Below are 72,089 nucleotides of genomic sequence, written 5' to 3'. Positions count from 1 at the left end.
TAGCCGTCCAAGAAGCAGAACTTTATTCCAGGACCTCAGTTGACATTGTAGATGATGCTGAGCAATGAAGTAAATAAAACAGAACCGTATTGACTGGAGCACCATAATAAAATCCCTGAACGGACCGGATGCAGAATCTCATATTAGAATACAGATATGAAATTTGGGGATATGGGGGTGACGAATCAGTATTCCGTAGTGTGTTAGGTTTCCACATTAGTGACATGAAAGGACAAACATTTTGAAGTAGAAATTGCTCAAAATGAATTTTTAGAATAATTAGGAAGGTTAAAAATTCCTCAAAATTAATGGAAATTTCCTCTTAATATTTAAATCCAAGGGTTCAGTTGTGGCGCCTATATCAGCTGTAAAACTCTCATACACATGTGGTGTCAGGGAAATCAAAGAAATAAGTAGTAGAGTATTTGTTCAATATCCCCAGCTGAATATAACTGGTTCTAGAACAAATGAAGGTTAAGTGTGGCTGGGCATCTGATGGACTTATTTAAAAAGCACAGCAAGAAAGAAGATATTTTCAAAAATGTGCTAATAAAAACTTAAGAATCCTTTTATCCCATAAAAGGTTATGTTTTTATACACGCTGTTTATTCTTTCAAAAGGGACAGTATGCAAGTCCTGTTACTTCGTCATATAGGAAGCACTTAAAATATCCAAGACTACCTCTGAAACAAGCTTTCAAGAGCAAGAAGTTTTGCCAATCCCATTTGAATTTTTCTTGAGGAAAGTGCTCTTTTATTAACAGCCTCCCCCTTCCGAGAGTGGGTAAAAATGGCCTCAGTATTCTCATGGGAAAAATGAATGTTCCTCCAAAGCCTTGGAAGATATAGCAAAAAACAGTGCTTCTTGCCAAGAATAAAATTGAGCAAGTCTGAAATGTTTAAAGCTTCTGATTAAACCTTCAGTGGTATGTTTCTCTTAGACAAAGCATTTGTCATAAGTAGCATGTCTGCTAGAGTATGATTTATGCCACTGGACTGAAATTGGCTGAATAATTTATGCTGTTTATTGTTCAGTAAAGATTTTTCCAAAAAAAAAAAAAAAGTAGAACAAGCAGTGTGCAAAAATGGGAGATAGGCAAAAGTATAAATTGAGGAATGTTGGTAGTCTTAAGGAAAAAAGTTATTTTCTATATTTAAAGTTATTAAAGTGAATCTAAGGGGAAAACTCACCTTCTGGTATGGACAATTCTAATAGGTGAACATTGTCAGCATTTTCAATGAAACCAGTTGACTAAGAAAAGCTGCCAAATAGGTGTGAAATGAGGTGAAATTACTAGGGAAACACTTTCTTTTAAGGTACTTTGCTTTGTTCCTTGCAGTGCCTTGCAGCAAAAAATTTAATTTAAATACTGAAAATGGAAAGCAGCTATATTGATTTAAATTTGCTAAGAAAGTCTCAGAATCTGTTTCCTCTTTCTCAGAATAAGTACATAATGTATATATAAAGATGTACATGTGAAAAATAGATATTACATATATAATACCTTCAACTTTTCTGCTCTTTATGTGTGAATCACAGTTTGTTAGAACCTACCACTATGTGTATTAGCATAAAACACATAACTTGAATTGTCAGTTTATAAAATTTTCAGAATGTATGATTATGGTTCTGCTCTTACTGTAAATTTTTACACAGCTTGCATGATTTATTTTATCTGTTGAAACACTGGTTTTATGTTAACACATTTTTTTTTCTTTTTTAACACATAAATTTAATACCCTGAGCCTATTGCAGAGGCAGAATTGCAGACAAAAGGATGGATGGATGGATAGGTGGCTGGATGGATGAGTGCACAGGAGAGAAAAAAAGCAGGTGGCTCAATTCAGCTGAAACTATTTCACAGATAACTCACTGTATACTGTGGCTAAAAATATTTGAAATGTTTACAGGCTGCATAATATATATGTTTGACATATTAAAGCAGACTCCTATCAGCTGCTCAGTAACCATTCCAGTGAAACTCCTTAAAAGAAATCAAGCAAAATCACAGCCACTAGTCTGCTGTGCTGTTTCTAATTTGAAGGCAAATTCATCTCTGACGCACAGCAGATTCCATGCAGGTGGAAGCAAGCCCCTCACTGCTCCTCTCTCTGCCAGTCAAATTATGTCATCAGTGAAGGATCACTGGTTTTTAATGATACGGTGGCCTCCATACTGAGAAGCAGGTCCTAGCAGAGCAATATGCATAGCCAATAAAATGGCTGTCACCAAATTACAATTGACACTTAACATCACTAAATCTGCAGTGTAATTCCTTGTGACAGTTGTGTAGGTATATTAGAAGAAAATAATTTACTTCAAACCCAGCATGTAAGACACATTTTCCTGAGTGTAATTCATGTCACATTTACAGTAGCCAAAGCAAGCAGTCTCGAGGCAACCTTAATCTGGGAAGAGATCAGAGATACTAACATGTTCAGTGAAGTATGATTATTTATGCGTGCAATAAACAAAGCTAGAGCAGTTGTTCATTGTAGGTTTTAATTGTTATTGGGGATTTTAATTGTTATTGGGTTTTAAATGAATATTAGCCTCTTTTGCTTTAGGGATTAAGAAAACTATAAATACAAAGCCACATTTCAAATGAAAAATTGGCAGCAGCTGAAAACATCTTGACATTTTTCTGGACCAGAAGCCAAATATGAGTATACAACTCCTTATTTCCCCTCCTCGCTCTCCCCACGTAACCCACCACTGAATGTGAATTTGAATATTTGCATGCTTTAACATGTATTGCAGCATTAGCATACAGTATGCACATTTAACTTTGGAAATGCTAATAGACGTAAGGAGCATCAACACCAGAGCTGACTGTCATAACTCTTCTTTCTTTCAGTAATAGTGCTGTTGAACGAAAGGTATGAGAGGCAAAACACTTTCTTCTGGCATACCTGTTTTGATACATTCAAGTGGAACGGATTTGCAGAGAGAACCTTCGCTGTCCTTATAAGCATATATAAACGTGACAGAGTTAAAGGTCTTCCCTCCTCAGAATGAAGTGGTTTGAATGTCTGGCGAAATGGGACTGCAAAAAATTCATTCCAACTTTGTCTCTAGGCAATTCACCTTTGGCCCAGTGATGATATGAGTCTTTCTGCTGATGGCGAAGGTATAATAAGTCAGGTCAGGCAGTCTTGAGCAGGCAGAGGCCTATTTGTTAGCAGAACAAAGCAGGTGTAGTATTCTGTGCTAGATTAGCTCATCCCAGCCTGAGAATTACCTTACAGGAAGCCCTCAAGGTTACACATGAAATACATGAGGCAGATGCTGGTTCTGCAAATGGCCCATGTGTTACGGGTAAGCAAGTTTACTTAAAAACCCCCAAACATAAGAATATGAGTCCAGGGATGTGAAATGTCCTATTTTTAACACCCTCGCTAAAAATTTCCTGCATATGCAAACACTTTAGAGATCTCAGTTCTTGTCACTGTGCCCCTACGCTGAAATACATTAAATGGCATACTGGGCTCGTGACCCAACATGATGGTTTCCCTGTTGTGCTATCTTTTCCTTTACAAACTGTCAAACAAAAACACAATACAATTAGAGGCCAGTGCTTGGACCCTCTGCTACTTTGTGCCATCTCCTACAGCAGTGTTTATCAAGTGTGAACAATTGACCACAAAAATAAAAAAAAAAAAAATTATGTAAAACTCCCCCAGTCTTTCCAAACAAGCCTAAGCAAACACCCTGTCTTGCAGTAGCTTCTGAGAGCAGGTCACCACATCTCCCCTGAAAGAGCATGACTATGGAAAGGGTCACTGTCAGGGTAGTGCTGTGCTCAGACCTCGTGCCATTGAACACCAGAGGCATCCCAAGCCAGCTCACCTGTGGTTGGGAACCTTTTGGTGTGCTAGGTCGGCAAAGAAGACCTAGAAATATTCTTTGCAGCCACTGTCCTATTTTAGTGTCAGTAGGGGATCCGTTAGGTTTTGGCCAGGGCTGTTTCAGGACTGCAGCCTCCAGAGGTGATTGTTACTGAGGGCTGCAATGTATAGGGATCTGCATGAGAGCAGTTCCTCTTAGAGTGGTTGCTCCTTTTGAGCATCCTAGTGACAGCATGGGATCAGTAGGTGTTAGTTAGGCTGCTTGGTGCTGCAGCTTGACATGGCTGTCAGTGTAGGCAGTGCAGTAGAGGACTCTGTGTGTTATGAAATTAGAAACAATGTGGGATACGGTGGTGGATTTCTTTTTGTCTAGACAGGCAGACCCTGGTTCAGGAAACCCTGCCATTTCCTAGCAATCGCTGGAAAGACCTTGCTCCGCAGTACTCAGAGGTTAGAGTGGTGGAATCAGCTTGGGAAGAATTTTATTCTTCCCTCCAGCAAATCACTAGAACAATTTTACAACACAGATTCTGAAACCGATTTAAGCAGCACAGAATTACAAGTAATGGCACTCTGCGGAAGTAGTGCTCAGCTCTCAAAGTCAATGTCCACCAGGGTCCAGATGTAGTAACTTTTAAGGAACACTGCAAGTGTTTCAGAGGAGGCTCTTTTTTTTGATCTGCTGCCTTTGTTGCATTGAACACAATGGCCTATTGTATTTAAGATTTTATTATAACAGTTATTTTACAGCTGGGTCCACAAACTATCTATGAACATCTCTTTGGAGCTTTTATAATTCAAATAAGTCAATGCTCTGTAATTTACCTGCTTTTTCAGAGCTGCTGAGCAACTGCAGCTCATATTGAATCCAATATAGAAAAGTGTCCAAGTGATATAAAGAAGGCGAATTTCATTATTTGTTTGAATATAGTTTGAAGGTTTCCTCTCACAGAGGTTGACCTGGATAGATACTTTCAAAGTCTCTCTGTGGATAGCAACGCTGAAACTGTGCATCTGGAATAGTGGCACAGATGTAATGCTCTCTCTTGTGAGTGCAAGAAGACTTCCTAGCAAAGCGCTGTAGAAGCACATCGCTACTTAGAAGACTGTTTATTCATATGCCCACCACTAAATGCAGGTGTGAAGTGGAAGCTGGGAATGAAGTGAAAGGAGACAAAAAGAGAGATCGATATGAGCATGTACCTGCAGCATCCACTTGGAACTTGTCACTGCAAAGGCAGAAGAAAAATACTGTGCACCAGCGAAAGATTCAGGAAGCATGCTTGAACATGAATAATTTAGCAGTCAGTAATGAAAAGCACTTTAATCTTTAGCAGTAACTGAAGAACTTGGACTAAATCCTTAATAAACTTGTTATAAAATGCTATAATCCGGTTTAGAAAACATATATTCATCTTTTTATTTGTGTAGGCTTGTGGATATCCTGGCAAATACAAGCCAACTGATGCAAAAGCTTAACTGACAGCAGGTGGAATCTAATCTCTCAGCCTTCCTGTGCTGCCAAATAGGGTCATATCATTGCTGCTTTCGAACCTGGGCTGATTTGTCACACAACACATGGCCTATTACCTCATTATCTTGCAAGTTTCCTTGGCAGAATTTCTACTCTAAAGATATCTTTTTTCATTGCTGAGATTTATAATATTATTATAAGTGAAACTTTGGAGATCTCTGGGGGGAATAGTCTCTTTTTGAAGAATGTTTATCATCTGCTGTCAGAGAGAGAGTCTACTGTGTATATACGTATATATACATGGCTGTCATTGCTTCTCCATTTCCAGTTTGCCTATTTAAAAATCATTAAAACCCCACAAAAGGTATACTGAAATCACCGATTATATAGAACTGCTTCTGACTCACTCCCCCATGTCTTGGTAAAATAACTTGTCCCACGCTTATCCCTTCAGCCAGTATAACATTTGTTCTCTCTCTCCTTCCTCCCCATTTTAAAAGCAAATTATATTCCCATTGCAGTCTGCTGTCCTTTCCTAGATCTGCAGGAAGTCAAAACTGCTTTCAGATGAGCTTCGAAGGACCTTGCATGTCAACTTCTTATGTGAGTTCAAATGGGGATTGTGGATAGTTAAGAGCTTTAGCCCGCTGCCAATCTACTCTGCATAGTTCTCTGACTGTATTTTACCTCACCTTGAGGTTCATGACGGTGTGTGGTTTTGCTTGGAGGTTCCAAAACCTCAGTTTTTGTAGCCAGGGTCTGGAAATTACAAGGCTAATCTGACTCTCCGAACTGTTTTGTGGCTGTTTCTCCTAAAAATAGGATAGTAATGCATCCTATTGGACAGTACTTTTGTATCACTGAGGGAAATGACACCATTTCCCAGAAGATGTTGAAAACTTGCCAGAGACGTGATATACTCTAGAGTAACAATATTGGGAAAATAGGGGAGCATAGCTGAATATAGTAATAGAAAAGTACATGTTTCTGCTCACATGGAACAAATTAGGTCTCTCCCTGTATATTCCCAATCATGAGTTTGAATTCTGCTCCGAAATTTCCTTGGAGGTTTAAACTAGTTTTTCTACCTCTGGAATCCAATGTAGCTAGAAGTGGGACTAGCTTCCTCACTGTTGTGTGCTTGTGGTTATAGAGATGGACAGAGCAAAACCCACTAGTCCAATCAGTGAAATAAGTTTGCAGAAACATTTGCCAATAGTAGTCTAGACTACCTCCTGCTCAGTTCTTCCGTCCTACTTCATTAAGCAATCTCATAATAACCTAGAAATATTTTATTCTACTATTAATACCAGAACAAATTTTAGAGGCCAGACCTCTGTTTCATCAGTTATTAAATGAAGAATGGGATTAAATGCAACGTGAGTAACCGAGGAAGATCACACCAAACTGACAGATCTTTTGGGAAAAAAAATAACCAGGTGGCTTAGGCAGAAGTGAGGTAAATCTCAGCTAGCTAGGCTTTCTTTAGCTATCTGATAGTGTGCCATGTAAGAAATTATTAATGGTCAGGCTGAAGAGGCTGGGGCTAGTGCAAGAAACACTGTTTTCTGATTAAATCAAAGACTTAAATGGTTTAAACTGAATTATTCAGTTTGGAGGGAAGTTATTTCTTAGGTTTCTCAAGATACTTTCTTAGGACCAATCTTACTTAAAACGCTCATTAAAGGCTGGGACAGAAAAGTAAGAATGTGGAAACTATAGTAACAATAACAGATGCTTTGGTGGTGTTTTCAGTACAGAAGAAGAATGAAATATAATGTTGGGAGACCTGCATGACCTTATAGACTGCCTTGAGAAGAACCGGGATGAAACACACGGTAGGAGAACATGAGGGGTCACAGACTTAGGTTCTTTTGCCATATCCTGAATCCTTACCGAGGATTGGAGAAAAATCACAGCTGCTTTTTGAGATCTATGTATACTAGACAAAAATGCTTTATATGGTATATCGGCCAAATTTTGGCATAAGATTCTGAGTTCCAGTGATCAGGGAGTAATTACGCTACATTAGTAAGCAGCACCAATTTTGCCCTTGAGTATGGTGTAGTAGAGGCAAACCCAAGATTTGGCCTCAGCCAGTCCCATTCTTTTTGGCACACATTGCAATCTGGAGGGCTTTCTCAAAATTCAGGCACTGCCATTCCAACAGCAATGGATAAAGCATCTTTATACTCTTCCTCTCATCCTGCTGCATTTCCATGTTAGCACAAAATGGAATTTGGCACAGAGGGGCTGCTTTATGCAGAGATGCTTACATCTATTTTAGGAACATCTGCTGTAAAAAAAAAAAAAAAAGAAGAAGAAGTGTGGCGAATAGTCTATAACTTGCTATATACTCCTCATGTGACAAGTAATGGAATATAAGATAAATCTGACCCAACAAATGAACTACAGCAATGCCAGGGATAATAATAATATAATTCTGCTTTTAAAGGATGAAACATGGAAGTCACTTTGTGGCTAATTGCAAAAGTTGCAACCCAAAACATCACAGCCTATTGTGAGACTATAATTTTAACTTCATGCTCAGTCAGAGCACATCAGTAGTATGAGGCTCAGTGACCTTCTGTTAGTTAGCCAAGATCTCAAACAATAGGCCAATGTGGCCATTATTATACCTTCTAGGGCAATAGCCATTAAGGCCTCTTTTTCCTAAGGAGTCATCAGGCAATTATTGCTGATTGAAACTACATCATGAAGAAATGAATTCTGATATCTGACAATGAATGGAAATATTTGACTTAAACACATTAGAGGTAATTTAATGATTTGGGATATATCTTAATAGGGGGAATTTGTGATGACATACATTAGAGAATGCTTTAAGATTTGTATGTGAAGAAAATTCAGATAGTAAGTTTCCAAGAACTAATATGGCAGAATAAATGAAAGCATTTCCATGTCTCTGTTCCTCTTGGCATATCTTAAAATCTTGGGGAGGCGGTACACAAACAGAAAATGTTCATAGAATCCATGTGCACTAAATATAATAAGTATTAGATGAACAATGCACCTATGCTTCTGCCTTCCACCCCTGTGACCTCTCTGACCCTTTAGAAAAAATAAAGTCAAGTCATATTTTCCTTCAGTTTTTACAGAATGTACTCTGTACAGGATGGGCGTAAGGGTTAGCATATATCTAATAGATGGCTGAATGTGTCAGATAGATGAATCAGCCTTCTGTGACCTGATGCTATGCTGAATTATTAGATTATATGATATGAAATGTTCAGACATCCAAGGAGTTTTTGGCTATTCCATAGTAGCAGCCAAGAGTGAGAGAAGTCTTTTGTCATTACTACCGTCTGCAAAAAAACGAGAACGATATGGTACGCTTATTACTTTGTTGTATTCTGCCTAGAAAATAGGAAGCATTAGTTATATGACACGTCTTTTAAAGTTTCTCATAAAATGGCCCTGTAGATGGTCAGTGATGCCAGGAACAACAATCAATTTTTATTCAGAACATTCCTATTCTACTAACAGTTCAGAAGTCATGAAGACAGCTTAGTCAGCTGTCAGCTAATAAAAGGCTGATCAATTTTTGTTACATGTTGTTTATATACCGTTATGGGTGTTAAAGATGATATTTACCATAGTTGTTTTAGCAAGAATACCAGGCTTCAAACTGCTGGTCAGTTCTGTGTACACGAGTATAGTATTGGGGAATTCTTTACACCATCAGGTTTATATCTTAGAGCAAAATTTCTTGGGTATTTTTTCCACTAGCTTGCTTGTAGAGCGTACAGGTATCTCTGTATTCTGCACTGAGCGTTACTTGCCAGAGGGACTGCATAGATACCTAGACAACTCAAACTCGAGGAACACCAAAGGCAAAAAAACAGAACGAGGTAACCAGCCTCTTTGTGAGTCTGCGTTGCAGTTTCCTCCACTCTGCTAGAACTAGGCCCCGCTGGGTGAGGAGCAGGTTGGTCCTATTCCAGCCAAGGGTTAAACATGTGCCCAGGCTTAAGAAAGGTAGAAAGCCGGGTGAAGTCCACGGAACAGAATTTACCTGTGAAGGTGTAGCATGTAAGACTGAAAGCTTGCACGTATCAGTGCTCTAAAGTACTCGTCACGTAGCTGGATGTATGACGTAACCTTCTCAAGTGAAAAAAATAAGGAATATCTTTATCAGGTTGTATGAAATCCTTGACAAAATGCCCCCCAGGGAATACAGCAAGTCCAAAGTGTTCTTACGTGTCGGGGGGGGGGGGGGGGGGGGGGGGGGAAGCATTTGAACTCCCAAATGGGCTCTCTGATGGGGGGAGGGAAGAGAAGTGCATTTTGCTTGATGATACTTAATGTGAAATCTGTTCCTATAACTCACACAAGCTCAGAATGGGGATCTGACTTGCTATGGTACAAAAAACTGAATCAGCCAAAGATTTAATAACAATAAAAAAAAACAGAGAATAGACCTGAGAGGTGCACATATTTCATTCTTTGTAAAAGTATCCAAACCAGTTCAAAAAAGAATTTAAAGGCGCCTTCAGATCATGCAAAAGATTGTAGCTAGTAAGTGGGGATGAAGATGAAACGGAAAAATTTAACGTTCATTTCTGATAGAAGCTTTCTGTGAAGCGCAGGGAAGTCCTCACACTTATTTTTTTCCAAAAAATCAAGGAGAGAATGGATGCAATTTTTTTAATCTAATACAGACTTTTGAAATCCACGTTTTTTTGTTGCTTTCCTTTCCTAATAATTTTAGAATTAGTCTTAATTTTTAGAATTAGCCTTATTGCTCTTTCCTGCCAGTCTTGCTCTTCGTTTCTATTGTGGAGCAGATCTTTGTGTGACGCAGGTAGTGCCCCGAGTGTTTGATCTTTGACCTCCACTCAGAGACTGCTTTATGTAGAAAAGCCCCGTGATTATTGCCATTACTTTCTTTAACCTACTTTTTCACCTTGAAGTGTAAAGGGTCACAGCTAGGGCCTGGCTCTTATTACAGTCTTTAGATGAAGCGTAGACTATGAAAAGAACTCTGTTTTTATTTCTTAGGAATTATGGCTTTCAAGTCTTTGAATTCCACAAAGATAATTACTGTTTTGGCCACCTTTTTGTCTGATATTTGATGCTGCTGAGTGGAATAAATTACCTATCTAACAAGGACAGTTAATTGGTACTTGCAAGCCAATGTGCATGCTCTCTGCTAACTCCCTTACTATTTTTTTTAAACTTTCATGTGAACTATCACCACATAGAGTGCCTTGTTGTTTTAACCCTTCCCCTTGTAACACCAACTGTGGATGACTATTTAATTTTGATTATTGTAAACTAGACTGAGATTTAAAACATTCATGTGCCTATAACTATGGGATTCATATAAGCTGAGTCTATCTAGACTTACATAAAGGGAAGAGACTGAGACTTTAGGTAACTAAATATTTCTTAAAACAGGCTCACCACGTTACACAAGTTCTTCCCTGCCAAAGCAGTGCCGAAAGGGGCAAAATCATCTGAGTTACCCCCACTGTACATGATGTTACAATAAGGTCCACAGTTGTCATCTCATCAAAGTAACCCCAGATGCCGTGACAGGCTGGAGTCAGACCTGTGTGCAAGCTTGAAAAACCGGTGTCCGTATCAGGTTAATTGGATCCAATCCCAGGAAGCTTGCCAGAATTCAAACTGGGCACTGAAGTTTCCGTAAAGTATCTATACCATCATGACTGCTTCCTACAGCCCTGTTCCACAGAATTCCTTTGAAATGAATGTGCTGCCTTTTTTTTTTTTTTTTAAATTAAATAAGTGGGCCTGAAAGTACTTTGCAGTGGTAAAACATCAGTGGCAGCATATACAGATAATTGTTTTGTATGAGCGAAGCTTTTTAAGAGTGTAACTCCGGGTAAAACTACCTGAAGTAGCTTAGTAAATACCATGAAACATAAGACATGTGTATCAAAAGTGCGTTTGGGATGTAGCCTGCAGATCGTATCACTGGCGTCCTTATTATATGTTGCCATATTTTAGCAAGCATCTGGCATGGGAAGGTTGGATAATGTGTAATGGCTTTCAAGTTGCACAAAATGAAAGATGTCTCGCACTTGGGTGTTCTAATAACCATGATATTATTATAACAATTGCACCGTTTAATATATAGGATTAGTCCTTCTGATAGTGCTATTAGCCATCACTATACCCTATAATAGGTGGCTTCATCTTTGTTATGACATGATCTTTCCTACTGTTTATTGACTTTTCAATACAAGGGGGAGGGAACATTCCCAGCCCCCCAAACCTTTAAGAAGCTACTGTAAAGCTGCCGTTTTATTCTCAGCTGGAATGTTTAGAAACCCTTAGAGCTAAATACCTTGGTGTACTGCTTAAACACCAACAACAGCCTTATGGGGCCTTACCCAACTTTAAACACATCTTTTTTTGTTGAGAATATTGCATTCTGCCACAATTCTGTAGGCTAACCCTGGGCTCACATTAAATATACCAGCTTCATTGAAGCTTACTGAATTGAACTGAGTTGCTTTTTGTTTTATTCTCTCTTTACTTCACCCCCGACTGAGACTGGACAGCCTTTCTTCTAGTGGAGCGTGCTTTAAAGTATCCCAAAGAAGAGAAGGGGGTGGAGAGGTTGGGGGGGGGGGGGTAGGCTGGTTGGTAAGAAAACCAAAAGGTGCAGCTTAGGCCCATAATTAGTCTTGATCCTTAGAGTCTAAAATATTTTAACGCCAGGTTTCTGATTGCAGTGCTGCAAAGTGGATTTGGGAATGCAGAAAAGTAATTAGGTCTGTGCATTGAAGTGTGGAGAGCATTTAAAAGTGAATGGGTGGTTACTACATTCTTGGCAGGCTGTTTTTTATCTTTTCATGCTCTGCTGTTGTTAGAGATGATGGGTTTATTGCAGTTTTAGCACTTTGGAGGTGGCTGTGTTTTTCTTAACCAAGGCTTTCACTTTCTGTCTCTTGGAGGAACACTGGTGGCAGAAGGAGGAGTGAAGAAAATGTGAAATCATAAAAATAACGTAAGCCTGAAATCCCCCAAAATATTGTTTGCAGAAGCAGAACAGGCAGGAATAAACCACAGCCCTGCAACAGGCCACTTGCAAAGAATCCTGGTTTAATTAATGACTCATTCTGTATAGAACCAGCTGGAGACAATGGTCACCCCAAGGAGAAGAAAAACAAAACATTTGATTCCCTGACTGCGTACGTTCACATAGTCATCTGTACAAACCACCAGACAGAAAGGGCTGGAACCGCGAAGCTGCTTATAACTTTTGATGGATTTCTTAACGTAGATGAAACAAGCACACAAATGGTGTGTGATAGCTTGTGGGAATTTGTAGTTACTGCAGCTACATGCCCGTTGCAATTAAAAGGAAAAAAAAAAAAACGCTACACAATTTTTTAGGGCTGACTATTGTGTTTGTCATTCAGAGGCTCCCTGGTGCTGACCTGAAATCATAGAAACTTTGCGTTAAAAATAAGTTCTAAAAATGAGAGAGGAAACTGTGTTTCAGAGTGCTTCCTAAGGGGGAAATAGGTTCTCTGGCTCTGTCTGATTGCTGCTGTAATTGTAGACTGCTGCATTAAAAAGCTATGACAGAAATATGAGGAAATACCGGGCCATAGAAAAATACAGGAAGGGCACTTATTAGCTCGGAGAAATTGCTTAAAATATTGGGAGAAATCTGCTGAGGTATAAGGAGAAGAACACATGGAAAGGGTACAATAGAAATCTGATAAACAAATAACCTTGGGATACCATAATATTCTGGTTTTTTATCAGATGTTTTCTTTTAACCGATTCAATACTCTTTGCCAGGGACTCGGCAGTTCTGTGAAAAATATTTTAGGGTTATTTTCATTTTTTAAATCAATTTTTAAGTGATCTGCTCTTTTATTCAGATACCTTAAAATTTTCATTTCATCCTTAGGTTCACTAGATGTTTATTCTCATGAAAGCTTTGTTTCATTTCCAGATAAGCTTTTAAAGGAGATCTAGTATATTTTCCCTCTGTTTAGTCTGATGCTTGAGAAATGTGTTGTTTTCATTGGCTCTTTTTGGTAGCGAACATTCATTTCAGTGATCTCTTGTGTTTAAGAATGTATGGTGAAAAGAGTTCAGCTCCTCCAGAACATATCTGTTATCTCTTTTGTTTGTGGCTGGAGGAAAAGTGATGCTCTTAAATGTGCCCTAAGCAGATGAATGTAACTGAGGCAGAGCAGCGCTTCGTGTGATTTTGGTTTTGCACATGTCCATTGGTAGCTTTCAGAATATAAAACTGTAACTAGTCAGGAGATCTTGGCTAGGATGGCACCCACTAGGATGCTGAGGGAACATTTTGCTGAATGACATTGGAAAACAGTTTTCCCGCTTTCTTTGAAATACTCATGCATCTGAAGTTCTGTATTTTTTGCTATTTATTGCAGTGGCACATCTGAATCCCTTATGTATCTTCTGTATTGCAAATATTACTTCTGGAAGCACTAAGCCTATGAAACAGGTTCCAGGAATGATGTGTAAGTGCTAGTGAAACAATAGTGAGACAACACTTCTGGCTCTGAAACATCAGTGATTGAGAGTACTGTGTTAGAGGAGATCAAAGTGAAGTGCAGAAATGACAGTAAAACATAAAAAGATTTAGCAGTATTCCACCAGTTGTTTAGCAGTGAATAAAACCTGGGAAGCGGCTTGCCTGGCGGCCGCTGGGGTCAGAAGGGTATGCTCGCCGTCAGAGATACCTACACTTTGTGAAGAGACACTGAATATCTTTAGACCTTCTGATTGCTTTTTGAAGCTTAGTCTTCTCTTCATTGGCTGTACGGCTGTATTTTAAGCTTGTCTCCACAGAAAAGGAACGTATGCGCATGGTGGCTCACTCCTAAGTTAATGTGAATGTTTTGGGCAGGTGAGTTAAAAATAATGCTGAGCGAATGGCAGTGTAGAAGGCAGAGCTGGAGAAGCTGATCAATAGTACGAATGACCTCAGACAAAATCATCCTTGCCTGAGTTCTGACCGCTCTTAACAAGCCAGTGTTTACTAGCATCCAGCACATTATTACCTCAGTATTTCCCATTATATATGTAATTGAACTAATGCTTCAGGAATCACTATGGTAAACGTTTTTGTTGATCTGTGAACTGCATCTTCATGTACTTGATGTCAGATTGCTGATGCCGGGTGAAATTCATAGGTAGCTGAGTTCCTGAGTTTCAAAATAGTAGTAGTAGTAGTAGTAGTAGTAATAGAAGCAACAGTAATAATAATAACAACGATAACAGCAACAGAACAACAAAACTTGTCATTTCTATGCTGTTTTTCCCGCACAGGCCTTAGAGCACTGTAGGTGCCACCAATTCATTTCATCTATTAAAGTGGTAGCAATGTAGTGCTCTAGCTTGTCTGTGATTTGGTCAGGAAGAATTTAGTACAAATTACAACCTGGAATTGTAGGAGTTGAGGCAAACTTTCTGACACACTCCTGTTTGGAAAGGGGGAGGAATGCAGTGCTGTAGCAACTTAAGGGGAGTGCTGAGATAAGTTTCTTGGCTATATTTCCCAATGCTGAACAGTGAGTGGAAAAAGCAGAGATGGAAATGATCTTTGAACCAACTCAGATGACCTTCTTCATGGCTCCTGTGTGTTCTATGTAATAGGGATACGTGGGGAATGAGAAACAGGAGTGTGCAAGCAGACTGAAAATCTGTGGCCCATTAAAGGGAAAGACGCAGGAGCAAAGAAAGAAATTAAAACAGAATGTAGTCCTGGAGGAAATGACAATTTCTTTCTCAAAGGAATCGCTGTGATGTAGCATGTGTTAAAACTTGTTTAACGTTCTCCAGGTAGCACATCAGTAGAAGCTAAGATAATGCAAGCCTTTCCATCCCATGACAACTCGTGCCTCCAGATGCAGCAGAGGCTCTAGCAGAAGATGGTTGAGAGGGAGATTAGGCATTGCAGTAAAGCCAAAAGCCAGTTCTTTTTGATTGACTGGTAATCTGTCGCTACACGTGCTGGATTTGTTACAGGAAAAATAAAAAGGAATTAAAAAAGACAGTTTGTTAAAATGGTAAGAACAAAAAATGCAACGAAATATGCAAAGAAATAGTGTCCATTTAGAAGCCATTTTAAAAGAATATGCTATATATCACACTGAAAGTCTGCATAGGTGCTTTGCTCTGTTGACAAGTAATTGGTGGGGTGGACATGCACTTATCTAACGTGCTGATGTTCTAGAGCGTTCTTGCTAAGATCTCTGCCATTTTTATGTACAAATAAAAAGGGACTTAATATATTGAAACATACCGAAGAAGCAGTGCTTCAGAGTCTGCCATTATATATAGGCACTCTGTGCCTATATTGAGAAGCCTCATTTTTTGCAAGGTTCGGGATCCAAACCCAGAGCTTGATTTCATATCTTGCCTTTAGCTCTACGTTAGCCTGAGCCCAATCCCAACTCTCAACACCAGTAACCTTGGAAGAACCAAACAGTGTATCTGCATTTTGCAGAGGCAGCCCGTATGATGACTTTTAAGGAGCCGTATGTTTTATATTACGTACAGCAAGTTACAGAATAGCTGAAATAATTTATCATTTTCTTTTAACTTCAAAATTAGAAAAATGTCTCCTAAACAAAGCCGTAGAATGTTATCTTACGTTGCTCGAGACACAAAATGCGATTGTAGGATAACAGTTAAATCAAATACACGTTTGAATGTAAATATTTTTTTGCAACCAGGTTGTTCAAAATAATATTCAGTTTTAAATTGTTCAATATACTTATTTATAGAACTTCGTGACTCATGACATCTGTTAAAAGTGAGTGATGTTTTAGGAAATAGTTTTAGGAATGATAAACATTTAGAGTAGTGAGTTAATTAAGGAAATGGTATTTATTTTGTTTGTGATAGCAAGCACTAAGTTTAAAAAGTCTGAAATCCTTGTGAGCATATATAAGCTGTGAAATATTTTGGAATGATGCACTAGCTGTATTTTCTGCTGCCTGTTGTTTGAATTACTTTCTACTGTAAAAGCCCAAATATGAACTGGGCTCTGAAGTTATGTTCAGAAATGTTGGGAGAGGGAAAATATTTTCGTATGCTATTTTATGTCATGTATAAGTTGCATTTGTAATGGGTCAAAATAGAGCTAGAACTTCCAAGAAGCCATGAGTTTCCCATAATTAAAGAACTTTGCATACCATCTAGGCAAGAATCTTAAAATTTATTATTATTCCTTTGTGCGATCCCACAGATTTGCCTGAAACTACCATAATCATGACAGATTGGTTACCCTTGCAAATTCTGTTACAGCATCAATTGAATATCTTCTGCAAAATGATCATCATCAGGTAATAGTAATCTAAAAATCTGAAAATAAAAAAGAATATATCTTTCCGCTCTTGCTTTTAGCTATTTCTTCAATCTGACATTTGAAAGAAAATCAAGTTTCATGGATGACTGTCATTAGCCTAGGATGGCTAGATCACGGTTTTGTGACAAGTTTCAGAGAAGTCCCCCAGAGAACTTCTATTTTCGCTAAGATGCAGAACCTGAAAAAATATCTTCTCACTCTTTTTATTTTCTATCCCTGCTCAGCAATTCTCCAAGTCCCATGAGAATTTCTCTGGTTTCCTCTGTCAAAATCTTGGGAATCTGCTGTTTGCCTTTTTTGACTTCCTCACATGTAGGGTGCTATATAAGTGTAAAGTATGATTATTTCTTTAAGAGATATGAATGGAAGTTCCAGAAGACTGATTCACTTAGAGTTCAAGCCTTTCCTAAGGGTTTGGATGGAGTGAATTAATTTTTTTTCTCCCTCTCTCTGTAAGAAAGCAACCACACAAATAAGGTAGTGATTCCCACATCCTGCTGCCTCCACAAATGCTACTAAATGTGAAATCACAAAATTTTATTTCTTGTGATTTATGCAAATCTAGATTTAGCAAAAGCAAGGAATTACAGGTGACATTGAAGGAACATTCTAGAATTAATTTTTTTGCTACCAACAATCAACGTGAGAAATAGTTTGCTATTGGCAATCTGTAAATCAGGACCAGGATCTTGCTAGAGGATATGCTGGCGCCCAACTACTCAAAATGCAGCAACAAACCACTCGCATTCTGGTCCTGGCGTATTTCTCACAGTATCCCTGATCTTGAAACCTCCGTGACCACATTCTTAAATCACACTGAAATCACTGCATTTTAAACATGCTTAAAAGAAAAGAGGTTTTAACAGTTTTCTGAATAAAGACAGATTTAGGTGTATGCTTAACTGATTTTTCTGAACTAGAGCATTATCATGAAACTGGCTAATGAACTGATTTCATTGCTGAGAAGAGGCATAGAATTGAACCAGTAAAGAAGAAGCTGTATTTCATCCTCACACAGCAGTGATGAGCAAGTTAACAGTCTATGTGCTGCAGGGCTGTCTGGGGGTAGTTTGTATGTTATCTGAAAAACATAACATAGAAGTTATCCATCAGAAAAGTGTGCTGACTTACCGTCTCCTTAAACTTCATGTCTGTTCTTCTTTCTCCTCTTAATCCATTTCAGTTAAATACTACTTTCACTGCATCAAAAAAGCAGCACAATGTGGTGAAACCCCACAGACGACATAATCTTTTTTTCAAAAATTCTTCTGCCAGATCCTGCTTTTATTGACACTGGCATGCATCATGACTAAGAATTAATTGCTTAGCATTTGTGCTGGATAGAAACACAGTGCTTAGGATCACATTCACTAGCATTAAGACTTTTAGCAGCCACCTTTTTTTAATCATGTGTTTGACAGTTCAGTGGCAAAATCTTTAAGAAATGTGTATAAGGACTGGGATTGATAAGGTACATCTAAAGCCAACCAATTTATTTGCTTTAATTTAATTGTTATTGCCGTCAAGTTAGCTGTAAAATATTAACATAGTATAACAGTTTAAGTAAATGCCAGCATCAAAGGAATCCCAGCCCATGATTGACACTAGATACTTTCCTTGCATGACTTTCACTCCCCAAACAGCAGAAAGAAGAAAACCTCTTGGGAACGCTGGCAACTCTTCTAACTCAGAGCAGCCGTCAGGATTCTCTAATTTAAACTGCAGCAAGATCAGTACTAAATTAAGACAAGAGCAAAGGTAGTTTATAGCCATCTTGTTCCCCTCTCTGAGCCTCACTGAATTCTGCTCTGTTGCAGCCTGTAGCTGGTTTGAGCTTTTTTCTTATTGCTCTGCTTTTTAAATTAATTTATAGCCCACTGGTAGGCAATGCCGATAGATATAAAGCCCCGTTCATGACTTTTTTCTCCTTGATGCTTACTACTTCATGCAGTGTTCCCAGGCACAGGGAATATATCCAACACTGGTTCTACCTGGAATAAGACAGCATGTGTAGCATCGCAAAAAGTGAAATCAACAGAATAACCTGGGCTGAAATCAACAGCATTCTGAATTCATAATATTCACCCTCTCACCGACTGTGCCCTCAAAGCTAGTTTCACCAACTCATACAGTACTGAGCCCAAGCCCATGCAGTGGCTTACTGTGTCTTGTCTTTCCTGTTTCGGTGTAACTAAGAACACAGTAAAAGGCAGGGTGGTGATACTAGCTCTTGACTTTATTTATTTGCCATTACTGTACAAGCCAACTGTACAGTCAGCCTTGAAGTTTCTCCAATATAGTGCAACCCAGCAGCATTGCATTGAATGGTATCAGGCTTAAGAGATACAGGCCAATAAACGTCATTTCTGTTGTCAACTTTGTGATCTGATGGTAGCAGAATTGTAGGCTGGGGAAGATGTCTACTGATACTTGAAGTGCAGTTGAAGAATGAACTAGGGTGTGTATTTACCTTTTAAATAGATTATAACTTATTTCGTCAGCTGAAACTTATTTTTCATCAGCTGAAAAAAATACAGTTCTGTTTTTTGTTTCTTTAGAATTAACTAGTTGTTGGCCTGGTGAGACCTCTCTGCTATGTGACCTGTCTATTGGCAAGCTACTAATGGCCAAATATATTTGCTACTGAATATAAAGAACAAGTCAGATTAAATCGTACATGTCTGTTCAAAATTAGTTGCACGCTGATGGGTTTTTTTTTTTTTTTTTTAGAACAAACGAGCATTAGCTTTAGGTTAGAACAGAATACCAGCTCGCTGTTTGGAAAACTGGCACATCCTGTTCTCCATTCCTCTGTTTAATATCTTAACTGCTACAGGTTGCTTCAGTCAGTTTTGCTGTTCAGTCCCATTTAGGCAGGCTTGAGTTGCAAGGGGTACCCCTAGGACCAGTTAGTGGGACATATGCTTGTACAAATGGAGACTCTTTGGCGAGGCCTGATGGCAGGAAGGAAGATCTGTGAACAAGCCCATGGCAAAGCTGGTATAAAGTTTGAGATAAACAATCAGATTTAACCGCCTCCTGTTTACTCCTAAAGCAAAAAAATGCCATTTTCTAGATTCTTTATTTTTTCCTGTAATCCTTACAAGTGCTCTTTCTGTTCTCACTAAGTGAAAAGATTTAAAAAAATACAAGGTTATGTGGGGAGGTGAGGTGAATCATACAGAGCCTTTCATGTATGTTATGCCCCAGGTGTATAATACAAAATGCTTTGTGGAGCGAGCACTTCAGATTTGGATTTCAGTATGAAGGCAGTGCGTGCATACTTTATTGAGGGTTTTAACTTCCCCGTTTCAAAGGAAAATTATTTAAAGCTTGGGAATACAGCAACATGTTAGCCTAAGGTTTAAAGAACTGCCACTCCACATCAGTAGCTGGAGATTTGGCCTTTGGTCAAAGACTGACTTGTAAATAACCTATTCTTCTATTATTATTTTTTAAACTGTTTCTGTGACTTTTATGTACATTTCCAGAGGGGATGATCAGTTAGGGTTCCCATTTTTAAGAAGGCTCCATCAGGACATTTACTGACAGTGAACACCAGGGTATTTCAGATTTGAGAAGTTGTCTTGAGGCACTGGGTGACCTGATCCCTTAATCCATTTTGGAGGACTATACTCAGCTAGCACACCATTTATTTTATGTATTCTCTCTGCTAGATTTACTTTTATGTGGGTTTCTTTTGTTCAGATCCCCTGCCTTACTCTGACAGAAACCAGTGAAGTTTTGATCAGCACAAAAATCAGGACATATTGAATCCTTTCACATTTGAAAAATGGTATCTCTGCTTAAATCGAATGTATGATACATTCACGGCTGATTTAGAATCGCATTGGACCTTGGGCAAGCAGTGTCTCTATTCTGTGCGGTCAGAGGAATGCGTGTCTGCCAGCCCTATTAAAACACTAGGCTTTTACAGCCTTTCTCACTACCAGCCTGCATAAAACTTTAGGACTGCACAATAGCAATAATGCTTGCTTATGTTCAGTGTGAGAATGAATAAATGAATGTTAAATCTCAGGAAAATGTTTTAGTTATTGTTATTATGCAGTAATTTCATATAATAGTTGTGCTTGATGGCAGACTTCAGGTAAGTTCAGGTAGCTACAGCCATAGCAAGCAAGAAATGCTTTATTAAATATTAAATAAATGCAGATTTAAGAACCTTCCTGTTACCTATGTCTGGTACTACAGAGGGCAACAGAAACACAGGTATTAGGGAAAAGCAAGTTTTATTTGTAAATGTGTTGTTAAAATAGCTGTCTAAGTCAGTTCATTGCAGTGTCGCAACCTATGCTCTCTGTTACCCCCCTGCAAATCCTGTGTGATATCTGGCAACAAACAAATATTATTTGGGTTTTACATTGGTGTTACTGAGGTGTTATTTGGCCAGAGGTGTATATAAATGAGGCAATTTATTACTATCTAGTATAAGCAAAAGTCCAGGAGTTTGTTCAGTACCTGAAGGAGTTCCAGGGGTTGCACCGATACTCTTATCAGTATTCCGCGTCAGTGCCACAGACTGAAGGAAGAAAAACGCCAAACTGTGAGAAACAAATGGGTACTCTAAAAGGGAGAAAAGGGATTTCTTAACTGAGCTGAGGATTTTCTGGTTTTCTATCACGCTTCCTTTCTCGCTTATAAACTGGATCCTTATCCCAGCCTACCAAAAGATAGGCGATCACTATGTGCATGTAGGTTCCATTAATTTTGGTGGAAGCTGTACACGTGAAAGAAGTGAAGATTAGCTCTTCAGAACAGGTAATTGGTATGAAATGCTGGTTGCATACTGTCAGTTGTGTCTCCTTTGGCCACAGCTGTTTCAGCTGATATTTACTCTTCCATAAGCAGCTAACCAGCATGTGTATGCAGTTCATCCACATGTCATTCAGCAAAAAAGACATAGACAAAAGCAGTATTCTGCTAACAATGAACAAACATTGTCCAGTTGCTGTGGGAGGCCCCTAATGGAACCACAGTAGTTATTCCTGTATGTAAGAAGTAGATGGGAATTATGGGTTTCTTCACAAAGCTTTATTCTGTGGTAGATGCACAGTGAACACTGTTATAGATAAGTATTTCCAGGTGGGATATTTATGGATGTTGTAAGAATCTTTCCCGTTGTGATTTAGCCTGCTTTTAGTCTTTACCAAGCTGTAGAGACCCATATAAAATTTGAAATTAGACTGTCATTTCCTATAGCTTTGTTAAATTCAGCGAAGGCTAATGTATCAAAGTTTCCGGTGGTTCTAATTTGTCCTAATTAGTTCCCCAATGTATAGATATGTCTGGTTTGGCAGGTGGGAGAGCGCTGAGGATCCTTGTTGTGAAAATATTCCTCCAGTAATCTATGTCTACCTGGAAGGTGTTTAATGACTTCTAAACCTGAGGTACAATCTGAACAGCTTTGCCACGTCTACCTATGCTTTGGAAAAAAAGAGAACAGTTAGCGTTCATGTAAGATCTCCCATTTAATAGCTCTGATGGTTGAGTCCTTCCACGTAGGCGTGGAAGGCATCAGCAGTTCAACGTTTTCCAGCTTTCTACCAACGCCTTTCAGTTCTGGCCTTCTACTGAACTGTTGGTCAGGTTGTCTTTTGCAAAGAGACCAAGACTTTGCAATATAGGCAATATAGGAGCCTAAAACATATTCTCAAGAATGATCAGGGAAGAAAAGACTCTAAGTTTTGCAATAGCTTGTGAAAATGTAATTGAGAATTATTGTCTAGATATCACATGGGCTTTGGCAAAGAGCACATGAAAAACCACTGCTAGTTTTTGAAAGTCAGTCCACTTGCTTAGACTCCAGGGCCTACTTTTGAGCTTCAAGCTTTGTAAGTCTTGGTCAGTATCTTAAGCCAGCAGGCACAGAGGCCTAATGACAGGTTCCTTTATTTATTTTTTTTTTTTAACCGTTTCTTACCACATGTGTAAGAGCATTGCAGGAGCAAGTGAGGTTACTCCATGTCCCAGCCCAGAGTTCAGGAACAGAAGGGGCCACTGGCTTGGTGGAATTGCTGTGCTAAGTTGGAGATGGTGCAAAGAAACAAATAATCATTACCTGCCACCTACAAGAAACAGAACACAGTGTTAATCCTGTTTGTGCTGCTATTATAGTCAGCTGGGAAGTGAATCAGAGGTCATATTATCAGACTTAGAAAAGAAACTATACATTACTTTCTCATGTTTGTGTAAATGTTTCCTCCTCTTTCCTGTCAGGCAAGTGGCTTTAGCAGTTTGGAGACAGAAAGAGCTCTTCTTGAATACACAGTAGTATTGAAAAAGCCCTCTGGGAGTAAATTATAGAAATAACTAAATATTAATTTCATTTTGAAAAATTTAATCCAGTCTTTTAAGATGTAGTGTTTACAATAGCTGCTGTTTTACTATTGCAGTGACATACGAAAGGGGCATTAATAGATTCGCTAGAGCCCAGATAGAAAACTAAAGGTAACATGTCAGGCACTCCAAACTCTTTATGCTGTGTGTTTTCTTAAAGTGTAGACTAGCTCTGTCTTTTCACTAACGTTGCACAGGTGAGGAAGCCAAATGTTCTGGGAGTCATCTCTGCGCAAATCCGTAGTCAGGAATAAGAACAGTAGCCGTCAGCAACACAGCAGTTACCATAATGGTTCACGCCCAGGTACCTCTCTATACCTGCGACTAGCAGTGACCAGTATCAGAGGGTCAGAGCTGCACCACAGTAAAAGAAGCAGGAGAACATCTTCCTAATCCCTAGATTGCCTTCTAGGCAAGAGTTGCCTACATGGTGTTGTGCAAGCTGTCAGCTCTGAGCGCTCAAGCTCTCTCGCTTGGCTCAGTTCTGCTCTAGCTGAACTACGTTGTGGGTGGCTGTTTCATGTCCAGTGGCATCAGAGTGCCTGCAGAGCAAGGTCGCATCTGCCTGATAGAGTCATGGAGAGTCATACCGTAATTTAGGGACTGGTGTAATACCTGAATGTGAGGCTTAATAGCCCTTCCAAAATGTTTGATATCTTTAATTCTACCCCTGATTCTTCTAGATATCCATATAAATGTCTAATTCTTTTTAAATCCTATTACTTTCTTGTCCTCCAAGAGTCTCTGCGATAAGGAGTTTCACAATTTTTATATATCTAATGTGAAAAATTATTTTCAGTTATGATTCTTGAATTTTCTACCTTGTGGTTTTATTGAATGCCCCCTTAACGCTTCTCTGATGGGCTAGAGGGAGTGGAAGCATGCGTTCTGCATTCTCTAGAGCATTTACTATCTTGTATGCTTGCGTGGTGTCTCTTCTCATGCATCTCCTGTCTAAGGTAAACAGTCCTAACCATTTTCACACTTGAAGACTCTTTTCTAAATTGCCATGTGTATCCTTTTTAAAATCAAGTTAACACGAGCATAGCTACTTCCCACGTCACAAAGGTGGAGGAATTCAAAAAAACTACCACACAGTAGCAAGTTACCCTACCACCTACTCCACAGTAAATGTCTGCATCCCACAGAAAAGGGGGTGTAGCATGAGGCAAGGTACTCCTAGAGTAGAGAAGAACCTGATACATTGGAGTTCTTCACAGTGCACACATGCCTAGATACCACAGAGCAGCTGACACAGGGTAGGCGCACCTAGGTAATCCATTTCTTTGCCAGAGCTGCCATGTCTCTGTATTGTGTTACTTAGGGACTGTAGAACTAGCTAGCCAAAACATGGCAACCAGTGGTGAAATTGCTGCGTCTGTCAGGTAAGTTGGATCTTCCCTGATTAGCTTCTATCTGTTACTTTTATACCACACCAGCTTAAACTAGGAGTAAATCCAATTAATCTGATTTAAAAAAATAGTATTCCAATAGACCTGGTAAGAAAGGGCAGTTAGAACTCAGTGGGGACACCGTGGGGCATAACAGGTTAGAAGTATTGCCCTGCTCTTTTGCTTCGTGATTACTGTTAACTGTTATTGTGGAGTTGAGTTGTTGCCTTGCTATTTCCAGTCAGTCATCTGCCTCCATTCATAACGTGCTGCAGGCATACCTATTAAGATTGTCCAGGCATTTTGTTTTTATAGCATCAGGTTCTGCATTATCAGAGTTGGTAAGTAAAACCACATGTATTAGCAATAATACCTTCTTCAGGGAGGTGGGGACTCTGATGTTGTTTGAGAATAATAATTTTTCACCATACGTGTAACTAATCAGAAGCTAATGTGACAAAATGTTGTATCCCCGAAGAGGAACATAGGTAACAATGAGCAGGTCATAGTTCTCCCTTTATTCAAAGAATCACTAAGAAATTTTGACCTCTTACATTCATATTAATTGTTGTATCTAATACAATATTTCCTTTTAGAACGTGAAGGTTTACTCTAGCATCCAGATAATCTCACGTATGAAACTGAGTATCATAATGCACTGGAGAAGAATACCTTGACGAAGTAGATTTTTCTGTTATTTCTGAATGACTTAGGAATTTTACTCTCTTATGCTTTGATCTGTTTCTGAAATTCAGTATAATATATGAAGTTGCCATGAATTTAAAATTCTTGATATCATATTCATAAAACAAACAACTGTGTTATTAATTATTGGTTAACTTGCAGACATCTGCAAAATATATTAACGTCTAACTACCACTATTTTTTTACATAGAGGTAGCAGATTTGCATATAAAATACTAAAAGACACAATCAAATACACTAGCACTTATATCACTTTAAACTTTTGGACTCGTGTGTGTGACTGAATTGGACATGCCTCCTTTTTATGTTGTATTGAATTGTACTTTAAATTATAGAATTAAATGCTCAAAGCAGAAACCTTGTCAGCTACAATGTCACTGAATCAAATGCTGTAAAGATGAAGTAGCCCTGCTGTTATTTCTGTCAAAGCCTTCTGGCTATACTTCACATTTGGTGCCTTTATTTGTTCCTCTATTTCTATTTTGCTAAATAAAATGTTGAAGCAACAGCATACAGTGTGAAACACAGACTGTAAATATAAGCAGTGAACTTCGGCAGAGGTTGAGCATATGAAACAAATACCACGTGGTTTGGAATTCTCCCCAATTTGGCAAACGCAAGTAATAATAATTTCCAAAGAAATATGTGAAAGTGTATATCAAAACTAAACTAGTGCTGTTATGGCATGTGGGCTATAAAATAGTTATAAAACAGGTAATGGAGTCTCATGCTAACATCCCATACCCAGAAATCTCCCAGGAGTTACAGGATGATTTTGGAGTACTTTCTGGTTTTTCATAGGTCCCTAAGTCTTTTTGCCTCCCAGAAACACAATTGTGAGTCATTTATATCTCTGCTTAATGTTATTGTGAATATACACAGAGGCGGTACTACTCAGAATGAAAGAATATCTTAAGATATTATGTTGTTACTGCATTATATTTTTCTTAGGTTACAAAGTGCTCTTTTAGAAAATGTTCTAAATAATTATGCTTCATTTTGCAAAATAAAAATAGCATCTTGTATTCAGTTGCTATGATTTCTTTCAAGAGAAGGAGCTGTTATCTAGTAGTCAGTGAACAAAGAGCTTTGCAGATGAGCTGATTACGCTCTTACTTCATTTTTTAAGACATACTTACAGTAACACTGGTCTGAAGTTTTAAAAAAAATGCCTGTCTGCTTTATGCCTAAAATTCAACTGCAAATCACCTGAAATTGTACATCAAAATAATCATGCACGCTGTAGGGTGCCTCTTCTTCTAGTTTTTCATGTTTTGTTGGTTTTTGCATGGAAAGGGTCTTTTCCTGACAAATTTACCATAGTCAAATAGGACGAATTTGGGGGGGACTGGCTGCCGCTAAGCTGTGGATTCGACAAACAATTGCAGCAGTGAGTTTTTATCAGTGACTGACTACAGTATTGTTCTGGGAATGTCAACAAAATGGCTCAGTGTTACGCAGAGATATTCAAGTTAGCTGTTACAGGTAAAGCTAGGTATGGTAATAGACGGACTATGTGACTCTGCTAGCCTTACAAAGGTATGTCTGCCTAATACCGTGCTGTGCTATGTAGACATGCTTATGAACCAAAATGCCATCAGTTCTAGATGCCTTAAGTTTTAGCAGTAGAAATACAAACTGTGCTGCATTAGTTTCCCACAGCATAGCACATGTTCTGTTGTATGTGCCCTGTACATTAGCCTAATTGTCTGCTGTATCTGGATGAACATGTAAGTCCCACAGCCCTCCGGTGAACAGGTAATGCACCCAGTCCTTTATATTACCCTCCTGCGAAGCCAAAAGCAGTTTAACTGATTCTCAGTGGTCCCCCTGGAACGATACAAGAAGAGTGCCTGACTAATTACATTGTCCCTTGTGAAATTTCTGTGTGGCCAACAAGTCAAGTCTTTGCGTCACTTATGCTTCCTGTTTGCTAGTGCTGGAATTGTCTTTAATGAAAGCAGGTTTGGATCCGTAAGCCATGCACTGGGAATGATGTCCCTGAACGGCTTCTAGCCTGTCGTCTTCAAAAAAGGTGAAATTTTAATCTCCGTAATTATTGTTCTAATTTAAGATGATACAATTGACTAAATTACAGACAGCTTCTCGAGAACATGATAACTGTAGTACTTCACCTCTGGCAGTGGAAGACTTTAATCTTAAATGACATAGATTCCAAACCTCAATATTTGTATTCTGAGACCCGATCCTTACCTCACGCTGCGCAGTATGTGAAGTAAATCATTTGGCTACCTGGAGAAATTTACCTTCCACTTTCCAGAATCCTTGCGAATGCTAGACTTTTGAGTATCACTCATGAAGGGGTACCCTTCTTTCTCTTTTCCCCCATGGAAACACCAGAGTTTTATTTGTGATTTAACTGATTGCCACTTCTCCAGGAATCCACTGAGCAAACTTTTTCCTCAAACCGGGCTCACCTGAGGCACAGACACCAAGGCACTCAGAACATACAGCTGTACTTTTAAACCCAACATATGCTTGTTTGCTCAGTGCTGACACAAAAGTTTTGCTCAGGAAGATCTAAAACAAGGGGATAGCTTAAAAAAATGTTCTCAAGCATGAGATAGAACTGAATGTGCTTAAAAAGAAATGAATTAGAGCAAAACTCCTACCAACATTTCTCAACCTGGGAAAGTTACTGTGATTCAATTCCTATTCTACAAGCTGGCTCAGCTATGACCTTGACCCCTTTATCTGAAGCTTTAAAAAGTGAATGCATCTAGAGAGGATGTGGCTTTCTGCCGGTCTGGTAAATTAGATATAGCCCCTCCAAATGTATTCAGGCACATATTTAGATAGATGCAGAAACAGACAGATGGTTGTAACTTAGCCTATGATCAAAAGGGAAAAAAGAATCAGTCTCCAAAAAAACCCATTGTATTTTTTAACACTTTCTTCTCCATCATTTTTCCTAGCCAATTCTTATTCTGTATGTTCAGTATTCTACAATCTTCAACTGCAATTACAGTTTATTAATAATTAATTGATTCTTAATTCTTTTGCGTCTTCTAGCATTTGTAATATCCTGAACGATAATGATACAGTTGTGGCCTGGAAGGAAAGGAGAAAATCTTTAATTAAAAAATGTTTGATTTTCAGTTTTAAAACTATAATTTCTCCAAATGTAAGAGCTTTATTCGAGACACTCTGTAGTAGCATGCATTATTTTTAATCAAGATATCCTTTCATATTTGCATCATAATCTTATGGCTCCTGTGCCGTGAAAAAGGAGCATAACATTACCATTTAGTGGTTGCGCTCTGCCTTCATTTATGTGTTTCACCTTTAAATATTTACTTGGCAGCCTACTTGGATTCAAATATACCTGCAGTTGGAGAAAATAAAGTGTGCCATATAACTCAACCCAGCCATAATTTGTGGAAAATTTACATGAGCAGATTGACATAATTTATGTTCCAAGTTTAACCTAGAGTCAAGAAACAGCAGGTATGAGTCACCCACTATTTGCCTGCGTGTGGTAATACTCAACATATAAGACATGATCCCAGAAGGAGTTTTCTCTTTTGATGTTGCTTTTTGACCTTGCAGAGTGTGTGAAACTAAATCCTTTATAAAATACGGTGAATCTATAAAGACTTCTGAGTGTATTTTATGTACGTCCAGTTGGTGTTTGACAAGCAGACTATATTTCCCTCCCTGTTTAAAAACTGCTAAAAGAGCTTACACGACGGAAACTCCATTGGAGGGAAGCAGATCACCCTGTCAAGGGCTATATGTGTGTATATATTAAGAAAGAAGGCAGCTTGCTGACAAAAAGGCCATGTTCTTTATTCATGCTAGTCCTTCCACTAATTTTAAGGGGACAGCTCTGGTACAGAAGTGTTTGTGAGGAATTAATGCTATGTATAGCAGGAGATGGGCTACCTTAGGCCCTATATGCTGAGTTCTTTGTCCTCCTAATCGTAAGAGGATTACGTAGAGTGTGAGGATTTCCAAGACTCTCTCTCCTTGCGCCCAGTTATTGCATATGTTCTGTCAGTGGTTATAGTAAGATGTGTTTAACAGCAGATGGACAACTTGCAGTGTGCGTTGTGATATCCACATTGTGTGTACTTGTAGCAATTTTGCTCTTCTTGCTTTAATTTTTACTATACATCATCACCATCATCCAGCTCACAGAGAAGTCGGCAATGACAGGTAATGCCAGGCAGGTTCGTATTTTAACCTCAGTTGTGGTGTATTTTTAATTATTACTTCTGTATTGAGGAGCAGATGCAAATCCAGGGTCAAACCTGCAGGACTGTTTTTCAGATGTTCTACGGCTTTGGAAACTGGGTGCCTAAATAAGAATTTAGGTGGCTACTTCGGACATGCAAATTTGGAAAATGCGGGTGGGAGGGAGAGTATGTATTCTACTCAGAGTGCACAAGCTCAGCTAGCTCAAAGAGCAGGGGAGATGGGGATTACTAAAGCGCATAAGGAATCAGAGGAGGAAGATTATTCGTATGCCTATAGACTTGTAATAAGTAAGTACAGCCTGTTCCTGTTTGAAAAGAGGAATCAGTTCATCCTTTTTTTCCCCTGGATGTGTTTGTGAAAATCATAAGGTAGGTAATGTCACTGCCGACACAATGCCTGCATCACTCTTCTGTGGGTTCTTCAGACCCAAAGGCACATTAGCATTTCAGTATGTCGCGTTCAGATTAGATCTGTAGAATTATTTCTTATTATAGCAAACTAAAGTATCATCTTGGAGTTTGAGAATTCTCCAAACTAGCAGGCTATTGGCATATCCTGACAGTTTGCTGCTTTGACTTTCGTTTTCCAGAGTGAGCTGCGTTCACTTAAGTGCTGCCAAGGTTCTTCAAAGCGTTTGAATGAAACTCTTCATAAAACAAACAAAAAATCCATTACCAGCAGCCACCAAATGTTGTAGACTTGACAAATGGCCAACCTGGTAACCTAAAGGAAATTTGCTGAGTTGAAGAGTGCCTCTTGTGAAGGTGCTGTTTACTTAAGCAATGTGTGTATACACTGCAGTATCACCGTTTTGAAAGTCTGGGTTCAGCCAGGCTGCTAATTAAAGTACAGCATCAATCCTGTGTGTTTTAGAACGGATTTGTAAATCCAGTGCTGTCAGCTCGCTCAAGATCTGAATTCGTTATTATAATAATGTTTCAAGTTGTGTTGTCTGAGTCAGCTGACTTGGCCCGTCCCAGCAGCCGCTCTTGCACAGCTAAGGCTTAGAGGCACTTGCCACTGAAAGGCTCAGCAGCAGCTACTCTTATCACGGTTTGCCCCAGCAGTAGTCACCTACTGTAGTCACTCCATTGAAAATTGAAGAGGAGCACTCTGATAGGAAAATCAGAATAAATTTTATACATATTTAAAGCTGAAATTACAAACCTCAAATACATATGCAGGACTGTAAGATATTGACTAAGTAGATTAGTATTGGAAAGCGCCTTAATAAAAGAAATCTTTGGCAACTTATGTTGAAGTGCTGAAAAAGCCCACAGGGGTTAAAAACTTTTTAAAAATCATTATTTAATAAGAAAGCTGTACCCTTTCCAAAGCAAGTATTCCCTCCTCCCAAGACACTTAGTTTGTTTAATGTATTCAGCCTTTATGAAAACATTGGCCTTGTTCTGCACACAGTTGTTTTGGTAATGCTTGGTATTGTTTGGGGGGATTGGGTTGTTTGTTTTTTGTTTTGCACAGGGACTAACTGAGCAGCCACTGGTCTCCATTTCGTTTGCAAATACGCAGTGCTCTGTCAGTAAGGAGCTGTGTAGGGGGTTGCCGTTTTCCCATTTGTTCCTTTAAATCTGGGAGCTTCTCTGATTTCTCTGCTTGGACTGATACATCGCTCAGCTGGCAGGCTCCTAAATGTTGCCATAACGTCCTTTTACCCGGGCCCTGAAGAAATGAGGTAGTCGTAGTTTCATTTGTCTTCAGGTAGGTAAAGATTTAAACCTGAAGGTGGTTCAAAAGTGGGACTTCCCTGATGCCTTTCAGCTTCAGGATCACTGTGTCAGTCACAGCACCAGGGCCCAGGCGAGGCCAGCAAATATGACTCTTCTCTGGATCTCCTGCCGCAGCCCCATTTTGAACCATCCAACCTCTGCTTCTGAGCTGCTTCTGGAGCTGCCGCAGGAGACGTGATCTGGGAACCGTTGGCCTTGCCAGGTTTTACACGGTCTCCTTTCCTTTGCAGCAGTGGAGCAGGCTTGCACGGAAGAGCAGAAGGAGCTAGCTGCTGCCAGGACAGACAGGGCAGGAGGCAACGCGGCCAGGGGGACAGCGGCACCGCGGAGCTGCTGGTGGGTGCCTCGCCTCCTCCCACTTCCATAGCCCTACAAACTGCCCAAGGGCACAACGCAGAGCTGGAGGGTAATCTCAGGTTCGGGAGCCAGTAGTACTTGCAATACCATGCCTTTCCTGATAAACCGATCTCAGGAGATTGTTACTGTTTTATTGCTGCTCTTCTTACAGGATTATGGCCCTGGGAAATCCAAACCTGAACACTAGCCGTGGTTAGAAGTAGATGAAGTAAACACAATTTAAATGTAATGGAAGCATCTACCTCCATAGTCCGTCACTGTGTAAAACCAAGCTACAGCTACCTGAAACAGAATTAGAAATCCAGCTTGTTCTGTGCACCGCTATAGCCTCGTTGAAGGTGGTAGCAGTAATGGAGTGAGGAGGGTGAACAGAGTGGAGCACAAATATTTTGCTTTGAGTTACTTGCAAATACCGTGTCATGAAAGGGGAATTTCACACCTCACTTATTAATATTGTAGCCAAGAAATAAGAAATACATTTGCCTTCAGTGGGCTCAAGTTTTCCCAGTTGCTGGTTCAGCTGAATCTCCCCTACAACAATATTTATATAGGCCCTACAAATGAAGAAATGTCTTATCCAGTCCGGATGTATGAATTTCAAGATGCTTTTAATGCCCAAGTCAAGCTGTGTGTCTTCACAAAGAAAACTATACTATTTATGATGGCATACATGTGGAATTCAGGAACCTAGAGATTTGTATGAGGAAGTGAAATGCTGGTAACACCTCTTTCAGTCCTTGAAGGACAGATTGTGTGCACAGCAGATGTCTTTTCTGTGGAACATTGTTCAAAGGGGCATTGTACTCCTGGCCCCTGTTTGATTGCCTCTAGCTATCATCCTAGTGACCAGGAAAGAAGGCTGTGAAGCAACTCAAGCATGTATATACCGGTAGTAAATAAGTATTAATGATACAATCCTTCCCTCTGCAACATACAAAAAATAAGCATTTTTATCATGTTATTTTAATAGGACGTTTTCAACTACGTTTGGGTTTGGGGCATGCTAGGTAAAATACTGACATGCCCACACTCACATTTTCTTCCATACAATTTTTAAAAATGTCACAAAAAATGATGTGTGTGTCAGAGAGTGGTTTTATCCTCATCCCCCAGAGAGAAAAGAGTTACACCTTCCTTTAAGCACCAATGCAATCTGAAAGTGTAGGAAAAAAGATCCATTTGCTAATAGTATATTTTCCATGTCAAAAGTTGTGTTAAAAATATATATGTATATATTCAGCCCCAGAAACCTCTACAGATTTTTGTTACCCTGCAGTACATTGAAATATTAACAGAAATTGCCTCTATAGTTATTTCCTTTTAAAATGCTGTAAGAATACTCATTCTTCCGGTATTTTAGTGAACAACAGAAGATTTTCCTCTTAGAAAGGAAAATGATTCTATTTAACTCTGTTAGTGTCCTAAGGGAATCCTGCATGATAATATTTATTTCTTCTGGGAGACATTCTAGATGCAAAAAAAATGGAGCTTGGCCACTGGGCAATGATAGAAGGGCAGCTCTGAGTCCAAGACTGTATTTTATGCTAGTTGCTACAGTCAAAGCTTTTGTCTCCTGCAGAATAGCTATTCTGTAGTGAAGAGAGTATGGAGACCTACAAAGCTCACTAACTTACTGACACTCCTGCCTTCTCTCTCAGCCTTTTCCCAATTGTTTTAATGAGAACACATTTTTTTCCTGCTTGTAATTTCAGGAATTTTCAGTACTTGAGAATGGGCGCTAGAGAATGAAATCCTACCACACATTTATCTACAGATCAGGTATGGGATTGTAAAGTTCTCCACAATACTTTAGTATTGACCTGGGCAAGATTTGTCTCCCATTAATGCCTAAATGATTTTGCCTCTATTCTAATCTTTACAGAAAAATATGAGGTTTTTTAAAGTACTTTACTGCTTCCCTGAATGTAGTTCCATTGGAACCTGTAGGATTTGATAGCTTTTCTTGTAAGTGGCAATTTCCAGCACTAACAGTTTGTGTTATAATTTTGGGCTTAATGTAACCTCTGTTGCCTGAGTCAACATAAAAATTTGACTGATAACACTTCTTAAAAGGTAGATGGTCTGGGACTTAATTATATAATGTCTGTCTTTCCTTTTCCTGTTTGTTGTCAATTGTAATATGCTGAACAGTTAAGGTTAATGGAGTTTTTTTAAAGTCCTCCTCGAGGCTTTTGTAGTTTTTCTCATATTTATGCTAGCCTTTTCCTTTAATTATCTGTACATTATTATTCTTGGCTAGGCCACACTTTCCATCATGAACTGTTTACCTTCCAACCAGGCCTTGCTTCCTTCTTATCTTTGCTGGCTTTTTGATATTTCCTATTCCAACAGCTCTTTTCCTCTCCGCATACTGTGCATGCACATTCTGCTCCTAGCCAGCCACATCCTCACCTTCACAGCTCACTTCTTTCTCTCTTTCTCTCTCTTTTCTGAATAACAAGCTATTTCCGCTCTCATTTCCTCTCACAGAAGATGTTTTTGGGCCTGTTCCCAAAAATCTCTGGCATTAAATTATGCCCATTCCACTTCTGTGTTTCCAGTGGGCAGGCTTCCAGATGTGTTTCATCAGTCTAGGCCTCTTGGCCTGCAATCCGGGGGTAGATCTGGCTTTGTAAATCATGTTCACTACTCGGTTAGCATTTCTGGCATCGCTGGACAGTGGTGACAGGATTGGTGGTGCTTGTCCCCCCTGGCGACAGGCTCTGTGGTTCGTGTTTTCAAATCAATTGCAAGAAATCTGTTGTGGTATAATATGAAACCGGGGCTTCCTTTTTTATTGCAAGTGAAAAGGCTATTAAACTGGGGAAGAAAAATGCTGAGTCAGTTATATTTGCACAGCTAAAATACATTTCTCAATTTATTGAATGGTAAGTGTATTATCCAATTACCTTCATATCCTTAACAAAGTTACAGGTCACTTGGAAATAAGTTTAACAATTCTAGACAAAAAAAGAAAGATCTATAAAGCAGAGGATTCCTCATAGATAGAACTAAAGGAGATTGTATTTGAAAATGTACAGCTTTGGAAGAAATCATATTTACTCTGCCCTTTATGATTTTAAGCAGTTCTGTTTTGGCCTACACGTTCATGGCTATAGAAAAATGCAAAAGAGCTGTCTTTGTGATTTCTAATTTCTGATTTTTTTTTAATGGCCAAGTGAGTACTTAACTTCTATCTGTATTGGTTTTAATGTGTGCACTTAATAATGCCAATTTACAGGGACTAGGCAAATAAATACATAAAGCAAGGGTCTTATACAGCCCAAAATGCACTTTTAACTTTAATGTAACTTTATACCTGCAGTGTTAAATGGTTCTGATCTTCACCTTCAAGTGCTGACAACTGAAGGCCTGAGTGTATGAATAAATTATCATCAGGTAAGCTTTTCTGTGGACTTACAGTGCAGCAACCACTTCATTGCAACTGCCTCTGTACATGACTGGAATAAAATATAAGGTGATTTGAGTTGGTTCTTCCCTGTTAGCAGAGGGGAACCCTTCACCCTCCCAGATACTGTTGGGTAACGGTGGAGATGTAGCAAGAGGTTTTGGCCCCAAGGACAAGAAGTTGTCTCTTTTTGCCTGACCCTTAGGCCTGTGCCCCTGAGCCAGTGGGGCGATACCGTTGCATGAGCACTGTTTGCCCTTGCCCTCCGGTGCCCGCTGAGAGCTCTGCCACTGCCCAGCCCAGAGCACAGGCATCGCTTGAAAGCCAGGCTCTCTCTCCTCGAGCTGCGGGTCGAACCTGCCCCCAGCAGCATTTGGGGCTGGCAGAGAAACGGCAAGCAGGGGGCTAGATTCCAAATTTTTCCTTTAGCTTCTTTCTCTAATCCTACAGAGACTGGATTCCAAAATTCATCCTCTTCATGGAGCCGGTGTCCCCTAGCAGAAACTGGTAAGCCATGGCCAGGCCAGGAAAATTGAGACTTACACACAGATACCTCCTTGGTGCGAGGAACGGCACGTCCAGTTAGTGTGAGCGCCACATTTGGCAAACGTGAATGCAAGTCTCACTCCAGTTCCCAGAGTTTCAGTATTCAGTACAAATCTTTGTAGGTCTTCCACTGCTCTTGCTACAGGTCAAGGTGAGAGGTTGTATGTTGGCAGTAAATGATGTATGAATTCACCTTGAACTGTCTCGATGATGTGTGTCCTGAATCTCACTCTTTAATACCAGCATTGCACTAGCATAGCCCAATTAGGTGGAAGAGCACTGCTAAGACTCTGGTTTTAACTGATGGAAAACTGATACTTGGCATAATGGAGTGGATATCATGCCCCTAAACGAAAGTGTTTTTGACCAATAATGCAGTTTGAATGGTACTTTGAATTTGTAAAGAAACAAACTGAGAAAAGGATAAATTTGTTAGGAATTTGAGTTACCTTCAACTAATGCTGAAGGACAGGTTTTTTTAGTGAGACAAGTTACTGTACTTCTGTGATATGACCAGTGGGCCCTACCCTCCAAGTAGCTAGGCACTGAATTGATTAATAGTTCCTAGAATGAGACTTAGTCCCCAAATACCTTCAGAAGATGGCTGTGTTAACTGAAACAACAATTTTTAGATATCCTAATTAACAAGAGACCTGAGGTTAAAGCTTGTTTATAAAAATCTTACAACATTTAAGTCTCAATTGCAAACAGCTTGTTTTAATAAGTAGTGGAGATGCAAAGAATGAAGAGGTAAGGAGACCAACTTTGATCCCAAACTAAGTCAGGTGAGTTATGCCATTGTGAAGCCATTGCAAGACGTATCAGAATTAGAGCCTATATTTCAATTTAACAGGTTTTTATTAAAAGGAGAGAAGTAGCTTATTAAATTGCATTGCTGCCTGTATTAGAAGTATAGGGTTCATCCTTAATTGTGCGTTTTCCTCATAGAGAACCTTGTATAGGTTTTCTCTTGTCCTCGCAGCTTTGATGGTACCCATTACAATCTTTAGGAACAATATTACAACTTTAAAACTTTGTATAATGAGAAACTCAGTCCAGAGGTGGGTTAGATGTGGGCCCATCTTTTTTTCCTGAGCAAAGCTTCTTAACGCTTTGCAAGGTATAATGGTTAACAACTGGACTAAGCAGGACATTGCACTGGCCAGCTGGCACTGGATGTAGATGTTAAACTAGGAACGAGCTGTAGACTTTTTGTAACTTTTTGCCATGATTTCTCTGGCTTGAGCATTTCTCTGAGGTTCTTTTATACTTGCATCTTACATTACTTTTCTGTTTACTCCTTAAGATCCAAACTTGCAGTCTTCAGCATACTCACTTGGCTTTTTAGTCAAAAATTTGCTTTCACAAGGGCCACAAAATCAGAGCTACTGTGTCCCATTATTTCCAGATAGGCTTTCTTGCTTTTCTTTTTATTCACAAGCAGTTATTCAAAACAAATGACTCAATGTTACAGAACACGAGAATCATTTTTAAGCAGTGCCTTCACTTTCAAAGCATAAATTGTTTCGGATGCTTATTTGGTTGCCTAAGCATTTTCAGGAGGATCTGAGCTAATGATCTTCTTAAACTAGAGATTGAGAGGCATTGATTTGCTTATGCTGTACAAAAAAACTCCGGATAGCTTCCCATAGGACTAGTTAAAATGGGGCAATTTGTGTGAAGTTATTTTCTGCTTTTACTTCCTGTTTACGTACAGGTCTAGTGTTCCGGTCTCTGTACATAGGTCTCTGAAAGCTATTGCCTTTGCTTTTGTTTTTACACTTTCTAGAAGTGCATGCACTCACCTTAAGCGTATTGGGCTTTATCTCCACTTAAGGGAAAAGAATGTTTATGTTTAATCAGGTGTTTAAGCATGTATTTCATCTGCAAAATTTCTGCCTGTCCCCTGTTTCTCTCTGTGATGCTTTGCCATTTTCCACTGTGTATCTGATCCCCCGCTCCTTCAAAGACTGTCAAATTCTATGAGGTTTCAATCAGGAAAGGAAAGAGGGAGGAAGAGACCTTGTTCGAAGTCCATGAACCTTAAGTTCATTAAGCTCCTTCTATCACTTAAAGCCTCTTCCATTACATGAGGTACCACATATTCTATTCTACTATTGCTTTCTGCCTTCTCCAAATTACCTGCTGTCATTCTTTGCCACCATTCCCCCAAAACATCCTTGTGCCTAAATCCCTGTGTACATTCAGCCTTGAGTGGACTTGCATATTGCACAGCATAAGAAATTAAGAATGACTGTATTGCCTTTAATAGTATGCAGTTCCTTCTCCAAAAGTAGCCAGATTCTCAGAAGAAGAGTATAGCAGACAGAATAAGGGGCAGTGCTTTACCTTCTGCACTTGCTCAGCCTCTGTCATTCTATGAGTGCCTTTGGCATCTGCAAGTTTGCACTGTTAGCAGCCGGTAGCCAATCTATCCAGTTGCTCTCTGGAGTCCATTATCCTTTTGGACTTCACAACATTCTGCGGTGATGAGTTCTGCAATTTTCTTATAACGATAAATAATCTATAACTCAGATGCTTGAACAGTTTCACTAATAGTTTAACTGTTCTCCCTTTCTCCTCCCACACAAACAATTCAAAGACTTTCACAGTAAGGTTTTTACAAATATAATTCCAAAGCATTATCACCATCCTTTTATGTGTCATCAAAACAAATGTTTTTAGATCCCCTTTGGTACAAATTGCAAGTGAAAAACATTTCTTTGCGTTAAATGTTGTAGGGAAATTATTTTAAAACTTTATTGAGCAATTTAAGGAGGGAAAAATCCAAAGACAATAAAATCATGTTTTGGAGGACACATCTGTTTTCCTGTTCTCTTATTCAAGTGTCTGATTCAGATGTTATTATCCCCACGTCCTGTAATAGTCTCTCTCTGAACGCGCCAGGGAGAATTTGTAACAGTGGTTATATGGAAGTACCTGGCTATGTGAAATTCCCACACACTTCGAGTAGTTCCACCTATAAGATCCACGTTCCTGTGATGCAAGCTCTAGCTAGTGACTTTCAAGAGTTGAGACTTTTCAAGTCTAAAAATGAAAGGTTTGTGTAGCATCCAGACAGGGGTAAGTAGAAAACAATGAAATAAAAAGTGATTTCCATTATTACATTTCTAACTTCTGTATCTGCAGCACCTTCTGATTTCAATAAATAGAGAATAAATCCAATACACATAACTATCTGAAAAGTTTGTAAAAGAAAAACACTGCCCTCCAACTTTAAGGCTATATGAGAACAGGAGAAGTATGAAAGTGTCTGTTCTGACCTTGACAGCAGCAAGGCAGCCAAAGTTGCAAGAAATCTCAAAATAGACAATTTACCTTGAGAGTAATTTCTTCAAAATTGTAGGCAGTTTGTGCTTAAGCCCTACCCTATAATATACAGATATTCTGAGGTTTTAGACGTTTGCATTTAATATTATTGTGGATATTTTTATCTTTAAAAGATTCCTCCTTTTTTCATCCTTTCGGTCTCTGTAGCAGTAAAAATTCTACGGAGTTTTTGTGTAAGAAGATAAATTTCTTTCTATTTGCTATAAAATTTTTGCATTTCAGTTTTACTGATTGGCCACTTCTTTTTGTAAGTGAGAACAAACACAAAAATGTGGTAGACTTCCTCTATACCATTTATGCACTCATACATGTGTGTGCTTTCAGGTCATCCTCTGGATTCGTTCATGTTCCATAAAGTCAATGGGAGTTTTGCCATTAACTGCAGGGACAACAAGATCAAGCTTCTATTCGTTTTCTCTCTAATCTAATTGATCTTTTCAGTCTCCCTTCACACTTCACATCAGGTCTTCCCAAGCTTCTCACTATTTCCCTACTAGCTTTGTTGCAATTAGCTACGTGACTAGTAAAAAAAAAAAAAAAAAAAAAGGTTCCAATTTATATTTCATGTGGGGTTCAGTAATCTAACCTCAGCTATTTTTATGAAAATAGTATCATTTTGCTTTTATTTTGTTCTCTGCAAGATATTCTGGGGGTTTATTATCTTGATTTTAGAGAAAGGAAACTGAGGCACAGAAGAGTTATGTGACTGATGCAAAGTTTTGTTTTACAAGGCAGCAAATGAAACAAGGCAAATCCTCTTCATCTCAGACTTGAATCTTCTGTACCCATTTAGAAGCAGAACTGGATTTTTGGACTTTTTTTTTTTTTGCTTTATGGTTAAAAACCACAAACGATGCACTTAACTAAACCAACTCATATAATTTACAATGATATACTAACTATATTGACCTCTAGAGCTGGACACGTGCTCCTCCCATCAAACGTATATGAATTTTCCCCTATAACGCAGTGCCAGCAAGGAGTTGTGACAGAAGAAAACAGTCCTGTAATTTCAGTGTACATACAAAATTCAAAGGTCATATTGGAGTTTTCTGTGCACGAAGAGGATGTGCAGTAACTGTTTTGTACTGATGTTGTTTTTAGACTGTGTATACTCTTTAAATCTTAAAATCAAGAAAATAGGTATCCTGTGGGTGGGATGGGGCAGGTGGTAATGAAGTGCTTGGATTGTAGTAGAATCATTTTCCTTATCACCAACTACAGAGTCAGTCCATTAGTTGGTTGCCAGCAGGTCCAATCATGCTAAACCCATGTGTATTAATGGATTCAGAGTAACAGGTCAAGAATCACAAAAAATTCAGATTTCTTCTTTCCTACCCCCTTAGTGATTAGTGTGGGTTTAGCACCTGGGAAAGCATCCTTAGCTTTACACCGATTTGTCTGAAAGAGCTGGATGGCACAAAATACAAGCAGTAAAAATTGCTTTGCTGTTTTGAATGGAATATAATTTGCAGAAGCATTATGCAGCATATTGAAGTTTTTCTTTCATTTTCCTCACAAATAGAGCAAATATAGGCAAAAGAGGTGATAAGCAGCATTGTGCTTGGCTGTTCTGTCCGCAGTTCTATCTGCTGTGGCAGACAACACCTGATAAACGTGTGGCTAAAGGCACTTCAATTGGATAGCTCTGGTAGTAGCAATGCGATGTAATGAGCGGGGACATGAAAGCGAGGCTCTGGGAAATAGGACTAAGCTGCTTATGGTACATGTAAGTATTTTAAAGTGTGCATGTAACTAAATATATTTTTCATCAAATCCCAGATGTTGTTCAGTATAGCCCTGGATTACAGCATGTTACAGATTCATTGATTTGGCACCTATCCAGTATTTGACACAGTGATGTCTGAGTACTGATATGGGTAATAATGAAATGATTTTGTGGAACTACTTCTAAAAGTAGTTTCCTCCAGCCACAATTCCAGAAACGTTTAAGAATATGAAAGGCAATTACATTACTTTTAGCGACAACTCAGACTCGGGATTAAGCCCAAAAAACCAAAAGCATTAAGTGTGGTCATTCTTTTCTTTTCTAGCTTGACAAGAAGAACGGTTGTTTTCTCTCCTGTGTCTTCTGCCCCTAGTTCTCAAAGGCACTGCTTTCTCTTCCCTGAAAAATATCTTAACTGCCATACCAACTCTTACTCAGAATATGTTCCATTTTTCTTGTTGAAGGAATTCCGACACCCAAAATATAGGTCATCAAACCAAAGAGTAAAAGAAAGGCAAAGTATGACAAAGAAAGCAAAGAGGAGGAATTAGAGATAGCTGAAAGAAGCTCACCCATTAGGATGGTGACTGGAAAGGATCCTGGTTCTGTCTCTCCTTTAAGGACCGCTTATTTAGTTTGCATGAAACAGTTCTGGGATCACCATAAGGATGAAGTTGGCTCCAAGCTCCTCATCCCCATGAAAGCTATCATTCTTGGATAGTTGCAAGGGAAAGAAGAAAATCACGGAAGGAAATGGAAAGGGAAGGGGTAGGGAAGGGAAAGGAGCAGGATGATGATAAATGCATTTTTATGAAAGACAAGAAATGTATTTGGAAGTCTTACAGTAGGAAGCAATACAGTAGTTTGCAGGTTACTGGGGGAAGATGTGGAAAGCACAGTTAGAAGAGGATATGTTCAAAAGGTTTGAAAAGACTTCAAGTCCTTCCCCAAAGTAAGTTCAATTATTTGTGACAGATCCATTCATGACAGATCTTTGTCTAACCTCTCCTTAATACACTACTGTGTTATGGTATACTCCCCTAAGCACCCCCAAAAATCTAATCCTTTGCTTGCCTTTCCAGAAGAAAGTTTTTCCCATTATCTAGCCTAATTTCATCTTCCTGCAATTGAAACCTATAACTAATTGTTCAACACTCTTTGTTCAGGGAGGACAAATCTTTTTGCTCTTTTGCATCAAGCTTTTGAGTGTGGGAAGACTGTGATGATGTCCCTTGGCAGTCTTCTGTTCTATAGGCTGAATAACCCCAGTTCAGTGTTTCTTCATAAATCATATTTCCTCGACCCCTGCTTGTTCTTGTTCCTCTCCTCTGGACTTTCTCCAAAGGTCCTCGGTCATGTAGCATCTGAAATGAGATAAAATACTGTAGGAGAGGCTTCATTAAGGCTGAGTAGGCTGGGAAGACTAGGAGGAATCTTAGACATTTAAATCATTAGGTCCCTCTCAAAATTGAGCCTGCAAATATTTGAGGTTCACTCATTATGATTCATGACAGCAAATTCAAAGGATGAAGATAGAAAGCATATATATGTATGTGTATGTTCTGTCTCATATGCAACATACAGCTGTTCTGTTTTATGTCTGAAATAAGGGGAGAAATTGTAACAGAACTATTCTCAGCAAACATAATGAATTCCCTGACACAGTGGTGGGGTTTTTTTCCTGACAGATAGGAATTTACTAAAAGATTGTTTATCAGTCTACAAAATACCAGTCTAATTAATGTTACCAACAGCAAGATTCAGCACGCTCAGAAGAACTCTGCCAAACCTAAATAGAACGACTAGTCCATAAAACTAGGCTTAGCTGTTCAACAGAAGCCAATTTAGGATTTTACATAGACAACTATTGACGTGAAGGTGGCCTTAAAGCAACCAAGTCCTCTGTTACTTCCACCTGTTAACTTTTCGATCTGCTGTTCTTTTTTTACCTATTTATTGTTGCCATCATCTGTGTAGTCTTTACTGAAGTTTTCAGAAGTCTTTGTAACTTCTACCTCTTCAGAGATTCGTTTCTTCATGTGTTCCCACCTCACATTTTTTGACCCATTCTGATTTTGTAAGGTTGTTCCTTCAGTGACGTAAGTTTTCTGTTTTGTCTATTTCTGTGAAAGGCAAGATATAAATACCTCTTCTAAGCTGACCACTCTTTGTTTCTGTAAAAAAAGTCATTTCCAATATGGACTCACATTGCTTCCTCTATCAAAAGGCCTGGATTTTAATATAGCAACATAAGCAGTGTTATCTTCATCTAGTAGAGAAGGGAAATTTTAAATTAAAGCACAAAAGGTAGCATGGGTCCAAACCACCACTGTGATGAAGCCTTCTTGCATTCAGGGAAATTCTTTTAGCCGTATAGTTGTCCCTGCTTACCTAGATTTAAGAGGCATTATTTTAAGTTCAATTAAATTATGGACACCCAAATTCAACTTATGGGTCTCAGTTCTGCAGAGCTTTTAAGTGTGTTTCCATCTCATATCAGCATAGCACTCAAATCTAAGTACATGCTTAGGATTGGTTTTGTACTGCTTTGTAAAAGAGGTAGTTAATTCATGCACATATTTAAACTTAAGTTCAGTCTTACATCTTTCACAGAATAGCAGTATGAAATTTACAGGCTGAAAAAAAGCCTATGGCATTTTAACAGAAAAATTTCTCATGACATTAGTGTCTTGAAAGATCCTTTAGGCACCAAGGTATAGTCCCAAAAAGATGAAAAAATAGTGATGGCTGACGAATATTCTTTCCCAAATGCGGTTTTTCTTGTTTCAAACATAGATGTGCTTTTGTTTCAGTTGCTATCAGATCTATGTTTTCCATCATGATAGTATTAAGTGTTAATGTGGGAATACTTAAAGGAAGCACTTTTGTTTCCACAATTAGAAAGTTCCCAAAGGCAGATATAATCACTGCAGTCTTTTGGGGGCTGATGTTCTAAACTAGTAAGGTCTGTGGCTTTCCTTGCAGTTGAACTCACACTGTTCCAACTTATCATAGCCAATTTATTCTGTTCGCATAGCCTGATATTGAGAAGTTTTGTAAGCATTTAAAACTCTATAAAACTCTAAGACATTTGATTTAATTCCTAAAATCTCTGCCCCTGAAAACGATCTCCGGGGGTGTTGAAAACAAAGTAGTTCACCCCTTGCATTTACTCCCCCTATCAAATTAGCATATTTCTCTGTTTATCATGTGACTGGCTTCAGAGTATGAACCTCGAAATTCTGATTTTTCAGGGGAAATTTTTGTGGGCCCAGGAATCGAATATGCTGTGTTATTTTTATAGTTTTATTCTTAGGCAGCATTAGGGAAGAAAAGATGCATCATGTTTAATAACCCAGCAGAGACGAAAAAGTTTCAAATGTTCTTTGGACTCAGGTTTCCTGTTCAGCTGCAGGGCAGGTAGGTTCTTCCTAGAGTTGCAGGCTGTCTTTCCTGCAGCATTCACCCCTTAACTAGGTGTCATTCTCTCTTAATGAGTGAGCTCTGAATGTACAATCCAAGCGCGGTTGACCCTTGGCTGCCTTCACCATTAAACCGTTCGGTTGCATGAAGTGGTCATGGCTCTGAAATTTGTACCACTGATCTGTGGGGACAAGGGAGAGCTCCTCAAACTCATTGCAGTCGACACTCTATTCTAATCTGAAAGTTGAAATAGTCTCTTGTTGCTGAATTGAAGTGTCTGTAAATTGCTGTCTAACAACATACAAATAAATAGACATATAAATACCTGATTTGTTCAGGCCCGCCAGTAAATGACTAACACGCCTTAATTTAATTTGCATGCTACTTTTCAGACTTCTGTTGACGAACCTCATCACAGACAGGAATTAAAAGGGATTGTTGGCAGAAGAGAAAAAAAAGACGGCTTCAAGCCACTCAAAACCCAGAAAAGCTTGAAATTTCATATCTGCAAGGTATGGCTTGTACTTGTGCAAATGCTTAATCCAGTCGAAAAAAGAGGAGCTCCTGAAAGTTTATTACCGCTAAATGTTCTTTAAAAGCAGAGGCTTATTACGTCAAGAGGCAGAAGAGGTGGAGATTAAATGAGGCATCTGGTCTCTTGGGCCTTGGAAGTCGAAGGGAAATGCCCTCATCCCGTCAACCACTACCAGCAAAATACACCCACACAGAAAAAGAGGCTTTTTATTCTTGAGGTAAATATAGATCCAGTTTTCTCTTCATTGTTCAAAATGTGTGGGATTTTATAGCTTAGTGCTAGACAAGCTCAATACCTGACTGAAATAACCTTAGAGAAAGATACATATTGAGGGCTGAATTCAGACTGCTCTGTGAAAGTACATCTGTTTTATATGAGACGCACAATCTGTCTCATTCCAACCTGCATTTCTGGGTCACTTGAGACATTTAAACTGCACTTATAATTAACAGCTATTTTTAAACAGCGAAAAATAGAGCACTGGTAAGGTACAAAAGCATTAAAATTGCCCCAGTTTTGCTTTTCAATAGGACACACCACTGCAATATGCTTCAAGATCAAAGAGAGCTCAGAAAAAAGAGACAGGCCGATCAGTGGGGATAAATTGTTCCCATTATGATGGTGTAAGAATAGGGTTCTTTCAATTGAAACAATTTAATAACCACATTCATTACATTGGTGTCCACTTGGTTTTATCTGAGCAGTTTTTGCATAACTGGGGAGCAAGTTCAATTGAGCTTATTCTCTAGAAATTAAGATGTGCAGGATTTGACATTCAGAAATTAGGCACTAATAGTCGGCAAAGCAGTTGTCTTGAGATTCCCCCTGGACGTAGCTGGATCTGCCTACCGCTAATTATGTCAAATGCAAATGTATTCTCTAAAAGACACACCAAAAAATTTCATTAGCTCATTTCAAGGCAGTTGAGGTTATACCAGAGCAATGACAGATATCGCAGCATTATCTTTTTTCCGTGTTTATAAAATCACTTTCACCAAAGCAGAAGTCAAGTAAGTACAGCATTGCCGCTTGTAAACTTTTTTTCCCTACCACCAACAGTAAAAGCATTTTTAAGGGCCAATCTTTAGCAGTCCTAAGCAAAACAACCAAACAATGTTTCCAGGGTGACATTTCCAGCAACAATTTTATAAGGAACAAGAGAGTCATTGATAGATTTCTGTTTTCTTCCAGTGCTGACTTCAGCGGTGGACACCTAAGTTTCAGAAAAGAGGTGGATTCTCTGCCAACCAGCTTGGCTACGAATGATTAAGTTTGCCAGTTCTCCACTGCACAGCAGAGCGTAATGGGCAAAGTGAAGTGCAGTTTATCTTGAAATACTACAGATATATTAAGAATGAATCTACACAAATGTTTCTGTGAAGAACTGAATCCAGAGCTTGCACATGACATATATAACCTTATCCATTTCTGTCTGCTAACCTCACTAGTAAATGGAACATTCACAGGAACATTTAAAAGACATTTCCCAGTGTACACAGAATCCTTTCTTGTTTTCTCACTGCTGCCAAACCAGTGAAGAGTAAAGAACTGTTGAAGCATGCATTGGGTGGCAACTTCATAATAGCAGCATTTCTTCTCTCTCCCTCTCCCTCTCCTGCTCTCTCTTTCCCCTTCTTTTTTATCAGAAGGCAAAGTGTAAAAACTGTGAAGTTATCCTTGCCTCAGCGAAAGCTTTTAAATGGATGGCTTTTCCAGAAGCAACAGTGCTTCTCTTACTTGGCTATTTCCCCAGATGGGATTTGCAGTATAAAACCATACATAGATCCGATATTGAGGAAAGGGAATAGACTTGTACAAATCACTGAAAAGATAAATATGCCATAAAGATCAATAAATAAAAGCGAGTTCCCAAAAAATCAAACTCCGGCATTCCAGGCCAATTAAGATGTTATTTACTGCTTGTGTGATTGCTAGTTTGATGCTCTCCTTATTCATTTTTACACTATAGGCATTTGTTTTGTTGAAAGATATATAACTGATTTGTAAATAGAAGATGATATAGATAGATTTTGTGTCTCATAAAACTGTTAATCTGTGCTTCATATTAAATATATACTGTAGTATTTTTTTGTATTTAGACACAGCTCTAGTATAATTAAAATAAAGTATGCTGGCTTTATTTTTTCAGTAAGTCGTTTCCAACCATAGAGCTCAAATAACAGTGCAACTGCAGCATGAAATGTGGTTATAATAGCCTGAGACCACATTTCCTGAAACTAAAACATGGGAGATAATAGTGCGAAGGTACAAATTAAATGCAAATAAAACAGATTCCCCATTGTTGCTAATCCCTGGATTGGATTTCAGTGAGGAAATTAGCTGTAATATTTAACCTCTTTGTATAGTAATCATTGACATATTATCAGTTACATTTTCAGAGTTTACGTAGAAATTATTGCACAGGAATTTGAGAAGGCCACACGTCCATCTTTTATGTCCTAAATGGAGCTATTCTGTGGTAAACAACGTACCAACATCTAGCAGAGATAGTTAGATAGTCAATGGTGATAATTTTGTAATTGATAAGCATTTGGTTGCTACTGCCTGACTTTTCAGATGTAGCCTAATTTAGACTTCATCTTACATAAAAAGTTGCACCTGTGCAACTGCCATTTTGAAAAGAATTAATTGGTTTGAAAGCCTGTTAAGATCACATTTATTTCGATAAAAATCCAGCAAAATTCAGCAGTTCACCAAGTTCATAAATTAGCTTACACCCAGAGTAAATTTATTTAAAAGTCCACATGAAGTATTTGCATCTTTTTGATTAAACAGATGTAAAATAATTTAGATAAAAGGATGCTCATTTTGTACATGGACAGCACTTTAATATTAGATGAAAGCATCAGGATGTTTAAGAAAGTCATTCTTTTTTATCTCTTTGAGAGTTCTTTCAAAACAACTGATGTTAACATAGCATCCATTCCTTCTGTAATTGTTTACAGTATTGCAGAACCAAGTGGCGTGATAAATTTGTAGCATAGCTTACCACTGTGAATAGTTTGATGTACATTTGGAAAATACATTCAAAGGAATTGGGCAAATCACTTCAGAGAACCCTGGGTCAAAGATTTATGTATTAATATTTGAATGGGCTATTTTTTTTTTGCTATGAATTTTCGAATTTATTTACGTGACAAAAAATGCAATAGGATACATGCATTTTTTCTTAATTATGCTTATTTTGACAAAATAAATCACTATGTCATTTCACTTCCAGTTATTAGTTTCTTCCTGACTTCTTAATATTGGGGTTAGCTTACTAATATGAAATTCTGAAGCTTAATTTTGACCTGTTGTTCAGGTTCTAATGTATAGACTCAGGTCCCACATTCTTAGGCTAGTTTTACAAGTGACGTATGAGCCTTGCAAATACATGTTTCTCCCTTAGCCACACGAGCGCAAAAGCACACAAAATACTGCAAGGCATCATTAGACTGAAGAAAATATTTTTAAAAGCATTTTGGAGAGAATCTTTCCATTCTCCCTTTTTTTCTTCTTCCTTGATGCACGAAAGGTCCTAGATCATTAGAAGTTTGGTAAATTATCATGTTTCAGCTGACAGAGAGCAAGGATTCTGGTCTGAATCCACTAAGATCAATGAGAAGAGTTCTAGTGGCCTGTGTATGACCAGACCACTCAAGACGTCTGCCTCAGTTCATCCAAATATTATACCGTGAACTTTGAAAACTGGTAACTGAGAATAGGCTGTGACTGATACATCGCCTTGCAGTTTTCTTCTTCGCCACTCCGTATGATATTGTCTCGACAAGCATGGGGACAACAGCATTGCAGGATTTGGGTGAAGTCCCACAAAACAGAACTTGTCACAGGAGCTATGGCACAATATGACTGTGATTATAGGCTTTGACTGACTATGAGATGTTGACAAATGTCAGTTTAGTGCCACTCAGTGTTCAAATATTGTCCACTCTCTCTTCTGTTTCAGGTTTTGACTCTAAATGTGGTAGAGATGCAAAATACCTGTACAATGCATAAATACCTGTTTTGAAGTGCCTCTAAAGTACAGCAAGATTTTTATTTTTGACTTTCATCCAAAAAGAACAGCTATTCTTGTCATCTGAGGCAGGTAGTTGACATACAGAATGATATAAAAGCTACTCCTGGAATATCAAGCACCAGCGTTACAGGACATTTAAAATATTATTTGTTGCTCATGCAATTGCTAGCTAGAGCTTCCTTACATCCAGCTTGCAACCCTACTACAAGACCTTCCCAAGAAAATCACCGTATCAATGATTCCATTGTTATTCATATGAAGGAAATTCCCTGTAGATAGATGAAAGCATGTAGAATCCTATAGTCAGTGAAAATAGAAATAGTGCTTTAGTTCAACAGAACGGCTGAGCCCAAACAAACAGGGTGTTCTCTTCCCTAAGGAAACGTATCTTTGCAGTCCTCGTGCCAGCCAAGATGACAAAGGAAGGACAAGGCTTCAGTTTACCCCAGGGATGTGTGGCTAAGTCTCTTTGGCAGCTTGCTGTCAAAAGCTTATCACATACCCAGACAGGGCCCAGACCTCTTTAACGACAGAAATCTGGCTATTAAATCACATGAGTTGTAAGTCTCCATTTTGCTTGTTTTCATTCTGATACAGTGGTAGGTTCAGGCCAGAACACTTTTGACTTGTCTTTGAATGAAGGAAAAAACAGGATATGACTTTGGAGCTGGACCTAACTCCTCCACCCGACTCTGTTTCTGACTCAGTCTTTTGTGGATCTGGCTCTCGTGCCAGGGCTGCTGCTTAGCCCTCCTGCCCATGATCGAATTACCCCCAGACTCCACAGACGCTCATACAGCAGGTCTGTGGGAGCAGCTGATGCTACAAGAGTGTTAGCCCTGGGCATGGTGGCGGTGTAAAGAATTTCCCTGACATTTTTTGGAACAGGTGTAACTGTACGTTTTATATCAATGGACGTGCTCATTTTTTTCCCAGATTCCAGTATATGCAGTTAGCTTCTGGATTCATGAGGTAAGCAGGTATGCTGCCTGTTCTTTCTCCTGCTCCCTTACCTCTTCCCTTCATGAAGTAAGATGTACTATGCTTTGTATAGCTACATTTTATAGAGTTGTTTTTGCAGCCTGTTTTGGTAGGCTGTTTATGGATTTTTTTTTAATTGACGGTAATCATTTATACGTTACTCGTACTGTCTGTGGTTGGTGCAATTGATTGCATAAGTATTGGTTTTTACATGCTCTTTTATATCATTCTTCAAAAACAAACAGCTCTCCATGCCTATGAAGTTGCAAATGATGCACATGAGGCAACAGGTAGAGTGAGGTTGAAACCAGTCCATTTGCTGTGACCAACGTTTGGCTTGGCTGAAAGGCAAGGGGAAGGTAAAGCGACCGTGGGTAAAATCAGGATTGAAGTGGTCTAGAAATAAATGAGAAAACAGCTGGGAGCCGACTTGGGTCTTAATGAACCAATGCCCATGTTACAGGATGGGGAAGAGCCTGCCACGTACTGAAACCTAGTCAAAAATAATTACTTGGATGTGCCTGACCTTTGTGAGGTAAGGGGTAAACAGTTTCCCACTATACTTTGTAAGTAAGCAAATTATTGGTGTGTCTATGCAGGAAGAAAGATGTTAACTGGTTGTGTATGCTGAAATTACATATGCTCACATTATTACTGTAGCATCCATACACAACTAGGTTAGATATGGAGTGTTCGTCTCTTTTTTTCAGCTGGAAAGCTTTTTTAATTCCCCCTGTCCTCCTCCTAGGGCTCCATAAGCGGTTGAACTACTGAAACCTGGTTCCTAAAGCATCTCTTCAGCATGGATTCTCTGGAGTCTCATAAAGACTGAGCTCACGTGTAAGTGTTTTACCTGGTTGCCAATTTGCATGAAAGTCTAGATTCACAACCTCTTCCTTACCTTTAGCCATTAGCTGTCATTAGCTAGTGAGTTCAAAAGTTATTAGGAAAGTACACAACCTCTCAACGACCACAAAAGCTTTATTTCTTAGAAACCAGGTTAGAAAAAAAGCAACAAAAGAAATATTCACATTGTTATTCCTTTATTTTTATATGCAAGTTATTCAGAGATAGAGGTAGACTGCATCTCCGACTATCACAGGTGGTTGCCACAGTCACAGAGGTTGGTTACATTAATCAGCTTTAACTTTACATGCAAAAGAAGCTTGCTGCATTTTTAAAATTTTGCAACTTGTATTTTGAACTCCTTGCAAATAGCTGTGTCATCGCATCCTGAAGGGCCAAGGAAAGTTGGTCTAACAGTCACCTAGCAATACTTAAAAGGTGAGCTAAAAGAAAGTTTCAAATTTTTTCTTTTGATTTCTTTGTATTTTTTTTCCTTTTTCCTCTGTTTTACTTCTTCCTAAGTATCCAAGGTCACCAATATCTCAGACCAGAGCTTTTTGATATTGTTACTAGTGGTACCAAACTGACATGGATCTGAATCTCATTATCCTGATATATAGCTCTGCTGAAAACAAGGGAATCTGGCATTTAGATTGGCATCTACCTAAGGAGAGAAGGTATGAATAGGAATGTCTTCCTTACCATACGATGTCAGCTTTGATGTTGTGGCAACTCTTTTTTTTTTTTTTTTTTAATTTCTATATGATTTTGAATGTTTTTAAAGTATAACTTGAGGACAGGCTTGTCTATCTAAATCTGAAGTATGGTGTCTTAATTGTTTTAAACTCCAGTAGCAATATCCTTTCTACTCAGTCCTGGCATTGCAAAGCATTCACAAACTTTCTCTAAAGGGAAAAAAAGGTTTAACATGGAAGATGAATCCTCCACAAAGGTAGAGTGCACTTAACCAGCTTTACACTAACTATGCTCCCTGCCTATCTATAAGGGAAGTGGTTGAAGTGTCTTTCAGGGAATCAGGATAGAAAAGAGCTAGCTCAGCAGTGTGGAGGAATATAATCCAGAAGACTGGCTGTACATGTAAGGACAAGGCTAAAATAATAACATTCATATATTAGTGATCTGTGATATCCACACTGTAGCCTGCAGTGTGAGATCGGGTATACCCAAGCTAGCTTTAAATGAGATAATTAAGGAACAGGAAACAGTCTATTCTCAGCAGCACAGAGCTAGGGACAAACACGTGTACCAAGCCAGTGTGCTTCCCACCCGCAGCTGGTTGGCAGAGAACTTCTGCACTGAATTCTGTGAGGATGTCATAAGGGCTCTTCTGACACACAGGCTAGGCCACGTCAAGCTTGTATGCCTCTAAACCATACTGCAGTCTCCTGTAAATTAGGTGTGCCTGTTTCTTGGAGAAGCAAACCACTCTTTTTAGAAACAAGAAAAACAAACGAAATAACTGCTGTGCAAAAAGTTGCGCCTATGTAAACAAGTAATAAAACAAGGGACCAAGTTCTGGTCACATGATAGATCAATTATCAGTTTTGCATGCCTTGTACCTACCTCTGTCATGCGCCAAACTTGCCCTCTTTTTTAATTTTCTTTTTTATCTAGACATTTCCCACCCCCAGGAAAGACTTTCCACTGTGGAACAGAGCATCAGCAACATCTCTGTCCATACTTGAAAAATATTTTCCTCCATTTTGGCAAAATACTTACATAAATAATGAGGGAACAAAGAAATCTTGCTGCCATAGTATTTAACTCATGGAAGGCACAGGATTGTAGTTAATTGTACTGAAATACATGATTCTAGTAAAGGTGCCTCCTACCCTTGCCTTCCTCTTAGGGTGTTTCCATTCTTATTCACTCCTCCCAGTCACATGGCAAAGGAGGCCACTCTTGGATCTTTGGAAATGAGATTATCCATATATTTTTGGTTTAGATCTCCTGCCTCTGCCATCGGTTGTAGATGCAGCTCAGAGTTCCTCGTCAAAACCCGCTTCATGCCAAGAAGCAGAAAGAAGTGGGGTTCTGAAGCAGGAAGCAGAGTACAGTCTTAACATTGGGACTATGTAGGATTTCCTACTAACCCATTCCTACCTCACCCCAGCAGACCTTTCCTGTTCCTGCTATAGCATCTATTAGTTGACCACACAGTAAACTATGGACTATTAAGCCTGAATGTGCAAAATTGCATAGTATCATTAGGATTAAGTTCAGCTCACTCCTGTGCTGCTTTGATTGTTTTGTCATTGTTCCTATTATCAGTCTCATACAAAATGAGCATTGAATTCTGGACTTGTACCTCCTTGGTTTCCTCACTGGAATCTGATACGCCTCTTTTGTGCACTGGGTTCTTTCAAAATTTGACTTTCAATGTCTTTGGATATTGAAAGGAATTCTAAGAATCAGATATAGCCTTCCTCCGTCCCTACCTTCCAGGAGCTTGGCCACTCATACCTTATTTAAGGGTAGTTGTCCAGGTTTTCCATTGATCTTGGCATAAATATGAGCTATATATTTTAAACCCTCTCCTTTTTCTCATATTTTATGTGTTTTCATGCTATTTAAAGGTTTGAAACACAGTGCTGAGGAGTATGGCACCAATCCAGAAAATCTCTTGACTGTAAACAACCCTGCTGTTTTAACCGTGGGGTAACCAGTTCTGCCTGTGACTCTTTGTATGTTTAAAACTTAATATGTTCAGTACGAGTGCCAAAACACTCAACATCTTGCAAAAGTGAGTTGTAGCCTGGTTGTTAGGAAAGTATCTGTTACCTCACCTAATATTCTTGACCAATCATAAATTTGTCAATCTGGAAGCTATCTTGCATGCATTTCTGTCTCAACAGAGTGGTAAACCGTGGGAGACAGCTTCTGTAGAACTGCTTGTACACTACTACCTGTGGTAATTGTGAAAATGTTATCACTTCATTCTGAGATGCTGCTTCTGAGAAGCCCACAAACCATTGCCTGTGTGTCTTGTTGATTAGAATTGCTGAACTTCTATTCACAGATCTCCAGTGCTGGCAATGTTAGGTGCTCCATTATGAACTGGTGTGGAAAACTCTAAAAAGTTGGACCAAATTTGCTGGCATTTGCTAGCAGTATGCTGGCATAAACCGAATGAGGATAGTGCTTAGTCCTGAGGCTGTTAGTTGAACTAGATAATAATTGACGTTGAACTAACAATGACAGAAAAACCATACATTCTATGGACCGTACCTGTTATTGTACCGTAGCATAGTTCTTCTCTGCCCAGTTCTCATTCTAGGCAGAAACACTTGCTTGTTTATGTGGCAGGTGTGTTTTTACTCTATTAGGTAGTGTAATATGTTAGGATTATTTTACTCCTATGCTGCAGTTTTCTTCCATTATGGAGTCCTGCTATTAGCAGATTTGGGGCATTGGTCATCGTAATTGATCTATAGATAGCTACTCTTCAAGTTAAAATTCAGAAACTTTTCCTTTTTAGAGCATTTTAAGCCAAATTTCAGTATTACAGCCTTTTTTGTTTGTTTAATTAACTTAAGAACTGTTTTCAATGAAGCATTTTACAGGTGCCATTGTATAACAAAGTTGTTTAAGAGTATGGGAAAAATGCAGTACAAGAGAAATGCAAATCTGCATAAGCCTCATTGTGATTTAACCCTTTTAGAACTGAGTATAGCATAAAGGGCTTGACTTTTTTTTTTCTGCAGATGTATGTAGACTGCACACAAACTGAACCTCTCGCTTTTACTACAGCCGTGGTAATAATGTGTTCAGTTAATCTGCACAGTGTAGAGTCATCCCCTCAAAAAAGTAATTCACTTCTTTAAAAACTAGGAGGAAAATAAATATGGTGCAGTAAAATTGTTGAGTAGAGGAATCTATCTGGACATTTCACAAAACATTTCATTATGCTGATAATTCCCAGAAGTGCTCTCAAGAGTGCTTTAAGCTGAGGATTACTGCACTGGATCTGATGGACTTTTTTTGTAGCCCCTTTAAAAGGCAGTGAACCGTTTTTCTATTTTATTTAAATAATGCCCCTTAAAATGGATTTTTAGAGGTATAATAACTCCTTAAGAGTCAGTTATGCTAAACAGTTTCTCTTGATAGAAATGTTGTAAAACTCGTTAACTGCACAATTTCAGATGCCGGCTTGGTGAACACTAACTGACATGTGAATGACCAGAGTTTGTAAAATAAATTGAAATAGTTGTTGTATCACACAGCTAGCAATGCACAAGCTGTAGGCCACAAGGGGCTCAAACCTGACAGAAAATTACTTCAAGATGAATGAAAAGTACTTGTTTCTCTTTATTAGTTTTTAGAGAACAATGAAAATGTTGAATTGTTTACAGAAGGGTTGATTAAATGTGGTCAGCAGGGCCATGTCCCTACTGCTAACTGTTAGCCTTCCCCGCCCCCATCCCCTTCCCTCCACCCCATGCATCTTCTTATAGACTATTATGGTCACACATCTGTGTGTGAAATGTGCTCATTTTGACATTCCTCGGCTGCTCTGAGCTGTTGAGGCCTTTGTTAGGTAAAACACTGTTGTCAAGCCTAACAAGCAGGTCATGCAATTTGCTGGACACAGCAGCAGAGAATAGCCTGCTATGAATCGCTTCGGCATCTGACGGTGCTCCGTTCAATATCGAAATACATATGTATTTTTTTCTTTGTTCGGCCCTGATACTTTCAATATTTGGAAGAAATACATATTTTGCATTTTAAAAAAAGAAAAGGGGTTGACATCATAGTACGCTGTTTGTTTTAGCCTTTTGTTGTTAGTTATATTATGGTGGGAGGGGAAAAAAGAGCGACTTTAGCTGTCCTTTTGTGACCTAAATTCACTTTCTTGGTGGTACTAAAGGCACAATGAAGGGATGCATCTTGCCATACAATATTCTACCAGATTATTTGGTCTGCTTTCAGAGCAATTCAAATTAAGGCCACTTTAGAAGAAGTGGTATTTGCACAAGATGGCAACAACAGAAAATGTCCCTTTAAGGCAGTGACTTTAAAAACAACTTCTTAACGATCAGGTTATCAGGTTCACTCAGTAGAAATCAGGAGAGTGAAAACCGCTGGATATATTACCGTGGCCGTTGAACAAAATTGTCTTCCTTTTTTTTCTCCAGCCTTTTCCACAGTGTTCATCCCTTCCCCCCTCTCTTCCCCAGAAGAAAAATCAACCACTAATGTGCAAGGGTTTGAATGCTATTTGTGGCAATCTGTCACTTTACGTAGTGTACCGCCCTGATGTGAAAGCAGGATTTTCTTTTTTCCTGTCTGCAGAACATGCTTTTCCAGGCCTATTATGTATATAAACAATGGCAGATGTAATTACCTTTCTGGGGTGGCAATTATTTCTCTGCATCAATAACTGCAGTTAAGGCAATCCGTGCCAGTGTCCCCCACCTCCAAAAAAAGGATATCCCAAATATCAAAAAAAAAAAATTCAAAAACATTTGGGGATCAGCTCAAGGCTGGTTATGTCAGCCTTGGAAGGGACCGATACTATCACTGCAGCTTTTAAATGTCAGCCTGATCTTTTTTTTCCCTAGCAGTAATTGCTTTACATTTTGTTTCAGATTGAGTCATTTCAACCTTTGCCTACAAGCCAGTTTTTGCACCCCACCTCCTTATACTGAAAACTTTTGCACTTTGCTAGGGCGGATTTCCTTGGCAATTCTCTGGGTAAGAAAATACCATACCTGTCATGTCAAAGCTGTTGGATGGTGTGAAATGCTGACTTGCTCGTCTTGCTTCAAGCTACGAGAGGTTATGCAGGGTAGTGGGCTGAGAGAGTGGGGGATGAGGGAGAATTTTTTACTTTCTTTCCTCCATTATGTGTCTGTCTTGCTATATATGATTATAGTCCTGAATATTACTGAGGAACATCCGCTCCTTGACCTGAACGTTCATGGACAGATCTGTCATCGTTTCACTGTATCTGACAGTTTAACTTATGTCTGGGTTTCCTCTGGTGCTTTAAATCAAGGACCTGATCCTTCGAAACATTGTTGCTATGTCTATACTGAGAGTTCAGGTCAGTCTCCTCTGAACTGCTTAATTTCATTGTGGGAGGATGGTCCCGTTCCTGATCCTTTGTTCACCCTCCCATTCCTACTGTGTTTTTTGAGCCTATTACAGAAACAAACCTGACCAGCAGTGCAATAGTTCCCTGATTTTCTGTCTGCTGGCTTTAATTTCTTCTCCTTTGCCTAAAAGCAGAGACAAACCTGGAAGGTGAGACTGAGAGTCTCTTAGAGTACTGGAGTGGCTTGGGGAGTTTTGTCTTTAATTGTACCCAGAGAACCTGGGATACTTCTTCATGCCTTTAGTGAGACCGTACGTGGACAGATTTGCCATGGCTAACTGCTTCACAGTTCCCAGTAGGCAAGAATTATGGCTGATGTAATTCAGGATCACTAGAGCAACATCTTTCTTAACCAAAATATCAGAGCATATATTGCCTAACCACTGAGCTTTTATATCCAAGGAAGTAGGAGCTATGATGTTAGGACTAAAATGAGGGTCGTACAGTAACATTCACTTACTTTTTCCTGTTGAGTCCAAAATGTAAAGTCTGTTTAGCCAGGAACCGCAAACACGTGTATTTAAAAGGCTCATGATTCTTGTGAGATGTTTTTGCCCCCAGTGATGCTATCTTCAGTATACCTAATAAGGTACTCCTAATGTAGGCATGGTTAAGTGAAAGATGTTAATGATGGCTCCTTCATTCTCTTCCAAATCCTATAGTTTGGGAAGCTGGTTGTTGGTTCCAGCTCCTAAGTGAATGTAATTCATGTATTTTTTGCTTTCATAAACTAAAGAACTGGGTGGGGGAAGAATATGACAAGAAGGAAGCATAAAATAAGAACCTGAGAGCAGTGCCCACTTATTTATTTTATATAGAAAGGCATTTTACTGTTCATGAAGGTGTTAACTGACAGAGGCACACATCCTAGTTTTCTGTTTATTTGGCAGAACAGGTACTGCACAGATAGAGGAATGCAGATGAACAGCTTACAGATTTCCTTTCCTTCCCTTCTCCTCTCTAGTTCCTCTGCTGAAAGAATGGTGAATAATGGAACATACATAGTTACATGCAGTCTCCAGTCCAGGAACAACACCAACATACTAATTGAACTAAATACTCCAAGTAGCTTTTCCAAATGTATCTCTGGTAGTGATGTCAATGGCGGGGGATAAGAATTAGTAGAAGTCGTTGGTTTTTGGTTGTCATTGGTTGTCTAGTAATGGATAAAGCAGAAACAAAAATCTCCAACAAAATGGAAATCACAAACAGCTCTGCTGGGGAGTACAAACACAGCTTTGAAACCTTTCTTTCTTTTACTTTTAATAGCCATGAACATAAATCACAGGAGCCCAGCTAGGGGTAATATTCATCCTGCCGCCAGGATCTGTCTCTAACTATCTTCCTAGCCAGTTTGAGTAGGTGGTTTTGGAGTCACCCCAAGTGCTGATTCCATCTTTGTTTAGATTGTTAATGATCTGTCTAAGCTAGAAAACATTTTCCTTTGTCTCAATGACAGTTCCAACAGCCTTTTTCACCTCTCTTCCTGTGCAAATAATATCTTTTTAAGGTTTGAGCTAAAGTCTGTTAATGGAAAGGAAAAAAAGAGATATTATAAGGTAATACATGTTACCTGCCAGCTAATCTCCAGTAATAATTATAGCTTTACGTTGCTATACCCCATTCCTATAAGGATCTGGAAGTGCTTTGTTAGCATAAATCAAGACTCCTGTCCTCACTATGAGATTGGAAAGTATTAATATATTCATTTTCGGGTGAATACACTGAAATGCAGAAAAAATAAATGGCATTATCAAGACTACCCAAAAAGTCATTGGTAGGTCTGGAAATAGAACTACAGCCCCAACCTGCAACTAAGTAGATCCTCACCTTCTGTTTCATGCTATTATAGGTAAGGAGTAATTCACAGAAGTCATTAAGGTATACTACCTGTTTGCATTTAGTTATACCTGTTTGCAGAATCCAGAAATGGCTTTGAAGTCATGCTTCTCTGTAGAAACGTACAAAAAGATTTTCATTTTCTGGTTTGCATCTGACTACCCACTTTGTTAAGAAAAAGAAACAAAAAGCACTGAGAGAATAGAAGAGCTCTGGTTCTGCTCAGTGTGGTGTTTACTCTGAAACCTACCTGGAAACTTTTAAGTACAACTGACACCATCACTACTGAGCTTTTTTAACAGAAACATGAGTCTGGTCTGGAACTCTGCGTGCAATATTTGTGCATTGTCAGTAATTCTGGAACAGAGAGTGATGACTTCTGTACCAGTCTATCCCATAAAATTGTGAGTGGCTTCAGATTTTCTGAACTTTGAATTTTTGATATTTTCTCAGTTATGGGTTTTTTTCTTGCAAATACAGCAAATGCTATGTTTCTCAGGGTGGGTTTTTTTTTTTTTTTTTTTTTTTACTGTTTTGGCTTCCAGAAGACATCCCAGATGACAGAACAGCTGTCTTTCAGTAAGACCTCCAGGCTACTTCTATTAGGATGCCCCTAATAAGTAGACACCTTACTGCTTTTTTTTTCAACTCAGAGTATGTCCAGTTCACCAGTCATTGAGGTAGTTCAATCTTATCTGTTCAGATGATGGGTTCTGACGCACTGCATAAACCTGTCATTAAGGGGAGGACAGGTTATAGTCACTACTCAGGATGTTACAGCTTTCTTCATTGTTTATTGCAGATGGGGTAATCTAGCACAAGGGGAGACAGAAGATGAAAGTAAGGTTAGTTAAACACTGAACTGCTCTGTGATTAAAAAGAGTGATAGTACTGGGCCAGCAGTTCAAAGGTTCAGTGTAAATATTGTTCATCTGTTTGGCTTTTTAGTTGTGACAGTGATTGGTGTAAAGATGCAAAACTTCCATATAAGACAAAACTCTAATTTAAAGAGGAAAGCCACACACCTAAAAAGTGGTTTCAGTTCCCTGGTACAACAATAATTAAAAATTCAAACCTTTAACCTTTGTAAACAGAGGTTTCTCCTGGTTTCCTTTGCCTATGCAGGTGCTTTATGTCTTTCCACGGCTCTTTTACTCCAGCTTTCTTATCAGCAATTACTTGCACAGTAATTCAAATCCGATTTCCATATTGACTACTAGGTTGTAAGCTCTGTGTCAAATGCAGGCTCTCTAACATGCTCTGTTTCCATTAAGAACTTCAACAGACTTAAGAAAGGGAAAGTAAAAAGTACCTGTAGCCAATGATGGCAGTTAGTCAATTATGCTTGCGTTGCATGGTCCTCTGAGCTCACATTAAACTCATACTACTCCTGGTACTTTAAAATGAGCATTTCTGTTAAAAATTAAAACAGGTAAGGGCTGTCTACAGTGCATAACATAAAAACTTACTTTTTTGAATCTGGAGGAGATCACAGCTTTGTCCATCTGTATGGTCAGCATTCCTCCTCCTTGAGTGATTTCACAAGCATTCACCAGCCCACCCGTAATTAGCCTTCTCTGTGGCCCTTCTTTCCTGCTCTTTGCAGAGGCTGAGCTACAGAAAGGCACAGAGGAAGGAACATGCTTGTTACTGAACACCTTCGGGGGGCACGGTTGGTGATAACAGAACTGTTCCTAGATGGTCTAGCAGCTGAAGAAAGAAGCAGAAGCAGTTTATGCAATGCCACCCAATTCCACGGATAGGTCAGTTCTGCAACACCATTGCTGCTGCAGGAAAATACCTTGCAGGTGATGGCCTGCCCCAAATAAGAGGAGAGAGCGGAGCTGGATTCCCCTTTCCTCTGCATCTCCTTAGTCTATCTCAGCCCAGGCTGGTTATATGTATTCAGCCCTGGCTGAATCGAGGTCAGTTAGCCCCGTTATTCACAAGGACGATACCTGGAGGAGCTGCTTTGGTGCTGCTACAAGGTGGAATTTTACTTCACTGCAGAGCAGCTCTGAGCCAGCCCTAGTCAGGTCAAACACAGAACTGAATGCATTCTTGGTATAGTGCAGAGATGCCAGTGAAGTGATGTAAGGGATGAATTTTTACCTGAAGAGCGCAGAATCATTGCTAGTGTTCTCTTAGCAGGGCTGTAAAGTTTCTCTAGTTAACTTCTCGTACTGTAAGCTCTTAAATGCAGAGAACAGATTTTTTGATTCTGTGCTTGTACAGCATCTAGTATGGAGGGGTTCTAGCCTCTGGCTCCTGTGCGGTTTCCCATTTCAAATATTTAAAGTAGCAGACAACACTGAACCCTCATCACTGAGTATAGGTGTATTCACTGTCCTCAACAATTGCCAGTATTCCAGAATGCTGCTGCCCCTATGGACAGTCTGTAGTCCATAATTAAGCTCCTGTTTCACAGATGCTCTCTCTTTCTGGTCTCAGAAGTAGCCGCTGCGTCACAGCATTGTCTCCATACTCTGTTCTATAGCTTTCTTTTGTGACATAGATATTCCTGACTACTAAATAGAAAGTTTATTCTGTGACTTGGTGGATATATTTCTCTATTCTGCTCTTGTAGTCATTTCCTGCTTCCCTGGAGGTGCCTTCAAAGAGGACATCCTTCTTCTGCATTAAACCGCTCCCAATGAATGCTGTCTATTGTAGTTGGAGGGATTTCTCTGATTTTTTCTTCTGGTCATTTCCACTTTTGTTACATGTGACGTTTAAAAATGACAACTGTTTTAGCTGATGATGACCAGAGTATTGAAAGCTTCTCACATCCTGCTATTTAGTAGCATCACTGAAGGTGAGAACAGTATGTCGTGATCTGGTATGCAGCTGCTTGACAGCTGGCTAGGAAAATAACTTAATATGCTGATATCACTTGTAAAGAGGAATAATTGATTCTGTCAGGTTTTCAAAAAGCACTCAGCTTTTCTTTCCACTTGGATACTTGTCGGTGACTCTGCAGAGTTGTTTGTGTGTCACTGCTCTCACCTGAAAATGCTGGATTCGTTGTTCAGTGTCTGGAATTGACATGCGTTTATGTTGATAATAACGTGAAAAAAATCAGTCTGATTGATCTGAACTGTTTACGTGCATACATTGAGTGGCCTGGCTGATATTTTAATGGCAGCTCTACTTCCATAAATTCCTAGACTGCATTAGCGCTACCTGTGAGCCAAGTAACTGCTCTGACTTTTAGGAGTCCTTGTGCAAACGAAAGCCAAATTCTGCCACTATCCTAAGAGATTCTTTATTAAAAATGTATGTGTTCCCAGAAAGCTGCGGCTTCCTGTTTTAAACAAAAGTTCAGGTTCTCGTGGTATCTCATCATGCCAGGCATTAAGGAAAAAATACCGATATTTTGAGACCAGCACAAGAGTTTGCAGCCCTGCAGCTTTTTTGCCACCTATCCCACAGACATTTTAAAGTAATTTTATAGTTGTATAACCTGCTCATTTAAGTCCTCTAGTGTTAGCACCAGCCAAATAAATACTCAGAAGCATTTTTTTATATACTTGGATAAACAGACTAATAAGTCCTGGATACCATTTCCAGTTTCTGAGGGCCAGGTCTGAGCTCTTATTTAGTCTCTGCTTACATGCTACTAAAGTTGTGCTTCATTTTGCTAAATGTGGAGGCTGGATCCCATTGCTGATGATCATGCAGATCAGTCTACTCCACTGTCTCCAAAGAGGCTCCCAGCTTTGCTTCCCTGTTGATTCTTTCATTGTCACAGGCGTAAGGCTCGCCATGTCTTCTGACACCTGAAGCCACAAAGATACGTTCTGGTGACAGTGACTGGTAGGCAGAAATGAATGTTTCACACAGGATGGAAATACAGTTTTGTTTAAGAAAATCACCGTTCATAGTTGGGCCTCTGTCACTTAAATTTTAATGGTAATACTAGTACTGGAACTTTAAATTACAGCTTTCAGTGGCTTCACACTGAATCTCTCAATTATTCTTTGTAACTACTTTCATACTCTCAGAGTATGTGCACCATGACATTGATAATACAATGCAAATCTAAATTCAGAACTGACTGCAGGGCTGTGAGGTATCTACTTGCACATATTCTGCCTTGCTTTGGCGATCAGAAGGACAGAAGGGAATGTATCACTTCCAGAGTGGGAGCCAGCTGTTTCCAAAGGTTTGACCACCGGCAAACAAATCCTAGTAGCCTCACATGAAGAACCTCCACATTTTTGCCACTGGGTTGGTATCTAGTCCACCTGCTTTATTCCTACTAAGAAAGTAGGAAGTCTGCTGGGAACTGCTCCTAACAGCATGGGTTTTGCGTGGATAAGGCCTGTATTGTAATCTACAGAAAGGGAAGAAAGCCAGTCTGGAAGCAGCCTTGGGAGAGAGGAGCTGACTCTGATAGTGGTTGTTGCTATTATTACCATGGTGGTTGTTAAGATTATTATGGTGTAGAACGCTCTGAGTACCTGGGCTTGCTGAGTCAGTAAGACAGTAGGTGTCTCTCAGTTGGGATTCAGGAGAAGAGTGGAAAAGAATTTTACTTCAACAATATCAAAATTATATACAGGGTAATCCTAAGAGGGCGATAAAAGTTAGGAAAGGAGAAAGTTTCAGGTGAGGCGCTTCCTGATGTAAATTAAGTCCGTACTATGTATTTTTGCTGTTACCATCTTAAACTGTGTTTATTGTATTATTTTATCTGTTAATGTGGCGTACGAACATTTTGCTTCCTGATGTGCATGCAGCGACCAGGCCTCTCACTAGCAGCTCCATCCCTTAGCCTAGAGACAAGTGCAAAACTGGCAACAGAAAAGCTCAGTTCTGTATACCCAGAAATTACATTTTTAAGCCCTGGAATGCTAGAGAGTCCCCAAAATTATTGCTCTTAAAAGGATTGTGTGAGCAACTAATTTTGACCATGAGATTACCCGTACGGAAGAATTGCAGCAGAAAAGATGATATTTTATGCCAGTTAGAACTGACGAGAGCTAGAAGTGGCTGAGCCTGCAGTTTGCAATAAGTGGGTGGGAACAAGAGACCACTTTGTCCTTCCAGTAACCCTGTCCAGATACTAGAAATCTGCATACTGTGGCTCAGGCAGGGCTCCTATCTGTTCCCACTTCTGGCCTGGGTGAAAAGCGTGAGGATGGAGGTCATATAAACACACTCAGTTCATTCAGTTCAGAGCTATTTGCATAATCCAAGCTTTCATTTTAAACAAATTAAGTGCCTGGCACTGTATGGTTGTGAAGGAACCTCGCCAAGGTGTGAGTGAAGTACAGAGTCACTGACAGCAAAGTCCACTGCAGGTGGAGTGGGGAATGGCAGTGCGCAGGAATTAATGCTTCATAATATAAACAGAAGTGTAAAAGAGGAGGTTTTTTCTCATTTTATTGAATCAGACTTATACAGTAGTTGTTGAAAGCAAAAACCACTGAATTATATTTAGATAATCGTTCCATAAATAATGTGTGTTTTCACAGCAGTCACAAAGTCTGGAATTTATGTGCTAATTACAGACCCCAAATCATCTCTGCACAGATTTGCAATTAAAACTGAAATATTTTCATATACAATGCGAGCCCTGTATTCATAGCAACAGCTAAGAGACATGCTGGTTACAGTTTGCTCAGTAAATGTGAATATTTTATGTTTGAACACAATTGTTTCACCATTGTTGTCCTTATATTCAGTATTTTAAAAGCTGAAGGAGTTTAGAGCTGAGTGCCACATTGTGAATTGCTATTCTTTTTAGAAGGAATATTCTCTATATAGTAATGTATCTATACTGTAACAATCTAAAGGAACAAACGATCAGTAAAAGATATTGAGAAAGCAAAATTCCTATGTGTGGTTATCTTCTTAATAAATATTGTAAAAACACATACTTTTAAAACCCTGCAGTGACAGCAAAGTGCAGGAAGAATGCAAAATTAGGGAGAACGTTGAATAATTCAGTAGCTTGTTATGTGATTAGATCTGATTGGTCCACACTAAGATGCTGCCCATAAAAATGATTTCCCATGGTAGCATTGGTCTAGGGGTGGGGGGTTTATGATGTCCATAAAATGGGAGAACAAGGCTTACTGGAACTAATAATATCATGGCTGCGCGGAATGATTGATGGTCTTTAAAAAGGTCCAGATTGGTTTCATCTTTCTTCAGATTTTATCACTCACTCTTCTTAGTCACGTGCAATCACTAAGGCCAAGAGAGGTAACAAGTGTTTGATGTATGATACTTGAGCCACTTTTGTCAGGACTGCATTTATTTTAAACTGCACTTGTATTTGATACTCCCAACATGTAGATGTTCTTTATGTTTATTTTTTTCTCCAGCTGATGAGAACAGGCACTCCTGGGGTTGGGTCAAGAGGTAAGCCAAGCTCACATTAGAGTAGCAAAGCCAAAAATTGCAGTCAAAATTAAACAGATCCTCCTCCTTGGACTGGGACCGTTTCCATTACTGATTAAATGGATTAAGAGCTGTGTGGGGCAGACACCTTCTCGGGCAGACCTCATATTCTTTATTTTTTGCGGTATGTGCACACCTTTCAGAATGCTACTTATGCCTCTTAGAATATATTATCCATTTCAATTCACTCTATCCTTCACAATCTGCAGAGAGTCACAAAAGCTCCTTTTATGTCAGAAGAAATTTCAGGTGAATAGGGGAAAAAAAAAAAAACCACTTAATTTAACCAATTGGGGGAAAAGGGTCATTTCCACTTGTTTCTGAATGCTTTCACATCTCCTCAAATACTACAAATCAAGCCAGATGTCTTAATCATTTGTTGGAAACATCCTTATCAGTAACTTATTCATGAAAGATTGCAGATTGTGTGAACTGCAAAATGTTTGGCAGGATCCCAGAGGGAAAAGAAAGAATATTAAAGGGTTGATCAAATAGCATTGTACTGGAGTCCTGTTCATTTGGAGAACTTTCTGTTATCCTCGTTTGTTCTAGCTGGAAGAATAATAGATAAATCGACAGGAAGTCAGATTTCTGAGACGTGATTTCACTGATACATACGTGCATATTTGTCTGTATGTGTATGTACGGTTACAAGACTGTATGCATACCTACATTACACCTATGTGCCTGTAAATTGTTGCGCGTGGTACATAGACATACAGGCTCTTTCACTCGTGATGATTTTATCTCCTGTAGAGTTTAGTAATGGTTTTCTGTTTGGACAATTTAAACACTGTCTCAACATTGTTTAACAAAATCAAGAGCAGTTCTTGGCAATTAATTTCTGCAGTCAATAGTATTCTCAAACTGGGCAACTCCCCTTGGAACTGGGAGCCATAACAGAAAAGCCTGTGTGAGTGAAAGAGCAAGACAATTCATTAGACGATTCTGCAGCAGCTAAAAGTGGCGGGGGATGTCAGCCCATGCTCCTGTGCTTCAATACTAATGAGAGTCATTGCATATTCATAACCCTAAATACAGTCGGCTTCTGATAAAAACTTTTGTCATCGAAGCTTCACAGCAAGAGCAAAGCATTGCACTCTTCGTGTCGTGGCACTTCCGCCTAGTGAGTGCAAGAGCAAGATTGATTGTTTTGCAACGCAGCCTGACAGGGAACTAAGAGACACTGCCCCAAGGGTCCTGAAACTAAGCTTAGTTTGATTACAAGGCTCCAAGTAATCAAAGAAACAAAAGAGAGGGGGGAAAAAGTGGGGGGGAAGGTGGAGAAGAATGTTGTTTTGTCTTGTTGGTGTTTTGGGTTTCTTTTTTTAAAGGTAAAGCAGGCTCTAAAGATGTAGCTTTCCTTATTGAGCGTTCAGAGTAATTATGTGCTAGGCGTTTAAAACAGGTCATGTCAATTTTTATCACGGAAGAAGAAGAATGGTAGGCACTAGCAAACTTGTTCTCATGCTGTAGGAACACTGCTGCATGTCTTAATAGATACAAATTTGTAAAACTGTATGAAGTTTCACGTCCATATGAATAGCAAAGATTAGTGAACTCAACCTGTCAGACATTAAAATCAGCTCTGCCAAGTGTTGTGCTACCCAGAATTCACTTCTTGCAGGTTCTTTTTCATTTTTGTTGTCAGCTTCTTCTTCTTCTTCTCCTTCTCATCATTGTTGCTATTGTTATTATTAGTTTTGAGAAACTACCTGTCTACTTTGCTCACAGCCAAATCCTGAAGGTGCACGGCACCACTAGCCTTTGACCTCATGATACCTGTCCGCTGGGGCAGCTGTTAGCATCCCCTGGAGTCAAAGAAGAGAAATGTGTGCTTCAGCACCCACTTTGAAAAAGCCTTGAGCATTTTCTCACTCATAATGATGTCTTCAGCTGGAATGCCAGCACATTTCCACATCTATTTGACAGGCAAGCAGACTATAAAATATACATAAAATTAAAGAAAACAGGACATTAACACAAAAGTTTCAGAATCTGATTACGGTGCAGGGTTGGGTTTCTTTTTCCCCAGCACTTTTCAAAGCGTGCATTTGCAAAAAATAACTGCATGGCTCAAGAGAAATCATGAAGGATTAAGGATGGGGAGGTTTCTCTCTAAACTGTTAAATATCTCAGTCATATGTATACAGGCTTTGAAAATAGAGAAATCTTGTAGTTATGATTGATTGAGGTAACTGATTATCCACAGATATTTTAAGTGTTGAGACATTAAATTGTCAGCCATATCAGTTTGATTGCAGTAAAACATGAAAACATTGACTTTTGTCTAGTTAGAGAAATTTATTTTTCCCAGAATGACAATCCTTTAAGTAGAAACCAGGCAGCTTGCCAGCTCTCCATGTCATACATTGAAGTTTGCAAATGCAACCCATATTTTCAGATGTTTTTCAAGGTTCATTGAATGGTGCATAGGTCTTTTGCAAATAGTCTTGTAATAAAAAGATTTCCGTATACTGCTTCAATCTTCCTTAAGCGTGGTGTAGTATTTATACATTATGAATAAATGAATGGCATAGATGGTGGTTTGCATTCAAGGTATATACGTATTCAGAGCTCTTCACTTATGTAAAACATTTCTCTAAAAGAAACAGTAACCCTCCTTGGACTAAAGCTATAGGAACAAGTTTGATTAATATGTTTTACAAGCCTGAAGTAAATGCTCATCATAACTGTCAGCAAGCTGACAGCTTTCAAAAAGGAGCCTTTGTTCCCAGAATGAGTAATTTGTGTGATCTTCTTTAAGATACCACATTCAAAACCTTAGAGGGAGAAGGTGTTACATTCAAGTGAATTCTGCTCAAAATGTGATTGCTGTTAAGTCTGCTTTGTATTCTAGATCCTTGATATGCACACAGTATTTGACAGAATAGCAACTTTTTTTTTATTTGTTGTTCTTGCTTGTCAGAACACCTGTGCTTTCTCATTAGGCAGAGGTGTATTCATGGAATTTTGTTCCTACGCATATAGGAGAATCACAGTTATTGAGCGCTATACGTTAGCTTTGTGTTTGCTTGGTTTCTAATAAATAAAGCCCAGGTTTAAAGATTTACAATATATCTTTAAAATTAGATTTGAATGACTGAAGGTGTAACTGAACTAGGCAGAAAGTCAGAGGACAACAGAAAGACAAATGATTAAGTTATACCTGAAGAAGCAAAGGGAGCAACTATTAAATGTTTTCTTGAACGTTAAATAGTTTCTCCTAACCGGAGTGGTAATACCTTTGCCGCAAAGAACTAGGCAGCGGCGTGTTCTGTCTCCAGTGGTAACAAGCAAGGACTTCAAGAACATGTCAACCGCTGAAAAATGAAACTGAGGTTACCCATTAGTGTGGGAAAATATTTCCTTCCTGACCTCCTCAGGCAAAAAGGCTAGTGTACAGCATGAAGCATTTGGCTTGATTACTTTTAGGTAGCCAAACTTTGCTCTCGGCTGTAGAATTTTGAAGCTGAGAAAGAGTGTTCACCCTCAGTAGTCACATATTTGTCTGTTTATGTGAGAATAGTTACAATAAATATTAACAATGAACTAATCCAACCCTTTGAAAACATCTAGTCAAAATATCTGAGTGAATGGCAGTGGATTCCACAGTTCGATTTCAAGCCAGATAGGAGAATAAACCTTTATTTTTGTCTAACCGCGTTGCCTTTTATTTTTATATTCTGGGTCTGAGTATAACTGAGGACATAGCCTTTGGTTTTTTGACTACTCCCGCTAACCTAGCTTTCTCTTTTACAGAGTCTGGATTAAAAGCAGAGTCCAAAGCAAGTGCAAGTGTTTCCACTGGTGTCAGTCAGCCTCAGACCAAGGCCTTACTGCTTGTTTTCCAGTCTGTCACACTGAATTAAACCTATGTTCAGGGTGTCCTCAAAGTGAGGTAAACAAACCTGGGTGTGCTCCTATAGCCAACAGCATGTGGTTAGTGTGATGGTATGATGGTAATGGCTGTATCACAGGTTTAGAGCACCTAAAAATCTTATCTCATTGCTGTTCCAATTCAGTAATTGTTACATTTTTAAATACAGGATTCCCTAAAAGTTGTAGCACAAGCTAGCTGGCCGCTCTTTGCAACGGGATCTTGCGTAGATCTCCGTCAGCATTACCACCCTGCTTGTAGGCTCTGGAGTCTGCTCCTGCAGAACGAATTGGAAAAGCAGAACCCAGAGCTTAGTGCCTTTCCAATCAGTAAGAAGAAGGGGACTTCGCAGGGGAGGGTTATATATTATTATTACCATTATTATCTTAAAAAGACAGTGTATATCCCCATCAATACATATTGTACTTAATAATTTTCTACCTTCAGAATTCTGGAGGGAGATCATTCGGTCCTGGTAATTTGCTATGACTGAATCCCTCAAATTGCTCCATCGTTTCTATGCCATACATCAGCCCGGTAAGACCATATTTTTATTTCCTGTGAAAAGTGACCTTGGAATAGAGTTTAGAAACAAAAATGCATTAAGTGACTGGGGAAGCTGATTCACTGGAAAAGATTACGGTCTAACTATTGATAAGTGTTGACCATGAAGAGACATGATAAAACTGTAAATACTTGAAGGCTTTAAATAGTAATCGTGGAAAAAAATAATGAGGGAGTTTGCTATTAAAATATCTACCCTGATGTATCTATCCTGTCAGAGAAAATGGGCTCGGTATTTCAGACACTGGGGTGGTAACTGGTGTTAATGTTGAATCTTTAATGACAACCACTGTAAGACAGTAAACTGAGATAATGGGATGAGAATATGAAAAAGCAAATAGAGGGTAATGTCTAGAAATACTATTTGAAAGCATAATCCACTGAATTCTACAGCTGCCTCCCGGATAAATTTGTGGAATCCCCATTAACCAGCTGAAACTCCAATTAAATGCGTGGTAAAAAACCAGCCCTTCTTTGACAGGGAGATTAATGAAGTGAAGAAAGGAAGGAACAAACGAAGGAATAAAGAAATGTAGGTATGTCCTCCGTTAATTCACCACCCTATAGGCTGTCCCCTCTCTTTAGCATTCTAAATGGCGTATGGTACTGTCTACACCTGTACCCCTTGCATTCTTAATTAATATAAAATTATTATTTCTTTTCTAGAAATCTCTGGCTATTTTTATTTCTCGTAGCTTCTTTGATCTTTTGTTCTTAACTGCTCTTTGCCTGTCATAGTATATGTTCTAGTTTATGTTACCTGGCAGAATTTCAACTCTAAAGTTCTTCTGAGCTCTTGAGGTCCCTTCTTAAATTTATATTTTACCTAAACCCAAATTAAAATAAATAAAGCTGAAACGGGATTATTTCCAAGTGTTTTAGGGAAAACATGAAGGCATAGGAGTTACGAATCAGCTTAGTCCTAATGAATGTCTTTCATTTGGTGAAAAAAATGACAGTTTAGAGGAAAGGAGGACCCAAATAAGATTAGGGGATTACAAATAAATCGGTTCTAGAACCGTGTAGTGATTTCAAGTGTATTGTTCAACTGGAACAAGTTGCCCAGAGAGGTTGTGGGCAAGTCTCCACCCTTGGAGATATTCAAAAGCTGTCTGGACAGGGTCCTGAGCAACCTGTTGCAGGTAACCCGGCTTGGGCAACAGTGTTGGATTAGATGATCTTCAGAGGTTCCTTCCAACCTCAACCGTTCTGTGATTCTATGAGTGCAAACTTATTTTCTGTTTCACTATTTACATTCATACACCTTACATTTTGTTATTTATGTAAGGGAATGCCTTGTACTGCCATCATTTCCTCTACCTGTAATAATTTAATGTTAACTAATTGTTGCTGCAAAAGGTTTAATCGCTACTGAATAATATACTCCTCAGCTAAATAGGCATAAACAAAATGCTACCCTTAACTAAACCACATTTTGATTAATAGTCCTAAAGAGTTTTTCTTTTCACCTGCAGCTGGTCCAGAGTGACTTGCAACATTGTATACAGATGAGATTTCTCCTCAGGTTTCCGTGAGCCAGTGGTAGTATTTGACTTATTGAAGATAATACTAAACCTGCACCAGTGTCTGCACCTGGTAGTACATATGTTACCAGACAGTTTGGTCTTTTTTAGTTAAAATGGATGAATGTTGTTAGTCGTTGTTTTAAAGAGATCCATTTTTAAGGTATTTCAGTCTCTGTGGTATATTTCAAAATACATAGGAGTGCAAATAATGTTTTGGTTTGGTTTGGTTACACTACTGTTATTTGTGATGTGGGATAACGTATGCTGGTTACATGCTGCCCATGGTAGTAAGAAAGAGTAGTTGGACTGCCCTGAGGAAAGCAGGGACATGTTGGCTTTCCCATTTGCAGTGGTCAAGACGTAGTTTGAAAAATCCTTTTATGGGGCAGGTTTTCTGCCTGGTGTCTGGGAAGGAGTCTGTCTGCTCTCTGCCCCTTTTTCTCGTACTTTCTAGGATTGAGATCCTGGTCATCTAAGCCAAAGGTATACAAGACGAAAAGAGTTTCTGTGACTTACAACTTTTTCATATGGCTGTGTTAGATCTAGGCATTATCTGGCCCTGTATGATCTCATGGTAATAGGAAAAACTGAGTTTCTTGTAGAAGATACTGCATACTAAACAAAGCAGAGAAAAAAACTATGGGCCTTCTCATCAGTGGGAATAGTTGCTTAACAATTCATTTTTTATTTCAAAATGTAAATCAGTATCATTATACTTGGAAGGCACAAAATGAATGACATTTTTATTTTGAACAAAAATCAAAATGAAATAGGCCATTAATTTAATCCTTTTTTTCCTGAATCTATTGTAAGAAGTTATGTTAACGTTGAAATAGATAATAAATTACAGTACCTTCCTGTGCCTACCATGTTCAGTTGTTTTTCTACCCTGAATGTCATCAGGGCTTTTTAGGATTTTATTAAGAAAAGAAAGCATCTAACGGGTCATGCAAAATATCTTTTCCAGGTTTTAAACCACAAAGAGGAGTTTGGAAGAGCGTTAGAAAGCCAAGATGGTATTCCGTCTTTAATTTATAGGTAATGTCTGAATTTCAGTGCTTTTTGAAACTTTCTGATGAAAATACTCTAAGAAAAATTATAAAGCTGAGGGAAGAACAATTCTTCCCTCCCATAAGCGTTTTCTGATTCAGCATTTTAGAATTCTGTCACATTCTTTTGTTCTTTATTATTGTTGCTATTATTATTATGCTAATCGTGTGTGCAAACAAAATATTAAATAAATTTACAGAGAACAATTTTCAGAAGTAAAAATGGCTTCTTTTTTTGTTTTTCCAGACGTTATAGTCTGCTCCAGAAAATCGTAGAGGCCTTTCGGACTCCCAGAGCTCCACTGTCACTTTCCTTCATCTCTGCTGGGACTGCTGCTGAACCAGCCACACTGTCAATTGGTTGATGTTTTCCTTGCTACTGG

General features: G+C 39.0%; 1 long non-coding RNA gene across 1 annotated transcript; it reads left to right on the top strand.

Moving 5' to 3' along the window:
- Positions 1-33,184: 33,184 nt before the first annotated feature.
- LOC138064626 (uncharacterized) lies at positions 33,185-46,600 on the top strand. Its single transcript, XR_011137870.1, has 6 exons — positions 33,185-33,236; positions 34,783-34,856; positions 35,317-35,373; positions 44,308-44,427; positions 44,515-44,667; positions 45,642-46,600. It is a non-coding gene; the product is annotated as an uncharacterized lncRNA (long non-coding RNA).
- Positions 46,601-72,089: the final 25,489 nt, after the last annotated feature.

This window comes from Struthio camelus, chromosome Z (assembly GCF_040807025.1).
Source record: "Struthio camelus isolate bStrCam1 chromosome Z, bStrCam1.hap1, whole genome shotgun sequence".
In the NCBI taxonomy this organism is placed as follows: Eukaryota; Metazoa; Chordata; class Aves; order Struthioniformes; family Struthionidae; genus Struthio; species Struthio camelus.
Note: the sequence above shows the minus strand (reverse complement) of the source record. Positions and strands in the feature narration are given on the sequence as shown.